Source organism: Halichondria panicea, chromosome 1 (genome assembly GCF_963675165.1).
Source record: "Halichondria panicea chromosome 1, odHalPani1.1, whole genome shotgun sequence".
Classification (NCBI taxonomy): Eukaryota; Metazoa; Porifera; class Demospongiae; order Suberitida; family Halichondriidae; genus Halichondria; species Halichondria panicea.
In genome coordinates, this window is record NC_087377.1 from 5484319 (window position 1) to 5556407 (window position 72089).

At 40.4% G+C, this 72089-nt stretch overlaps 6 protein-coding genes and 1 long non-coding RNA gene across 15 annotated transcripts in view; 5 read left to right on the top strand and 2 right to left on the bottom strand.

The window, feature by feature from the left end:
• Positions 1-1241, top strand: part of LOC135335654 (uncharacterized) — a 21210-nt gene extending 19969 nt beyond the window's left edge. For both annotated transcript variants that reach the window (XM_064531238.1, XM_064531218.1), the window contains one exon: positions 779-1241. In XM_064531238.1, the coding sequence (XP_064387308.1) occupies positions 779-1158 (380 nt within the window). In that variant the 3' untranslated portion in view covers positions 1159-1241. The remainder of the gene's footprint in view (positions 1-778) is intronic.
• Positions 1242-5254: 4013 nt separating this feature from the next.
• Positions 5255-57266, top strand: LOC135334925 (uncharacterized). 7 transcript variants are annotated; one of them, XM_064530300.1, is made up of 15 exons: positions 5255-5512; positions 5587-5637; positions 13137-13490; positions 13545-13829; positions 13914-13936; positions 14391-14427; positions 14506-14787; positions 48641-49188; positions 49314-49463; positions 49520-49706; positions 49975-50070; positions 53436-53519; positions 53647-53733; positions 56261-56301; positions 56730-57266. In XM_064530300.1, exons 3-15 carry the CDS (start codon positions 13145-13147, stop codon positions 57159-57161), a joined length of 2598 nt encoding a protein of 865 aa, XP_064386370.1. In that variant the 5' UTR covers positions 5255-5512; positions 5587-5637; positions 13137-13144; the 3' UTR covers positions 57162-57266. The 7 variants fall into 7 exon arrangements, with proteins under 7 accessions (XP_064386370.1, XP_064386378.1, XP_064386388.1 ...); XM_064530308.1 differs by lacking the exons at positions 5255-5512; positions 5587-5637 and adding an exon at positions 11272-11316; XM_064530318.1 differs by lacking the exons at positions 5255-5512; positions 5587-5637 and adding an exon at positions 11309-11326.
• Positions 16056-17861, bottom strand: LOC135336044 (zinc finger MYM-type protein 2-like). Its single transcript, XM_064531820.1, has one exon. It carries the CDS (start codon positions 17654-17656, stop codon positions 16178-16180), a length of 1479 nt encoding a protein of 492 aa, XP_064387890.1. The 5' UTR covers positions 17657-17861; the 3' UTR covers positions 16056-16177.
• LOC135337721 (uncharacterized) lies at positions 18409-23742 on the top strand. Its single transcript, XR_010395262.1, has 2 exons — positions 18409-22597; positions 23543-23742. It is a non-coding gene; the product is annotated as an uncharacterized LOC135337721 (long non-coding RNA).
• Positions 57267-63021: 5755 nt separating the features above from the next.
• Positions 63022-66138, top strand: LOC135352424 (uncharacterized). Its single transcript, XM_064551611.1, has 2 exons — positions 63022-64685; positions 66001-66138. Exon 1 carries the CDS (start codon positions 63055-63057, stop codon positions 63895-63897), a length of 843 nt encoding a protein of 280 aa, XP_064407681.1. The 5' UTR covers positions 63022-63054; the 3' UTR covers positions 63898-64685; positions 66001-66138.
• Positions 66139-66855: 717 nt separating this feature from the next.
• LOC135334795 (uncharacterized) overlaps positions 66856-72089 on the top strand; it is an 18684-nt gene continuing 13450 nt past the window's right edge. For both annotated transcript variants that reach the window (XM_064530124.1, XM_064530132.1), the window contains exons 1-4: positions 66856-68972; positions 69039-69303; positions 69356-69421; positions 69700-69840. In XM_064530124.1, the coding sequence (XP_064386194.1) occupies positions 66993-68972; positions 69039-69303; positions 69356-69421; positions 69700-69840 (2452 nt within the window). In that variant the 5' untranslated portion in view covers positions 66856-66992. The remainder of the gene's footprint in view (positions 68973-69038; positions 69304-69355; positions 69422-69699; positions 69841-72089) is intronic.
• The window catches only part of LOC135336864 (uncharacterized), a 3920-nt gene continuing 2334 nt past the window's right edge, over positions 70504-72089 (bottom strand). The window contains exon 4 of the mRNA XM_064532738.1: positions 70504-72089. This exon is cut by the window's right edge and continues 1612 nt beyond it. The gene's annotated coding sequence lies outside the window, so the exon portion shown is untranslated.

A 72089-nucleotide genomic window follows, 5' to 3' on the forward strand; every position in this document is an offset into this window, starting at 1 on the left:
CATGCCATGCCTGGTCACCTCCCTAACGGCTTCTCTAGCTCGAAAAGGCTGCATGTAGGGACGAGCTACAGCTAAGTTTCATGATTGTGCCAAATAATGCTGCTACGCAATTGTCAATGGTTGAAGTTTCCTGTATTCAAATAAATTGTTAGAAGATACTTGCCAATCCGCTTTTTTCTCTTCCTTGGTATGGTGGTTCACCACATGCAGTAATACTATTATGCTCCAAGGTTTTGCAGCTAAGATCTCTATAATACAAACAGCTTTCTTCATGTAAACAGCTCTAGCTATACCTGTCAATATAATTATGTCATCTCTTAGATCTACACGTGTTATAACTTGCTTGCACTCCAATTTTAATAGAGTATAGATTCTAGTAATTTCCAATGACTTTCTACTCACTATTCTATAATAACTGATGACAAATAACATAATTATTGGGCTTTTTGACAGTTGACTAGCGCAAATACCAAGTGGTACAATATTGCATTCGCTTTGGGGTTGGGTATTGACACTTTGAATGGAATTAAAAATAAATATCGTGGAAAAACTGGCAAAGCTAGCACTCGATCTCCAGGAAATGCTTCAAAATTGGTTAATAATTATAGAGAAGCAGACCAACCTGGGAGAAGCTTCTTTACGCTCTCTAACTGTTGGAATGAGTGTGCTGGCAACAATTAACACGATATTATAAATAAATACAGAGTGCATGTGCTATTAGTTACCGCTCACTAGACTTTGCATATACCTGATCGTAATTATGATTCAATGACTACAGGTACTCAGAGTGAACCTAAACTTGTTACCAGAACTGAAGAGACAACACAATCTGGTCGAAAAGGCGGAAGAGACCCACCTGCTAGCAGCCCAAAGAGAACAAAAGCAGGAAAGATTAAAGGTGAGCAAGTTCTCATGAAGATTGGCCGCGAGCTTGGAGACCAGTGGATGGATGTTGGTGTGGCATTAGGAATGAAATTCATGGACCTTAAAAACACAATTGAAAATAACCCCAAAATAAAGCACCACCTCAAACCGATGGAGATGTTGCAAAAGTGGCAAAGTAAAGCTGGTGACTCTTTCACGTATGCAACACTGGCGTCAGCACTGGAAGAAGTTGGCCTCAATACTTGTGCACAAACACACTGTTATGAACAATGATAGATCTATAGGTTGACAACAACCACTTTATTTTTGACAACGTATAATTATACGTTACGCTAATAATTATTTTACACTATTTCTTCATGGTCCATTTCTAGCTAGTATAATGATGCCAGCTGAGAGCATTTGCAAAACTTTTCATAAAATAATAGTCCCTAAAATAATTATCTCTAAGTGGAACAAGGTTATTGGATTATGGGGGAATCTTGGGTGTTAGCATCGTTGTCTTTGGTCACTCTTTCTAGAATGTCTCTGTACAGGCAGCTATACTTCCCTGGTAGCACAATCCTTCTTGCCTCAGGGTTACTTACTTACTTACTTAGTTTTTTCCATAGTACAGTTTCTGTATGAGCAAAAGGTAGAAGTGTAAGCATGTTATTGTAATAGAGTTTTGGTGAGAATGAGCACGCATGCAGGTTTAATTCTTGAGCTAGTATAGGTCCATTGGCAGCACGTCCAATTTAGCCTTTAAATCGACGATCTTGCACCCCTAATGAAATAATTGAGGAACGTAGTAGGGATAAAAAGAGCCTGCATCGTAACCAACTCATGGCAAAGTTGGTCGTGTTTTACAGAGAGTAGTGATGCCAGACTTTTTTAGCATGTACATGTAGTGGCAGCATTGCCAAGGCCTCCAGTGCAAGAGTGACAGGTTAAAGGAGCTGTGTTTCACTTCTCTTATGCTTATTTCTTGATATTTTCGTGCTTTCTATAGGTGACAGATAGCTATATATAATATATATATATAATTATAGTGATGACATTCGACTTAAAGGGGCATGTGGATTAAACATCGAACGTTAAAACGTTTTCTCAAAGCGGCTTCCCGAAAAACCGTTCGCAGCAATGTCTAGGCGAGCGCCACCTATTATTATGGCAGAGGCACCAAAGGAGGGTTCACCAGTATTGGGTTGTATAAGACAAAGTCTTGATCGCTATGCTCTGTACTGATCTAATCATGTCGTACATAACCGTTGATGTTCTGTTTGTGTTCGTATTTATCAGATTGTTGATTGCTATGCTCGTCTACATTGTATATCTACAATAACTTGTACTGTTGCTTTTCAACCCATCTTTTGTTCCATTTAAGCTCCTCTATACTCTATACTTTGTAATGACTGAGTGGAATTCGTTGTTAAATTCCAGTATAAAAAAAAAACAATAATAATGTGCTTTCACTTAGTGTTATAGAAAAGGTAATTAGAGTTTGCGTTATTATGTGTCCCGTCCGGAAATTGCTATTTACCTGAAATGTCCCAAATTTTCAAGGTTGCTACTCCTAAACTGGCAGTCCAAAAAAGCTCAAAGATTCTGAAGCTACTATGGGGATAATTTTTGTTGGTGCAAATTTCCGCACGCATTTAACTATTATGCTAGCCTCGATCCCAGGCCGAGTTTTCGCTTTTATAACGGTTAGGCGAACAACTGGGCCTGGTACTAGTTGTCTGCGCATGCGTCAGTCGTTCGTCAGATTCTGACGAATGGATATTCTCGTTCACTTTCGTGACATTTATATTCGTGTACTATCGTGTACTAGAAGTCAGTTCCCGTTTTATCATTATTGGAATCGATTGGAATGGCTCTTAGCTGAAGCTTCTCTCTTCTCTGAAGCTTATTCTGAAGACTGAACAACAAGGGAAGAGGTATAAAGCTTTGTCAAGCTTGTTAAGGTCAGATATTTTTGTGTGGGCCCTATGGCTATGCTATCAAGTCTTGTTCATGTTTGGCAAGAATGTAGGTAGACTATAGTTTCATCATTAATATGGTGGATCAAGTGAAGAGTGTGAGCTAGAGAACTTGGTGCTGCCATCATCAGCTCGTCGACAATGACACTATAACCGAGAAATTTAATATGTATAGATCTACACGTATTTAAAATGTCTACTTCTCTGTACAGGAGCAATGGCTAATATCCAGCTATCCCAACAGTGCTCCTCTTGGCTATACTAACGGACGAGACTGGACAGTTTGAGGTAAGGGTTTAACCGTCTTTGGTTTCTTTTAACATTGTCCTATACTCACAGACACAGGACTGGAGTATGACCTGCTCATTCGAGCGTTGCTGGGTAGCTCAGAGACATCAAGAGAATCTACGTTTTCTCAAGCAATGAGTTACGAGTTGGGGCCTAGAATCAGAGAAGTCCAGCAGCCTGCTAAATCTTTTTGAAACGTAATTTGAAGGCATTCAATCATCCTGAAGTTGCCCTGGGTCACTGTAATTGTGCTGCAGCACAACTGGCAACTCCCCAGGCCTTTGTGAAGCAGCTCCCTATGTGCATCTTTTGTGTACTCACTCTGTGCATTTTCTGTGTACAAATTTCTATTATTGATTTATTAAATATTTTTGTCGACCACAAATATACAATGAAAATTTGACGCATGCGCAGACAACTAGTACCAGGCCCAGTTGTTCGCCTAACCGTTATAAAAGCGAAAACTCGGCCTGGGATCGAGGCTACTATTATGCCTGAGCATTACGAGTCCTAGTTCCTTAGTATGGTGGACTGAAATGTTACAAGTTAGTCAATAGTGTACTTTGTCAAAATATTCTATTCTACATGCAGGATAGTGACCAGAATAATTTCATGCTCTTCAATGCAATACGAAATATGAAAATTTCTACCGTGCCGATTGTTTAGACCACTCCCCCTTTTAACATGCCATGTCTGTTAACTAACCACGTTCTCCTTTAACAAACACAGGATCTAAAGCCTCGTTTACACCACACCTAATCCGGGTCAGATTTATCTGAGTTAGTGGGCGTAGTAAAATAACCACTAATTGCATTTTGCAAACATTGGCTGATGGAAGCTACAGGCCTAGAAACACCCACGAACATGTACACAACACCTCAATTAGCTTCTGACACAATCTGCACCACCTCCAGAGGTGGGTTGACTAATCCGGACTAGAACGCGGATAAGGGCCGTTTACACGAACGCGGTTAGGTTTAATCAGGATTCCAACCCGGATTAAAGGCCTGGTGTAAACGGGGCTTAGAAGAGAGAGAGCTAGTCATACTTATAGTAAACCCAGGAGTGCATGAATATGGTACCGTATAGCGGGTTATTATGCCTCGGTGTGCATGCGCAAGCGAGGTAGACTACTACGGTAGTGTGTTTGTGATCAATTAAGTGCAAGTATAAGAGTTCTATAGGCTTCTAGTCATATTTATTTAGATACAACTCTACCTTTTCTTATAGTGAGATCTTAGCTATCGTATGGATCTCAACTCGATCTGGTGACCAATGCTGCTCAAAGACAAGAAAAAATACAAAGGTCCAGAGCCACAAAGTGTATCCTTCCCCAAACCATCTCCTATATGACCTATAAGGAACGACTCATCTACCTAAAGTTTAAAATAAAAATACGCATGCACATGGGCAGTAATTGGTCCTCATCTAGAAGTGAATGGTACCAGTTAACAGCATGGAGCAGGCGAAAGGATTGCTCCCTACATGCATGGTGGGGGCACTGTGACAGGGGCAGCTAGTTCTGCTTGGCCTGACGCCCACGTTTTGCCCCCTACATTAGATACAATAATTACGGTGTCCTACACACCCCATGCATGCATGCATTCAGCAGCAAGAATGACGAGGGTGGATATGCCATGCAATGCAAAAGTGTTAGGGCAGGGTTTCAGAACCTGCTTGCTCCTAATATAAACCCCAAGAGGAACATAATTATTATTTCATACAGTCACCAATGTCTCTCTGTCTATGCAAATGTACTCTGATTAAAGGCTGTGGGATGTAACCTTTGAACCCTATAAACTCTAAACTCGTATTCATTGCTCGATGTATAGAGTTGCACCCCTAGATAAATAATTAGATCTATGTACATCGCTGGCCCGATAATATAGAGTTCTATCGCTCGATCACATCGCTCAATGATTGTAAAACATCGCTTGATAAAATACCGCTTAGAAATGATCAACAATTTTAAAATAAACGGCTAATTACTATAGCCTTCAGCATTACTAGCTACATACATGTATTTTGTCCTTAATGTTTTTCAAAACAATAATGGCAGATCATTACCCACTCTATAGAGTTCCCTGTTCACAGGCTGTGATAGGTAAAGACATCACAGCTAAAAATACTAATGTCCCTGTGCCAGATGAATATCAAGCTCAGCAGAGCTAGCTAGATAGCTAGCTAGCTAGTGAATATTGTACTTTCTGGATAACCTCCAGCATGTATAAATAGTAGTTTCAAATCACATGCAGAGATCATCCCACGTACCTCCTCGTCCAGCACACGTACACGTATGTGTGCACTCACGGCTGTCAGAGCCGGAGTTACACATAACCACTAGTACTTGACTCCACAACACACCACAACCTTGCAAGGTACCATACAAATTGATGTTATCACCTTCGCCCCCACAACTCTGAGCCAATATAATTTCTCCCACCCTTGACAGGAATAACCTCGCCCTCTACCTGGGGACCTCAGACTAAAGACTTTGCGACAGGTATATTTACGACTGTAAATTGATATACAAGGCCATGTTCTGTCATTAATTAGATGCACACCTTTCTTGGGGAGCATTATGCTAAATAATTCCGCGATTGTGATCGGTTCATTGTGTGTCATAAGTATAGGATATAGTCTACCACACCTAAGAGGAGGATGTGACCGCAGCACTAAAAGGACCTCCCCCTAGCAACAATTCAATCCACGATACAGACTGCAAGACTATGCCGGATTTTGCAGCCGTCAAAGAGCTAGTTGAGCAACACGTCGACTCCTACTGATGCTCAAGAGCTTCCTTGGCCCAAGCGTTGACCATTCGACGCCCTATACTGGAGTTGCGAGCTCTTCTTAGATAAAATAATTATATGTAAATCGCGCCCATGGACCTTATAGCCATCTTCTTGTTGGAGAGCACCTTCCGTGTTTTTGCCGTCGCTTTGAGTCTTAGTACCGTCAAGCATGGCTCTTTTCTCTTTACTTACTTTCTTGAACAAATGAAAAAACTAAAAAATAACTTGAAAAACTGTACATACCGGGGCTGTTGCCTGTATGCTATATATATCCTACAGCTGTTGACCAATTAATGAGATCAATTAGTGGTGCCGTAAGTGTGGTATAATTGTGTGGTATAATTATGTATACCTAGAATATTTACACCCCATGCTATTGTAGTTACACCCCTAGCCTCCTTCACAAGGCCTAAACAATTAGGCCTGCTACTGACTGCTTGCGCATACGCAAAATTATTGGGTAATATTCCCGTAATGTTTCCCATTAAACTGAATTTTTACCCGAATTATATCCTGAATAACATATACAGACAAAGAATACTCTTCATAAAGTCAGACACAGAGCTATATAGCTAGCTAGCTAGAGACAGAGCTGTATTGGTTGCAGCAATTTCTTTCTGATAGAGTCGACTTTCACCAAGGTTAGTGTCAGATGGGCGTGGCCTATCCATATAGGCTATTGTCAGCCTTCCCCTCCGTTCAGAGGATTGTTATCCACACTGTTGCAGGCTGTGAGTCCTTTGTTAACATAGTAGGCTAAGGGTAGCTATTAGAATGCTATCACACGGGCTACAATCACACTTCTATCCACTTTCTTCAATCCACTTCCATTCGTTGTGACGTCATTGTTTTACTGAGCAAAATACTGGCAATATACAATGGTATCCGAATTACCCACTTTCTGGGTAATAGGTGGCGCATGCGCAAACAGTCGATACCAGGCCCTCTCTTAGCGGCCTGGAATCGAGGCTATTACACCCCATGCTATTGTAGTTTACACCCCATGCTATTGTAGTTACACCCCATGCTATTGTAGTTTACACCCCATGCTATTGTAGTTTACACCCCATGCTATTGTAGTTTACACCCCATGCTATTGTAGTTTACACCCCATGCTATTGTAGTTACACCCCATGCTATTGTAGTTACACCCCATGCTATTGTAGTTTACATCCCATGCTATTGTAGTTACACCCCATGCTATTGTAGTTTACACCCTTATGCTATGATATTTACACTCCCTTTTGTTTACTCCCCAAACCAGGTCATATTTACACCCTAGTACATGGTGTATACACCCCTATTTTAACAGTGTAAGTGTGGTATAATTATGTATACCGTATTACTAGAATATTTTGCGGGTGAAAAACCTTTGCGAATGAGCCAAATCAGCAGAAAATTTGACCCTTTGCGATCTAACTATATATTGCGTACTGGCAAGGATCGTGTGTATTTACTAGTAATAATGCGGATTTTATTGGATCAACCCTCGCAAAATTCGCAAATGTTTGATGCTCGCAAAGCATTCTAGTAATACGGTATAGGCTAGGGCTTCAAGGAAAGAAGCTTAAGGTCATCTCGTGCAGCCGTTCACTACTGTATACTGCCATGCTAAAGCTTTGCACACGAAATTCATTATAGTTATAATTGTTGTCTGGCATAACAACTATCATTAAGCTGTTATTTGTGCATGCATTTCCATTAAAGTGGCATTTCAATTATTAAAAGGGGCAAAGGGACATGCCATTTCTTGGTTATCAGTTGAACTTTGAGCCTATAATTATTGTAGAGAAATTTGTGTAGCCGGATAATCAAGGTTATCGAGGTACTGGTACTGATAAATTAAACCTTGATTTATCAGTGAGGTCACCAGTACCTAACTACACTGACTTCATGCAAATACATTAATTTTGGGACTGATAAAGGATCTTTAAAGGTAGAAAGCACTGAGGCCATATAAAACATCTAACTGAAATGCCTGACCTTTCATGGATAATTGCGTTTATAATCAGTACACATAATCTACCCCATCCCATCTGCTGTAAATAGGAGAGCCATGATTTACTTTAATTATTTTTTATAGTAAGGCCATTTCACATAAAACAATGGAATGTTAGCTTACCGTTAATTAGTGTGACGTCATCACGGCTAGGGTACATTTCTGCGCCATTTTTTAACCACTAACAATGAAGTCAATGTAAAAGTACATCAACTTCTGCGCAAAAACCCAGTAAAAATACATTCCAGTTAAGTTATAAGTTCTCAAGGCTGTTTTAGAGCTAAAATGGAATGTGTAACGTGTAAGCCTGGTTATAATACAGTACTACAATAGGACTATACCTTGATATATAAGTGAGTTGCACGGGCTGAGCACAATTACTTGTAGTTTATTATGCACCGTTGTGTATGAATACTGAGATATTGTTGTAATGGCCTCAACTAAACTGCAGCGTAGTGCGGATGTTACTCGAGGTAACTTGTTTCCAATCCTCTAACTCTTTAATCAATATGCTGTAAAAAAAAAATCCATATGGTGTGTGAGATATAGTGCTTAGACTACACTTATCAGCCACCAGTGGCTAGCCACTGTTATCAGTTGTATTTCCTCGCTTTACCAGAAGCCCAATATTGTGTGCAGCAATTTTAGCAGCAGGTGAGTTCATTATAGGAACTCTTGATGTAATCCATGTAGCAAGTAGGCAGCAATAACTACCATCTTAGTGACCTTACCAACCAGGATATGGGTTACTTAATTATAATCGAAGCTTTACAGTATGACTTTATATTTAGACAAGGTGAATAATTTGTGATGGGTCAGAAATTAAGATCATACTGATAGGAAGTTCCTAGAAGGAACACCTGAGTGAATAATTTATACTACGTAAAATTTATACATAATTATACAGTTATACAGAGCAACAGGGACAAACTAGGTGATAAGTGCAGATGATTGATTGGTCAAAGCGATCTAGAAAATTAACTGTCCCAGAAATGTTTGTAGAGTTGATTCTTGATAGTTGACATCGAGTGAGAGAGATCTATAAAAGCGAGGGCAGAAGTTCCAGAGTCTGACCAATCTTTTGAAGTAGAAGTGTCTTGTTGTGTTTGAGCGATGATGACCTTAGCTTATGATTAGACGATACTCTTGTTTTGCTGGTAGAGAATGATATGAACTCAGTAATGTCGAAGTTGTCTACTGGTTTTTGGAGACACCTGACGGCGAATATATGACATCTTGCAACTCTAGCCAGTTCATTAGTGGCAAAAGGTCCAGTTTAATGAGGCGACGTTTGTAGTCGAGACTAATTAGATCTACATGTAAGGTTCAGAATAAACTTTGAAGATCTTCTCTGGATTTGTTCCACTTTTGTGATGGCCTTGTGTGTTTGTGGTCTCCACAGTTGCGAACAAAATGTTAAATTAGATCTAACAAGTGTAGTATAAAGTGTTCTTTTTGTGTGGAGATCATGAGAGCATAGAGTGTTTCTTTTAATAAGGTACAAACAGCTAGCTGTAGGCCTTCGAACATAGGTGGTTGATATGTTTGTCCCAGGAGAGACTATTCTGGATGGTCACTACTCCCAGGTCTTTGTGAGAGTCTCTTGTTAAGATTAGCTTTGAGTCCAAATTGTATACCGAGTCAGGAATGGTTTTACCAAAGTGGAGGTAGACATATTTGTAAATTGAGTGATAAGTTCCAGTCCTTGCACCATGTGACAAGATGGTGTAGATCAGATTGCAGGTCAACTTGGTCTTTTGCATTGGCTATTCGTTTCACTAGTTTAGTGTCATCTGCATAGATATATATGGACGAATTAACGACTGGAGTGGTGATATCATTGACATTATACTAAAAACAACGGAGGACCGAGAATGCTGCCTTGAGGTACGCCTGATAGCACAGATAGTGATAAAGAGTTTGTTCCCTCTAAACAGACATAGTGGCTTCGGTTGCTCAAATAACATTCAAACAATTTCCATACATTACCTGTAATGCCTAACCTCCATAGTTTGAACAACAGTTGTTTGTGGGAAACTTTATCAAACGCCTTAGCAAAGTCCAAGTATAATTATAACGTCGCAGGATTCTCCAGCATTAAGAGCTTCCACAATCTCGCTGTATGATGTTAGCAGCTGTGATAGCAGGGTCTGCCCTTTAGGAAACCAAATTGATTTTTAGAGAGCTGTGGTCTAATGAAGTAAATTATGTGGTTGTAAAACAATTCTTTCCAGAATTTTAGAAAGCATACACAGTAGAGAGATCGGGCGATAGTTTTTAATGAGCGTTAAGTCTCCTTTCTTAGGAATTGATACGATCTTGTGAATCTTCCATTCTTCTGAAAGTGAGCCAGTACTTAGACAGAGATCAAAAAGCATTGAAACAGGTTCATATATTTGTAGTGCACTCATTTTTAAGAGAGCTGGATGTAATTTGTCACAGCCCATTGCTTTTGAATTATTTGAGGTATCCTATATTCCTCACTCACCTACCTACACACGTGTGCTGTCTCCATGATTGGTAACTAAACAGTTGTAGAGAGCATTATGATCCTGGGAAAAATGAGGCGCCATTTTGAATAATGCTAGCTTAATCAAAGGTTATGGCAATTGACCCTTTAATGAGTCCCCATGCATGCATGCACCCTCTTTAAACATGTCACCTGAATCCACATGTCAAAATTAAAGGTGTACCGTATAACGGGTAATTTTCTCATTGGTGCACATTTTTGTATGAACTATATACCTGTTTAAATTTTGTATTTTGCAGCTCCTATAATAGCTCATCTGTTTCTGAGATAATTATATAGCCTCAAAACAAACTGTAGATTGTTTCATAACTGCAGTATTTCATGATTCCACTATCTTATACGTATATGCAGTTCACTATACCTATACCTATACATGCAGTCGATATAGTAATTTACGATGAAATATAACAACGTGAATTTACGATGGAATATGACAGCATGTATGATGTCATAATTATAACATCGTCCACGATGGCATATTTCATCCGAAATTACTACATGCACAACATAGTATAAGGATGATGATTTTTGACAATACATGTATTGTCAAAAATCATCATCATAATTATACTGGCACTGCTATTCCTCAGAGGTCAAAAGGCAACAAGTAATAGTTGTGACACATGGGGCCTAAGTTACTACTGAGCCAATATTATTATATCCCATGTGGCACAACTATTACTTGTTTTCATTGACCTGAATTCCTATACATGCACTTATCAGCCACTGTAGTGGGTATGGTGTGTAAACAATCACTGAGCCATTGTTATCGGTGGTATTCCTTCTGGTGAGAGAGGTATTTGCTTTTCACATCACCTGTTTACCAGAAGCCCAACTGCAAGTGCTTTCGGAAGTAAGGTGCCTGCATGTACGTTATTATAAGGAAACTGTTCGTTTACCATGAAAAAGTAAATTGTATATAATTATCATTATACAGGTGTATATAATTATTCTGAAATTTTTGGCCATATGCATGTCGAATGTCACACTCCCATGCAAAGTGCTTGATGGATTACAACTGCTGGAGACATGTGTATCTATATAATTATAGCCGCACTAGGGATACAGTAATGCTGTGCGTGCATGTGTGCATGTATTCCAGCTGTAATTGCTCCAACGAGACGAAAACTAACAGCGGTTTCTAGCAACGTTCTCTTGGATTTTGATTCGTGGATTTGCAAACTAAAGCTTTCTTCTCGAGAGTCATGGTGAAGGCTGTTGCAGTCTCCTTAGAATCTTTCATATAGCATCGTCTGTTCGCATAAAGACTCTACCGTATAGCGGGTAATTTTTGTGGGGTAAAAATTTCAAACACTGATTTTTGTGAGTAAAAATTTTGTTTGACTTTATTGCCTGTACTGTATATCGAGGCAATGTATTGCATGCATTGTTCCGGTATAACCCATGCCTACATAATTATAATATACATGTACAACAGTAAATTGATATGCATGGTTGTAAATAAGGTGACAATTATTTTCACAGGTAGATTTGTTTGCATTTTCACTGTTTAGCTCATTTTGCTGGTATTACATTCTGCAAATCATAGATCTATTACTCGCCAGTGGTTTTAATGAGCATTTTTTATCTGCGAGTACACATTTTCCGATATTTTACTCTCATTCGCACAAATAGCATGCAGAAATGATGATATGACACAAGTCATGGATAATGACTAGATCTACTCATGAATAATTATACTTTCAAAAGTGGGTGGTACTATGAATTACTCAAAAGAGGTGGATAAGACAATGAAAAGTATAGATCTGTAGCTAACAGAATCAATGTAATAAGTCAAGAGAATTGTTTTAATTACTGTGCAATATCAAATTGAGGAGCAATGTGAGTTAGTACTGGATCAGTATATAGCAGCTTCTCAGCTGCTTATTATTATTGTTTCCTATAGATATATAGAATCTCTATCTATATTCTTACACTAGTTCACCATCGATGATTTTAAAAACTTGACAAGCGAGAGACTGAGTAGATCTAAATCTAGAACACTGTTTCCTACAATGCGGTGTTTAAACTGTATGCCAAGAAAACTTTACTTATAATATTATTACTAATAGTCACTGGCATATCTGAAGTTACGTTGTATTAAGTCACTAGATCTACTAAATCCTGTTTTACCAATCAGATCAAGGATTGACAAAATAAAAAGAAGCGTATGCGTTCTCTTACAGTAGGACGCATTTATAACTAATAGTCAGCCTAACTGTGGCTGCTGTTAGCCAGTCAAGGAGCTATAGTAAGTCGAGTTGACTGCACTAGTGCTGTGCAACCTTTTTCTTGTTCTTTTAGCAACGTTCTTGGAGCAAGCCAAACAAAAATTCATAGCAGCTAGTCAAGCGTTTACGGTTGACCTTTTGCATGCGTTGGAAGTGACACTGACGTAATGACAATTAACATTCCATTGTGGAATGACCTCTAGACTATAAAGTGCTCAGACTGACTCTCCAAGGCAGGCTGATTCATGAGACTACCGTAAAACCTCGATTTAAGGCGACACTTTTAAATAATTACGTTTTGCGAAAGTAGTTTTATGTACACAAAAAAATGGGCGAAACGTCCAAGTGTCGCATATTTAGAGGGTCGCCATAAATAGAGGTTTTACGGTAAGAGTGATTATTAAGTGAAATTTTCCAGCAATAAATGTTTTCATGCATGTATTCCAGCTAGATGCATGGAGGATTGGCCGGCTTATGAAAGCAACTGCAGCTCAGTTGAATCAAGTCTGTTGGCTAAAGATGCTACCACCTATATTGATATTAAGTGCTTAGCAATGGTTAAATCAATCCAAGACAGATTCAATTTTAGGAATGTTCCTCCCTCAAATAACTATTACTACGAAGATGTAGGTTCCGATCATGAAGAACCAGTGACTAGCACAGCTATTCATAGCCCTAATCACTTGAAAAGAGTTTGTTTTGGTTTCACAACTACTGTGCTGATTGTGATTGGAGCATTAGTCGTTTTTCTTCTCCTGTTATTGGCCGGAGATGTGGAGATAAACCCTGGACCTGGACTAGGTATATATTTCCTGATGTTTTAATTATGATACTATTTCACTTAATGTGATGCAGATACTGTTCTGACTGTCTCTGACCTATTTGAGGTGTGTGAGAGGGTGAAGAGTGCTAGTCCGAACTGGTTCAACTTGGGACTGGCGTTGAAGCTGAGCTATACCGATTTAACCAACTTTCATGAGATGTACGATGACAATTATGTGTGTTTGCGTGAGGTCCTAGCTCATCGACTGCAGACAGGTGTTCCTCTAACTTGGGGAGGTATATGTACTGCTCTCAGGCACTCTACAGTGGCAAGAAATGATGAAGCTGAGGAGATAGAGGAGTACATGTATGCACAAAGTAAGTAGCTGTGTGTAAGTAATGGCATACGTCTCTAATGATGCATAATTTTACATATAAATTACATGCACACATTTGCAACAGGTAGAGAGAAAGAAGCACTCAAGGTAAATCATTGCATTGGGTATAGTACCTATAGGACAGGTTACCATAAATTGCATTCAACATGTATGAGCCATGCACAGTTGATTTGGTATCAAGAGTCTATAATAAAGCATTAATTTACTTCAGTGTGTATTTGGAAAGTAACGTTACTTCCTGCTTTGTAACTGATCAATCCGAGTGCTTGGAGCCGCCACTTGCCTCGAGGCAGCGATAATGTTATTACCAAATTGTCATTTATTGATTGATCATGCGTTACAAACAGGAAGTCACGTTACTCTCTGAATACATTTGATGCAATTAAGGCAAGACTTTGTTGGATCTCTTTTATTATGGATTAATAATTATATTCTTGTTACTACAACTATTACTAGGGAATTTAAATTTTAAAAATAGAGCAGCGCTGAATTATTAATCTGCATGAGTGAACCTTCCCAGCTTTTTCATATAATTATACAGATAACTCAAAGCACTCAGAAAAGCGATTCATCAGACGGTAAGATTTTATTATTATTATTTTTTATGTTTGTTAATAATTATGATGCTATAGTTATTGATTATCATTGTGCTCCAGATTCTGTTCTGACTGTTTCTGACCTACTTGAGGTGTGTGAGAGGGTGAAAAGTGCTAGTCCGAACTGGTTCAGCTTGGGACTGGCGTTGAAGCTGAGCTATACCGATTTAACCAACTTTCGTGAGACGTACCGTGATAACAATGATGTGTGTTTGCGTGAGGTCCTAGCTCATCGACTTCAGTCAGGTGTTCCTCTAACTTGGGGAGGTATATGTACTGCTCTCAGGCACTCTACAGTGAGTAGAAATGATGTAGGTGAAGCAATAGAGGAACACTTTCATGGTGAGTGGCTTTATTATTATAATTTTATTACGTGCCATAATAATAATATAATTTTGTGATTATGCTTCGGAGCATAAGGCAGAGGTGTCCGGTACGACTGATTGTGGGGGAGGTACGACAAACATGCGTGCGCCTAATCAAGAAATTTGAGTTCATGTGACCTATAATAAAGTCCATATTTCAGATATTAATTTTGTCCACTCTATAAAAATAAATTGTGGTGACAAATATAGTTCAAAACAAGATGCTCATAATTATAGAGCATTCACCCTGTGTGTTGAGCTTCATCGCATAGCGGCAAAACGGATATATGATACTGTATAGTGCGAAATTTTCGAGGGGCTTAATTTTTGCGGATTTCGTGAGTTAGCAATCCTACACAAAAATGAAGTCAACGAAAAATTGTTCTTTAATTAGAATTATCTGCTATAACGTGCAAAGATTAAAGGCGTGGCTTCCGATAAGCAGTCATTCCATGAACATTGTGCAACGAAATGCTTTTAGAGGCCATTCCACGAAATGTATAAGTGCCTCGAAAATTTCGCTCTATACAGTAATTAACATTATATACGGAATGGTCCTGAATCGGGGTGATTCTGAAGCAACGATCAGATCGATTAGAAACAGTGTTTTTTGTCGCCTTCGAAGATCGCCTACAAGTTTTAACTGTTAAGCAGCCTATTATTTTTCAACTGTAATAATTATTATGTAGTTAAAGCAGTCCATGAAACAGCTTAAACAGCTCATTTTGTGTCTATACACACACACACACACACAGCATGCACACACACCGATCACTCTATACCCCTGCTGCGCGCACACGGGGTATTTAGTAGATACATGATGCGAATCTGGTTGGAGATGTCATTTGAAACAAAAAAAACTCAAACTTTTTATCCCTGCCTATCAGATTACACGCGAGACAAAACAAGAATTAGTCATTAGATTCGAGGTTGGGTCGCTTAAATTTAGCCGCATCTGATTTTCTGAAATTTTCTGAAGCCACCTCGCTATTCCGGCCAAACTTCACTGTCCAAAGGGTGGCCGAATTAACAAGAGTCTACTGTATTGTAAATGTACATGATGACTATATTGGTTTGTTGCATTTTGAGTGGGCAGATCAAAGGAAACACTGTGCCAATATCTGCCATATGGTACAGGTCAAACCGTGAACTGTGCCACTATCTGGATACTGGCATAGCGTGGCTTAAGTTACCTAAATCCCACCAACCACCCAGTAACCTGAAACGGTCCCTTTTATAGTATAACACCGTTGTAGTTACTAGTAGTTTTCATTAAGTATTCATGACTTCCTGTGTATTATTAAACATCATTTTTTAAGCATAACGATTGTTTTTGAACCATCAAGCACACATAACATAATTAACAATCACTCTTTTGTACATTGGTTCTCACAGTTGTCAAAAGAAATTTTATTCGGATTTCCAGAGCTAGTGAGTCTGCTAGTCTCTTCTTTTGCAATGACTTCGAAGTCCCGTTTAGAAGAACAAGCAATAATATCAGACACTGACTGTTTCTGTTCCATGGAAGTGCGTTCATACACTCGTAGACCTTCTGTACTGCGATGACCAGTACGTTCAGCTATTAACTTCTCTGGAACATTTGCAGCAAACAATCGTGTGGCCCCAGTAGCCCGCAGACTGTGATTTGTTTTTCCATATATGCCAACTTGCTCACACATTAGTTTGACAAGGTTTCCTAGGAGCTTTTTGCCACAGGTCTGCATCGTGAACCAACAAGCGTCTGCATCTGTAGGAAGCCTTTCCTTGGCTTTCCAGTAGAAGGAATCGTCTTCCTTGGCTTTGGTAGGCAATTTATCTAAATATTTCTTCAGCAAATACACATAGCAGCGATCGCCTGAGGATGGGTCAGAGAAATGCCTGATAACTTTGTTGTCGGTGTTGTCTTTATAGCTTCCTGATCTATTCTTCGAGCCAAACTCAATGTATTCGACATATTCACGCTTATTTTCAACTCCAAAAGTGAATTGGGATAACTTAAGAGCCCTGTGCCCGCGCCCTCCTCTCAGGCATAAAACTTTTCCGTTCATGAAGAAGATGGTAGAAAATAGACATTTCGGAGTTGAAGATCCCAATACTTCACGATCCCAGAGTTTATCTTCTTCCTCGTAGGTAATCACTTCCGCATGTTTTACTGAGGAACCAACACCATCTTCTCGTAACTGGCGTGAAACAGTGTCTCTAGTCCCTCTTAGTCCATCGAAACGATAATCATTCTCGTCAAAAAAGTTTGGGAGAATAGGGTCTACCGACGTCATGTGACGTCTAATTCCAGCCAAAAGCAAATCGATCGTTTTTGAAAGGTAGGGACTGCCATTTTTTTTTTTAGCTTCCATTACAAACAGAGAAAGCCACTTGTTCAGAGCAGTAGCATCAACACAAGTGAGAACATCAATAGGTACCTTATCATCAGTTTCTTTATGGGAGCTGTTTCTCCATTCACACCAACAGTAGAACACTTGAAGGGCCCAACTCGTATTATTCTTAGTGTTTGCAGGTACAAAGCCCTTGGATGCAGTAGCCAGAGAGGTAAGGTTGGTAACTGTACTGCCAAATCGAGATGCACCAGTAGATATGCTCGCACTAAAACTCGCCGCACAATTAGTCACGTCTTGAAGTTCCTGGTACTTCACTCGCTTTGCTAGACGTGGTTTGGAGACATAGGACAGTGCCTCAGTGCCTAAAATGAGTTTGTCAGTAGGTATGGCATCCCAGTCAATTTTTGCTGCATCTTTTTCGGCTCGCAACATTATGGAGGTACTTACTACCTCTTCCCAGTCGTCGAGATCTTCAACCGTTACATCAGAGAAATCCAAATCTAGAGCCATCGCTCATATAGTCATAGCTAGCTCACTAGCACTACAGTGCAACAACCAAAGAGAGTAGAACTTTTGTTTTTTTACGTTTTTGTGTATATCTTCTAAACTAAATGTGATTGTATCAATTTGAGTGCAGGTACTGAAAGTTCAACTATTGGCGCTTCCAGTGGACCACCACCTGTTACATCATATGACATCATCATTCCAAAATGGCTGCTAGAATATGTGTACATTGGAAAATATGTTAGGCATGAAACTATCTTATATGTTTGAGTTAAGATCTGAAATTTGTTGTGCAAGTACTTCATTACCTTGCACATCTTTTGAGCTCCAGCGGAAGTGCAGGCTGTTAGTAGGTTCTGAGATACACAGAATTTTGTAAATATTTAGTAGCAAATGTGTTAGGCATTGATTTTTTGAGTTTGTGCTAGTTAAGGTCTGATTTTTGAGGAGCATGTACTGCAATAGTATACTTTTCATTTGTACTAACTTACAGGAGCTAGACAAGTCTCTTCTTTGCTAGAGCGGCCCTTCTTGTCAAAAATGGTGATTTTGCTCCATTTTGCTGCTCTTTGCCTGTTTGTGCTGACGTAAACAATGATATTCATTGATTTGTGACATCACAAATCATCTTGTCTTTATTTGCTACATCCAAGCTCATGTGATGTCTAACCTGGCAACTACACCCAGTTGATCAGTCATAATGTGTCACAGGGGCGTGGCAATTTACACTACGCAACAGAAACCGTGAAAATCAGCTAAAATTACCATTTTTGGCAAAAAGGGCCGCTCTAGCAAAGAAGAGACTGGTCTAGCTCTTGTAAGTTAGTACAAATGAAAAGTATACTATTGTAGTACATGCTCCTCAAAAATCAGACCTTAACTAGCATAACTCAAAAAATCAATGCCTAACACATTTGCTACTAAATATTTACAAAATTCTGTGTATCTCAGAACCTACTAACAGCCTGCACTTCCGCTGGTGCTCAAAAGATGTGCAAGGTAATGAAGTACTTGCACAACAAATTTCAGATCTTAACTCAAACATATAAGATAGTTCCATGCCTAACATATTTTCCAATGTACACATATTCTAGCAGCCATTTTGGAATGATGATGTCATATGATGTAACAGGTGGTGGTCCACTGGAAGCGCCAATAGTTGAACTTTCAGTACCTGCACTCAAATTGATCCAATCACATTTAGTTTAGAAGATATACACAAAAACGTGAAAAAACAAAAGTTCTACTCTCTTTGGTTGTTGCACTGTAGTACAGTAGAACCTCCATTATCCGGCCCTCCATTATCCGGAACCTCGATTATCCGGCTTGGCAGTTTTCTTGTTATCAGATCAGAAAATGGGCGTGTCCCTCAAACGCGCATGCGCGTTGCAGCTGTTACCATGGAGACATGCCTGCTTATCTTCTGCGCATGCGCAGACAACCATGTGGCTAGACTCGCAAGCCACTCCCTTTTCTCTGATTGGACGGGGGCGGGAGAAAAGGGACTGGTGACTCTGGGCTACAGCTTGTGTAAATCAGGAATGCTATTAAATATTAATGTCACGTGCAAATTATCCAATTTATTCTGATGCATCAAAAGCTAAAGACACACAGAAGACAAGTATACAGATCTATCTAGCCAGCCTTTTTTGATATTATAGATCCTTGTACCAGTGTCTGTTGTGCCACAACTTGTGGATTAGCATGGAACAGCTGATGAACGTAGAAATCTTGGCAGTCCTTCTTTGAACCGAGGAGTTCGAGTGGCAGCGATTTAAGACAGCTTGTACAAGTCTGACTACTCTCAATTCAACTTCTGCCCTCTGCCATTATCTGTCTTGTATTGTACAGGTTATTAAAAGCTTTAGGCAACCAATGACTTTCGGCTGCCAGTTCTCATCACGTAAAACTAAAACAAGCTAATCTCTGCTGGTACATGGTGTGATGACTATATCCTAGCTGAATGCCTGATGTCTTTATTACTCCATCATCTTCTCTTTTCTAGCACTAGCATCATATCCATTCTCAAACTGTAACTAAGAAGCCCGCGATCACTTTTGCAGGGTACGCAATTCTACTTAACCTCACGCAATTTTTGGATCACGTGGAAAAATCAATGAATAATCTCTACCCAAATTCTGATAGAGACACAAAATGTAGCCCAGAGTCACCAGTCCCTTTTCTCCCGCCCCCGTCCAATCAGAGAAAAGGGAGTGGCTTGCGAGTCTACCATGTGGCACTGCTGTTTATCAATAAAGTGGGTGGATCAAGGCGTGGTTTATCTATTCGATTATCCGGCATATTCACTTATCCGGCCTGCTTCTGGAACCAAGGTGTCCGGATAATCGAGGTTCTATTGTAGCTGGACTGGTTGCAAGATAAATCTAGTTTCTAAACTAGTTTCGCAAGCTTTTGCAGACCATATATGGATACAGGATGCAACAAATTAGTTGTGACACATGCACGAGTGCCACATGGGATATATTGGCTCAGTAGTGACGTAGGCCCGAGGGCCGCATGCATGTGTCACAACTATAACGTACCGTACCCTCACGAAAATAAGCCCATCTTGAATAAACGCCCATCCCCTCTTTTTTGCTTCGAAGTTCTTGCACAAGGGTATTTTCACTCGATAAGCCCACCCAGAATGAAAAGTTGAGCATGCGCAGTAGCTGAATGCCACATGTTCACTATTAATTTTAGTGAAGAAAGGAAGTTTTAGGTAGTAACTAGTAAGACTATACTCCTTGCTGGACCAAGATCAGACATATAACTTTTTCTGTATGGATCTGTTTGCCCTTGAAGATGTATATGCAGGGAACAAGTAGTCCTTATATAATTATATGAAAAGAAACACGAAGTCCAAGAAAGTTATCACACAGGCCATTTTTGCAGGTTACCTTGCCTGGTTTTCTGAAACAAAGTACCTGATAGCTGCTCTGTAGGAGTATGACCTAGCATCCTTTGGGAAGTTTCTGCTACATCGACATCGACACAAGTGACAAGCAACGAATAGAGTCAGAGTCCACTTCTTTTTAATCATGTTCATTCTCGCTTTTTAATCATACTCATGCATTAGTCACGCAGTAGTTTTTAACTTACATTGTTGTTGTCAATGAAATGTTCATAAACTAAAGAATTGTCATAGAGCAAAGTGTAAACTCGATTTGAGGCCGCGCGGGTGGGCGTATATTCGAATGAAAACTCGCCGTTCGCGATTAAAACACCCAGTCCCCTAATAAGCCTAAACTTCTTGCAGAAAAAGGTGGGCGTATTTTCGCGAGAGTACAGTATTATTTATTCTGTATGAAAAGCTATCATCAGGTCTAAAAGCTGCTAGTAGTTTAGTAACTTTGTGTTCTTTCTTAATTATGTTATAGTTATTGACTGGTTGACTAGTAATTATGGCTTATAACCAACCAATGCCGAGGGCGCAGCCCGAGGCTGAGGTTGGTTATAAACCATAATTACTAGGCAACCAGTCAACAACTGATTTATTTACTGCAAAAACAGCAAAACAGTCATTTGAACATCAATGGAGACAGTCAAACTTGCTCTCACAGCCACTTGTGCCTCAGAATATGCAGTTAGAACAGTTACAGCTGTCAAATATGAGAGCTAGCTAGCTAGCTACTTCTAATTCTCCAAACAGCTAGGTTCTACTGGAAGCTAGCTAGCTATAAACTTTGACCAGCCCGCCCACCACCAATATTCAGCAGCTGCCGTTTTCAATTTGTATTGCACGAGTCTACCAACACTGCTCTACCTCTGATCTGAGCCACAGCTTGACTAGAAACACAGAGCAAGGATTGAACTGCAGTGTTTCAAGCCTCATGAACATGTAATAAGTAGCTTAGACTGCTAGCTAGCTCAGGTCAATATGACAATAGCACAGAACATAGTCTACAAACCTTTTTGCTTGCTGTATTGCTATTTTACTGTGTACACAGCCAAAAATCCACTGGTCCGTTTCAGGCCGTTAGTTGAAAACGGGCCGTTACGGGCCCGTGAACGGCCTGTATACAGGATGTAGCCCACCCACGTCCTGTGTGCAGGACGTTCTCACAGGCTGTAAACAGGACGTTAGCCCACGTCCTGTTTACAGCCCGTGGATACGGGCCTGTATCAGGGCGTAGCAACCACGTCCTGTATACAGGCTGTTGACAGCTTATGCGCATGCGCTAGCTTGAGGCAGGGATGACGTCACCTGACTACAAAAAGAGAATGAGACAAAGCTCTGAAAGATGAGAAAAAATCATGCTGCTTGTCACAAGAGGAGCTGCTGGTCCAAAAAGACAGCTTATATTATCTTGTTCTTGTCTTCTTTGTCTTTGAATTGTGACCTTTGAAGCATGATACTAGCTTATTAAATTGTGCATAGTATATAGATATATGTTCACTTAAATTCGCCAGGGTAAAACTGTGAACTTATGTAGTACCAATTATATTATATATATATATCGGGTTTCGTATGCGAGTCTCTTTTGATTGCAAATTACGAGTTTTTACATAGATTGCAAACGAAAGACACGCAAAGAGTGAACATGGCGCATGCATTTCGCAATCAAAGAAAGTTTCGCGATCTCCCAACAAGAGCTTTGCATGTAAAATATGAGTTTCTCCCAGTTTTACTTACCGCAGTAACTGCTCTGCCTGAATTTTGTACCTCACAAAAATTCCAACTATATCTACTGTAGTTAGAAACGCATTTGGGCTTGTACATATACACTTTATCATTCACAAATGATTATAACTACACAGTCGAAACCCGATATAATGAATGTTACAAGCTGCGCTGCGCTAATGCCTCTTGTCATGTTTTGCTTTGCTCATGCAGGAGCTTAATGGAACAGAAGTCTATATCATGGCTTTGAAGTACACATCTGATGACTACCGTATATGTTTTGCATTTCCTGTCTTTAAAGAAAGGGGTGGATCTGCAAAGAGGTTGGAGTGCACAATTAGCTGCTTCTAGCTGACATTTACAGCTCTTTTTTGTAGCTAACAAGCAGCTAGACTTTAATGCTATAGGGCTCATGGAAAATAATTTATGGATGATGCTACGAAAGATTCTGAAGAGACAGCAACAGTCTTCACTGTGAAGTAAAACTATAGCTTTAGTCTCCAAATCCACAATCTAAGAGAATGTGGCTAGAAGCCTCCTATAATTATATAGAAGCTTTTAGACTAGCTGACCACATCCGCAAGAGACAGGTCTGGTCAAGTGCCTATCAACGAGTTGTTTTCGTTACCTGAATCTAGTATGACCAATCACATTGCTGAAGCAATGCCCACGTATTTTATTGTAGTTTGGTTGGAGCTATGTTGTTCAACCACACAACCCACACGATGTTGTCACACAACTAATTAAAATTCTACTAGAAAATATTGACTCACTTTCATTAGTGTGTTGAATTGTACCCTATACATTAATTAAAAAGCAAAAATAAATCATATTGGTCTTCATATGAACGCAGCTGCATGAGCTAGAACACACCAAACAGGTTGAATAATTATTACAGCATGATAGTCACATGCATGCAGATGTTATATTATTATTACTATTTGGGATTTACCTTAAGTTCTTTTCTCTCTCCGCCTGTAACATATAATTATAGGATTATATGCATGTATCGTGAGCAATTAGTTACCGCCTCGAGGCATATAGCCACACGAGAAATACGGTAAAGTTGACTGTTGGCCAGTCCCACATGCGCAAGGGAATTAGGAACTGGTCAACTGCCTATCATCGATTTGTTAACGTGTGCTGCAAGCTGTACCGTACCGTATCCCTCGTGTAGCTACGCCTCAAGGCATAATTATTACGATAGCTGCAACAAAGCATATAATTATATCATGTATACGTATCTCTTGGATGTAATTTTCATGCAGCCCATCAAATGTATCCAAGCATAAAAGAGTTAGAAGCAGATTCTATGAAGATGGAATCACAATTCTCCATGCTTGTGTCAGACCTGTGTCGATCACTTCAAGTTCGACGAATTCCAAAAGATTCTTTAATTGCTAGTTTGATGAGGTTTAATTGTCTAAAGAAGGTGTTTGGAAGAAAAAAAAAAAAATCAGAGTGTTTTCAGAGCTCAACGAAGGAAATTGGAGGACTGCTCAACTAGTGAAAATGTTTGGCAAATTATTGGAGACTATTTCTCCTTCTTTAGGTATGACATGATTGAGCAGATTACACACAGCTTAGGATCAGACGAGGACAAGGACAAAATGAAAATGTACAAGATAAACTTTATTGAATATGCTAGACGTCGACTAGTAAAATCTAACGGGGAAGTACCGTTTCTACAGTTTCTGTTGGATAGTTCATACGACGATTGTGAACTCAGTCATCTGAAACTGCTCGAATGGAATCTACAATCAATTTTAAACTTGGATGATGAGGTTGTTTTAAAAGTACAGGGCCAATCAAGTGAAAGGGATTTTACGGCCAGTTCAGGTGAGAAAGTTGATACTGTTGGTATGATTTGAACCAAAATAATAAGCTTCTAGTCTCGGTTTGGGTGCATGGAAGAAGTGAATGAATTTTGCCCCTACATCTGTGCACGAAAACAACTACAATGTCATGCATGTGTATAACCCGCGATTTTCTTCAGATTTGCGATAATTATAGGTTTCTGAATTATGTATACATGTAGTTCGACTTACCTCAGAAATTCGACACTTGTGCTATAGGCCGCAGCAGGAGCTCCTGGCCGCAGTAATGTTAAATACTTTACCATTATACTTATGTAGATTGTGGCTGCATGTGACATGCCATTAGCTTTATTACTATTATTTTTTGTAGATCTATGTAATACCATGCACATGCAGTCAGTCCATTAATGTCTTTTGGCAGTTGATACATCGAATCAAATTACAATAGCTAGCTGGTAGCTGTATACTAAAGCCATAATATCTAGACTGAAAGGGTGGTTCCGTGGCATCCTGGGATCTCCCCCTGGATCTGCCACTGCATACATGCACCTATATATAATCTCCCCTATATATATAGGAGTCATTCCCAATGTAGCTGACTCATATACTGCATGGAACCTCCGTATAAACCCTCACATGCACCAAAGAACAATTAACCTCTCCATGAAAGGGCATTACAGCTATGGCCTATATGGCACACACGAGCGGACCTTCTTGATGCGGAACAGCAGGCAAGCTACGTGCTCCCATCTTATATAGACTCGCTGGCCAGTCCCATGCATGCACATGCATTCGCAAGAGAAGGGACTATAACTGCCTATTAACAACTTGTCCTATGTTTAATACAGTAGTGGATAAACTGACTCAGGGTTTCATCTAGGATTAAAAGTTTGGGGGAACCTCCTTCCCCACAAAATGTTTGTAGAATAATGACATCATCACATTAATACTGTCTATGATGCACTAGCAGAGGAGGTACGACATGTAGGAGCAATTACATGTAAAATTGGAAATTAATTGGAAATTTTTGCTGAGTCAGCAAATACGTTCAGATACAGAAAACTCAGCGTTTGCAGAGTCCTATGGCTAATAAAAACAACAGGCAGCAATTGCAAGATCACTTCTATATATGTAGCTAGCTTGTTAGTTCTCAGGTATAAGGTCACTGTATTGTATATTCGCTGACTCGACATGTAGGGCAATTACTATTACATAACAATCACGTGCTACGAATATTGTCATGTCAGCAAAATATGTGTAGCTACGTTGATGCTCAATACAGTGACCTTATACCTGAGAACTAACAGGCTAGCTACATAGAAGTGATCTTGCAATTGCTGCCTGTTGTTTTTATTAGCCATAGGACTCTGCAAACGCTGAGTTTTCTGTATCTGAACGTATTTGCTGACTCAGCAAAAATTGTCAATTAATTTCCAATTACCATACTTATTCGATTTAAAGCGACACTTTTAAATAATTATGAAGCCAGAGGTCGTTTCTTTTGGAGGTTGAAAAATTATGTTGAAGTCCTGGTGTCGCATATTTAGAGGGTCGCATCTAATTGGAGGTTATTCTACTGTCCTCGATTATAGGCCGCTTAAATTACATTGTTTTTTGCGGCCTGGAATCGAGGCTGCGGTTTGACCTCTATTTAGGATGCGACATAAAAAAATAATTGTGAACGCTGCAGTCGCTATTTTAGAGGTCAGAAAATTGGAAAAGATCGAGTGTCGCATATTTGGAGGGTCGCTTTAAATCGAATAAGTACGGTACATCTAATTGCTCCTACATGTCGTACCTCCTCTGATGCACTAGCATGTAATAAGGGGTGTGACCAACAAATGTGGGAGTGGCCAAACATTTTGGGTTGTAGCAGCATTCTAGTGCAGACAGTACAGACGACCCTTGGGCTATTTTTATGCTTGCACAGCGAGGTATACCGTCATCTGTCTGTCTGTCTGTGAAGACTGCTACAGCTGCTCAAGGATCAATCAAGTGCAAGTTTCTATAGGCTTCTAGTCATGTTTTCTTAGATTTTATTTGTGGATTTGCAAAATAATACTTGGTTCTCGAGTTATGCCTAGTTTCGCTACTCTACTTAGTATTTAGCTCTGCACTAGAATGCTAGCTATTGGTATTGGTAGCTGCATAGTTTCAGACCCAAAATTTACCTCTGGGATGAAACGGCTGGCTTGCAAGACTAAGATCTGCAAGGCGTTGCTGCATTGGACATGGTGCTTGGGGGGGATCAGCAAGTATATAGCAGTAAGAATTTTGGCATTGATCATTTTTAACAACAATCATGGTCGATGTGAGTAATATTTTCGTGGTTGGAGCTTGCACTGCAGGTAAAGATAGGCAAGGTCGATTCATTCGCGGGTAAAATGTTCGTGGTCAGACCTTCAACCACGAAAACCACGAATATTTTGCCCCACAAAAACTGTATTAAAACGAAAGAAAAACAATTTTGGCACAAACGGCGCCCCATAATGTGGGAGGACAGTTATTGAGGTTTTCTCTCGCCCACGCTCATTAAAATTGTTCTACGTCAGTAGGGGATCACGCGACTTAGCAAGGCAGGCTCTCCTTTTCTTTGTCGCTTTGTTCCTCCAATTTCCTCTTTTAATTCTTACAAAGAACAGAAAAAGGAGGGCCTGCGAAGGAGGCTAACTATACGTACCTATAGATCTCTCCTGTGCAGCAATTTATACCCTATATAGCCGGGTTTGAAAAATTCAATAAAAAGTCAAAGTTGGCAATTCAATCCTGGATCTCTCAAGCTGGTTCCTCTGGGGCACGATATAGCTCAACCAATTTTTGTTGTGATTATACCTCGAGGCGCAGCCGCACAAGGGATAAGGTAAAACTGGCTGTGTGTACGTACGTGTGTGTGCGTGTCTGTCTGTCTGTGTGTCTGTTCCAGCTGTAACTGCTCAACGGTTGTAGTGCAACGAAAACTAACAGCTTCTATACGCTTCTAGCCACGTTCTCTTGGATTTTGATTAGTGGATTAGCAAGCTAAAGCTTCTTTCTCGAGTTATGGCTAGTTTGACTCACATTGAAGGCTGTTGCAGTCTCTTCAGAATCTTTCGTAGCATTATCTGTTCGCACAAAGTTTTTATTCAACTTATAAGTTAGTCTTGCACTAAAGTGCTAGCTTTTTGTTAGCTACAAGAGTCAGAAAAGTGCTGTAAAACTAGTACATATACTAGTTGGGCGGAGCCCACCGTCCCTGACGGGAGGTAGGGTTTCAAGCCTATGTCAGGATTTGTCTTTGCTGCAACTATAGTTGCAGCCCAATCAGATTGCAGCATTTCTACTGCGGTCTGTGTCACGTCTGGTTGCGCAACCTCAAGCAAGATAAAATGGTTAACACCCACTTTAGAATAATTATATTCATAGAATAAAATGATTATTCATAGCTGCTTATCAGCGTGTTACATAATTCAGCAAGACAAATCCTGACATAGGCTTGAAACCCGACCTCCCGTCAGGGACGGTCGGGCTCCGCCCAACTATACATATACCGTAGTATAGTAGCCATTAATTTTGTGAACTTGACCTCTTGCAGACACACCCCTTATTTCTGTGTATGTAATGCGCATGCACGCTCACCCCCACGTGTTAAGAAACAGATCAGATCCTCCTGGCAGAATCTTTTTCTTGCCAGAGAGCCGGCTAACTAGATATAACAATAATTATGCATGTACACAAGTTTTTTTAGGATATACACTGAACTCCAGATCCTGGAAGAATCAATTTTCTTCTTTCTTGAGGCCACAACTACAATGATACCATAATAATAATTATAGATGAATGTAAACAAGTCTTTTCTTTTAGCACATTAAGTACTGTACATGGGTCAAAACAGCCCAACCTGCCCACCTAGAATCAACCATTCAGACGGAATCCTGCCCACCCCAAGTTCACCCAGTTGTTTTCGAACGCTAGCTCCATCCGCTCTGCTGCCCTTTGCACAACCGGGGCTACCGGCCCCTCAGGAATCGATGCACACAGCTGGAGGAGACTCTGTACGTCTTTCAAATCCGCCTCACAAGACCTATGCAACTCTCTGGCGCTCCTTGCGAGAAGACTGAGTACAGAGTTTGTGGACCCAAATGGCCTGACCGCTCTGATGGCTTGTAGACTTATTGCCCTGGACAAATGCCCCGGAGTCCGACCGATTGGCATCTGTGAGACAGCTAGGAGGATTATCGCAAAAGCGATACTATTCATCACCAAGAACGACCTTCAGGACGTGACTGGCTCCCTACAACTCTGTGGTGGTCAAACTGCCGGTATAGAAGCTGCAGTGCATGCCGTCAGATCAACCTTTCAAGATGAAAACACAGAAGGAGTACTCCTGGTGGATGCCAGTGCCTTCAATTAATGCGCTAAACAGAAGAGCAGCACTTCATAACATCCAATACCTATGCCCAAGTCTGGCCACCATCATGATCAACACTTATAGAGGTGCCGCTGAACTATTTGTGGATGGTCAAGCATTGTACAGAGGAAGGCACTACCCAGGGCGACCCTCTTGCAATGCCACTCTACGCCCTTGCAACAGTCCTGCAAATTCCTGCGCATGTAGGGCCACTAAACACTGTAAACAGGAACGTCAATAAACAGAAACAACCGGAAATGAAGCCAATAAATGGGCATGGCTATTGCGAATTATTGAACTGGGGAATGGAGCTGCGACATGGAGGCATGGAGTCTAGAGAGTGATATTGTAGTGTAGCTGTATACTAGCTATATTATATACAAAAAAAGGTAGCTAGAAATCAAATGAATCTTATTGTTTCTTTAATTTAATTCACTAACACTGGTACGTCTAGTTTGTTTTGGGGAGAAAGATGCTCCTCTATGACATAATAAGTCATCTGGGTGCCTGGTTGAGTTGCACAGCCTGTATCTTGGCACAAAACTAATCAAATTCGTGACCTTACGCCCCACGTATTAAATAATTGTACAAAGCGTCAAGCGCATGCGTAATGATTATCCAAATGCGTTGAGCAACGGTCTTGGCAAATTAATAAAACTGTGACAAGAACTCTTCGTTGCCGATGATAAAACTGTTTTCAATAGGAGATGTGAATGTGAGAGGTGGAGGCGGCGTAAGATGATCCGTTTCCATTTCCATTTTCATTTGAGCATTAAAACCTCCAACAGTTGCAATATGCGAAACGAGCTCGGAATACAATAATTTTTTGAACTTAGACGAGGAGAGCTCAGATAGTCAAGAAGGGCGGCTGATTCATGAGACTAGCATGTGACATGTTCCTGCTCTAAGCCTCATTCAATTAGTGACCTTAGTTAGCTAAGGTCAAGTACTTCCAGCCTCCTCTGGACCAAGCTCAGTTCGTCCAGCTGGTTTACATGGCTTTCATTAATTCTGTGAGAGTGTTTAACACGTGGTTCGACTCATTTGAACTTCTTTGAACTATTCCTACTTACATACCGTATAGCAGGTAAGTTTCGTGGGGTAAAAAATTCGTTCAACTCGAGAAACGGTAGTTTTCGTGAGTAAAAAATTTCGTTTAGTCTCGTGGCTGCACGGCATTCCTACGTTCAGATAAGCCATGCCTACGATAAAATTTCGTGGAGGTCAGCCTGCCCACGAAAATAACGAATATTTTACCCCACGAAAATTACCCGCTATACGGTATAGTGTTGGCAGGGGATCTATAATGCCTCGGTTTGCTTAGCTAGGTCAGACGGACAGGGGTTTAGAGTGAAACACACAGAGACATACATGCTATTTATACAAAACGGAAAACCAGTTTCTAGAACACTAATACAGAACTCACTAAATAAGGTCATGCAACCACTATAGAAATAACAAGAATAGTGACAGTTCACTATTTATTTTACACAAATCACAAGCTATCTAACCGGCATAGTTATACATTTGGTACAAGTGTTAATGTCCTTTCCACATGCATATAATTATAGATCCTCTAGCCTCAGGCCAGCACAAAAAATTATTTCTGTCATGCAGATGAAGAAGTTGAAACTCTGCATCCAAAGCTTCCGAAGAAGGATTTCACTCTCACTGTACAAGGTATATGATTGTTCAATGAGACAGAAATAATTATGTTTATAATTTTTTTTAGAATACTGCGTATACACTTTGAGGCTATGGTTTTGCCTTGTATAGTATCGAAAATAATTATTGTTGTCTTAATCTATAATTATATACTTTGTTTGAGAATACCACAATAGGTGCCCATACAGAAATGTCAACTGAACAAGCTAGCTACAAGGTGGTTTGGTCAGTTCAGTGCAGAAAGGTTGTTCATAGTACAACCTGGAAAACAGTAACAACCTTGCATTGTGCATGGTTGTCATTCTGTACAATTGATTTACAACCTTGTAAAATAGTTGCAGCAACATTGCGTTCTGGTTGCTCATTTTGTAACAACCTGTTTCAGTACAACCTTGTACTGAAAAGACATGGCAAGTGCACCCCAATTGGAATTATTTTCATATCTTGAATGTCAGCTGTCTAGCTAAGAGCAGGACAGACCTACTGCATACTAGTTTAGCTAACTCAGACTACTCTATAATAGAACAACTAGATGTTTAGGTTAATTTACAAGCCAAAATGAATGACACATCTATTGGTATCTCTTGAGGTGGATCGAAGAGGAGTCAGTAGGAATCATGCCCTCCTCCAATGTGCACCAAGTTGCTGTAGCTGTCGTGAGACTGTAATGGTTGGCCAAGAAGTACTATGATGCCAAAATTTTAAAGATGTCCAGTAAGTAGCATTCATGATATTAAAAGCCAGACAAACGAGTGCTGCGCTGTGCATGACATATAGCCTCGCTATATGTCATGCTTTCTATCAAAAGTATTAGAGTGTTTTAGTACTAGAGACTTAGTATAGGGGGAATTCTATAATGAATTTGAATTTGAAAGTGAATAATCTCTATATATCTATATCCCTTTACTGGTCAAATTGTTGTAAATTTTACAACAACAATCTGGGAGGGAGCGTGCTATCAACTTGTGAATGTTGCATGATATTGGATTCTGTGGCAGATTGGATAGTATCATGAAGGTGATTATCCTTTGAAGTTCTGCTGAGTTGTTCAATTAGGACACTAAAAAAAAAAAAAAAAAAAAAAAGGTTCATGTATAGGACTGAGTAGTATCCATTGGTAGACCCTCTGGACTATCTTGGTAGCCATAGACTATTTTCGAAGAGGAAGCAGCAATGTACACAGGCACTTCACAAGTGGACACAAGCTCTACAATAGTCTACATGCTTGCTAAGCAGCTTACAGTTCATTTAGTCTAGAGAGTAGATTACCACAAATGTGTGAGTAGTTGTACTTAAATGTTAATATCTTTTGATTGGAGCATTTCTAAGAAATGATGTTGATACCCGTGTGTAGATGAATGACTGAACTACAACATATCCAAAAATGTTTCCATGGAAACATAAAGTGGTGGGTTTGTGGTGATTAATTGAACAACAGCAAATTGTTATAGTGGGTAATCGGTTAGAGTAATAAAACAGTAATCTTGTACAGCTAAGGTCCTAGACTTCATCACATAATTGCTCAATGGTTTAGATATCCTGGCCATCCCTTTATGGGTGTTACAAATGTTCACAGTGATTATAATTTATGATTTACTGGTTTTTAGGTGCACTTTTGGTTAGAGTAATAACTTTTGAAAAATTAATAGCTTAGCTTTCAAATTTCTGTAGTAAGTTTACAGATAAATGGGCTACATTTTGATACCAAGAACATCCTATATGCTTATTCCATTGCTGAGATAACACTGAAAAGCTACATAATTTACTATTTTCTACTGTTTTGATGACATCAACAGCTGCAAACCACAAACCAATGATGCTTTAATCAACCACAAACGTAATGAAGAGTGGGTGTACAGTTATTGTACGCCCACTTACGTGGTTAATTAGAGTGTCATCGATTTGTGGTTAGCAGCTTGTGATGTCATCAAAACAGTAGAAAATAGTAGAATATGTAGTTTTTCAGTGATATCTCAACAATGGAATAAGCATAGAGGATGTTCTTGGTATCAACATGTAGCCCATTTATTTGTAAACTTACCAGAGAACTTTTAAAGCTAAGCTATAAAATTTTCAGAAGATATTACTCTAACCAAAAGTGTACCTAAAAACCGGTAAATCATGAATTATAGACACTGTGAGCATATGTAAGACCCATAAAGGGATGGTCAGGAAACCTAAACCATTAAACAATTGTGTGATAAAAGTCTAAGACCTTATCTGTTTAAGGTTAGTGTTTTATTACTCTAACCGATTACTCACTATAACAATTTGCTGTTGTTCTATTAATCACCACAAACCCACCACCTTATGTTTCCATGGAAGCATTTTTGGATATGTTGTAGTTTAGTCATTCACCTACACACGGGTATCAACACCATTTCTTAGAAATGCTCCAATCAAAAGATATTTACATTTAAGTACAACTACTCACACATTTGTGGTAATCTACTCTCTAGACTAAATGAACTGTAGTTGACCAGAGTGCAGCTTTTAAAGGCCACACATATATACTTCCATCGAGGCAGCAGCAAGGCATAAAATCGATGGTTAGTTTGTGCACAGCCATTGACCCACGCCCATCTCTACAAGCCATAGCCCGGCGATAACATCAAGCTAATTTGGTGGGTTGGGCTCAGATGCAAACTAAAGTGATGGAACTGTTCCAGGTTCCAGATTGTGTGCGATTGACCTGGAAAGGGATATATAGGGGTATGTCTGCAAGAGCTCACACAATTAATGGCTACTAAATAGAGTAAACAATGGAACTTCGAACAACACGGATTTTCGAACGATTTAGCACCACGGTAAGCAAAAACAAACAGCGTTATGCAGAATCTGACCTAGCCTCGAATCCACGCCGATTAAAATACGTATTTTAATCGGCGTGGATTCGAGGCTAAATCTGACCCTACACAAGCCGACTTACATGCCTTAGGAACAAGCTGGGTTGAATATCAACGTCGTAGTTCTTGCAATGATGACGTAATAATCCAGAAAACAAAAGTGTGCGATAGTTGGAATTTCGAAAAAAAGTAATGTATCCCCGAACCGAGGTACTTGCCGCTTTAATTAGCTAATATCGAGCTTCCCATCAGCTTTAGTATGTCCTATTTAGTATGTAGTGAACATAAGCAACACTAAAATTACTTCACTGCTACTCAAAACAAACAATAAGCTTTCGAACAGTAAGTGCTGAATCAGCACTTTTAACACCCACGTGGATGGTTGTATACAGCAGATTTTATACAACCATCCACGTGGGTGGTAGGCATGAAAAAGAACTGTGTGATCATATGGAAATCTCAAAGTCGATATATGAAGCACAACTTGTTGAGGAGTTTGCCCACAACAACAGCAACAAAATCTACAAATACATAAATAGTGTTCTGCACAACAACAGCCTACCTGTAGCAATGCATCTCAATTCTCACACTGCCACATCTGATGCAGATAAAGCTTCTCTCTTTAATGAGTATTTCGAATCAGTCTACTCCAATCCCACTTCTAATGCCTCCCATACCCACACTCTCTGTTCAGGAACCTCTGTTCTGAATAATATTGCCTTCTCAGATACTGAAGTATACACAGCCCTCTCAAGTTTGGATCCCTTCAAAGCCTCAGGAACTGACGGTGTATAGGTTCTAGGATACTAAAAACATGTTCCCTTGCTCTTTACCCAGTGGTACATCATCTGTTTAAAATGAGCCTGGCTAGCTGCAAGCTCCCAAAGGAGTGGAAATTACACTGCATTATCCCAATATTTAAGTCTGGGGACAAAAGCCTTATTTCAAACTACAGACCGATCTCCCTTCTATGCTCGATCTCTAAAGTTCTTGAAAGGATTGTGTATGATAAGGTGTTTGGGTTCATTGGCCAATCAATATCGAAATCCCAATATGGATTCCTGAGGGACCACTCATGTCTGCAACAACTATTCTCTTTTTTGTCATGCGTTGAAAAGTCCCTAGAAAGAAGATGCCAGCACGACACGATATATCTTGATTTCCAAAAAGCATTTGATAGAGTACCCCATAAGGAACTTCTCTTCAAACTCCATGATCTGGGGATTTCCGGCAGATGGTTTAAAGAATACCTTACTTCTAGATGGAAAATGGTACCATCAATGGTCACCACTCAACTCTCCTACCGGTATCTTCTGGAGTTCCGCAAGGAAGCATCCTTGGGCCTATGCTTTTCCTGGTTTATATCAATGATCTTCCTCTTAGCATTAACTTCTCTAATATTCATATCTTTGCAGATGATACCAAATGCTCTCATCAGATGAAATCAACCTCAGATACAATTGAACTACAATCAGACCTTGATATGCTGAATGATTGGAGCAACAAATGGAACCTCTCTTTTAATTCTCAAAAATGTGTGTTGTTGAAATTCTCTAAAAACCCCTCACTCTTTATAAACTCCTCTTTACTTCCTTTCGGGGAGGCAGATCTCACCAAAGGAGAGTCACAGAGACCTGGGGATAATACTGCAACAGGATCTGGGCTGGCACAAGCATTATGACAGCATTTCTGCTAAGGCATACAGACAACTAGGTTTACTCCGCCGTACTTTCTCATCATCCAACTCAGTATATACCAAGAAGAAGCTATATATACCTGTCACTGGTTCGCTCACAGCTGTTGTATTGCTCACAACTTTGGAGACCAATGCTAGTCAAAGATACTGAAGCTCTGGAGCGTATTCAGAAGAGAGCAACAAAGTTTATCCTAGGCAACTCTGATGGTGACTACAAGGAAAGACTAGTGAAGTTAAAGTTACTTCCTCTGATGTACTCCTTTGAGCTGGCAGACTTAATGTTCTTTGTTAACTCATTTAAAACAAAACAAATCGTTTCTGCATTACAGATTTCGTCTCAATATCCTGTTCTAACACAAGGTCATCTGACAAGCTCACCCTCCGTCACACCAGATCAAGCCACAATCAACACCGTCATTTCTATTTTAACCATCTGCCCAGACTGTGGAACTGCCTACTGGCCATTGATATGTCTCTCTCATCTCAATGCATAAAGACACTGATCAAGCGATTTCTATGGTCCCACTTTGTAACTCATTTCGACCCCTACAACATATGTTCCTTTCATTTTCTCTGTCCCTGCGGTAAATGCTCTACAATGGTAATTAGTATTCGTTTGTGAATCGCTTGTTCTCTATAATCTATCTCATACTGGGCAATCTGACTAGTTTCAGATTAGCCTTCAGCTGTACACTCACTATGTCCTGTTTTTTTGTAATCACCTGTATGTATGCTGAGAAACCATAATTATTATTATATTATATTATTTTTTCGAAATTCCAACTATCGCACACTTTTGTTTTACGTCATCATTGCAAGAGCTACGACATTGCTATTCAACCCAGCTTGTTCCTAAGGCATGTAAGTCGGCTTGTGTAGGGTCAGATTCTGCATAACGCTGTTTGTTTTTGCTTACCGTGGTGCTAAATCGTTCGAAAATCGGTGTTGTTCGAAGTTCCATTGTTTACTCTAGCTAGCTGCTCTTTTCTGACTCTTGTAGCTAATAAAAAGCTAGCGCTTTAGTGCAGGACTATATCATTACTCATAAGTTGAATAGAAACTTTTGTGCAAACAAATGATGCTACGAAAGCTGCAATAGCTTTCAATGTGAGTCAAACTAGCCATAACTCAAGAAAGAAGCTTTAAGTTTGTAATCTACGAATCAAAATCCAAGAGAACGTGGCTAGAAGCCTATAATTATAATAGAAACTGTTAGTTTTCGTCGCATTGCAGCATTTACAGCCACAGTCACTGTCAGCTTTACCGTGTCCCTCTTGCGGCTACGCCTGAGGCATAACAATGTTGAATGTATGTCTTTAAGATTTTGTACAAATCATCATCCCCTATACCTCTATACGTCCACCCCTCTTACTCATCACGAAGCATAGTGATAGATATGGTCCTATAATTATGACACTTATAATTATGTATAGGCCGCCAGCACGCAAAGAAAGCTGTGTAGTAAACCATGCACTGGTTAATCGATGCAGTAAACGACAAATGTCGCCGTGCCATGAGAAGGCAGCGTAGTGGTGTATACTGTTTGGAACTCAATCAATCTCTCATCATTAATCGATACTCAAAGAGACTATAATATAGTTTGCTTAATATTATACTTTGTAATACTATACTTTGTTCTGTTATTTATTTTTTATCTCACTCTTAATGGATTTCACTGTTGAACTAGGTTGAAACTACCTTGAAACTACCTTGTTGCAACCCTGTTAGTAACCAGGTTCAAACCACCTTGTTGCAACCTTAATAACCAGGTTAAAACCACCTGGCTACAACCTTGAAACAAGCTTGAAACAATTTCAAATCCATGGTTCTGGCAAGGTTGCTGCAACCTTGCCACAACCTTGTAAGACTTGCTTGTTTCAACCTTGCCACAAGGTAGTTATTTCTGTATGGGTGAGTATAATTATTGTTGTACTTCAATGTCAAGATTGATTGTGCTGATACTATTGTATAGGTGAATGAATAAGCTACAACATTGATCAAAAATATTTCCTCGAAAGTTGTTGTAGTGGAAAATCATTTTTGGTGAAAATGGGGTGATCGTAAAAAAAATGTGTGTAACATCGATTATCTCCAAAACTAAGTACCGTATAGCGGGTAATTTTCGGGGGACAAAATATTCATGGTTCAGCAATGTTGAAACATTTCGTGGGTAATATTTTCTATACGGTATTCTGGTCTTATTAAAAGTTAGACACTAGTTGATAAAATCTAAATGGGAAGTACATGGGAACACCGGACCAAGTCCACTGCTGTGATCGGAGCAGTAGATTTATTTTTTTAATTTAAAATTAATTACTCACCACACAAACTCCCTTGCATCAAATGAACCACCCGATGTTGCACCATGTTTTTTAACACACATGTTTATCATAATGGCTATATACAATCTAGGGTAAGTGCCTCAGAGCAGGTATACTATGGGACTTAGTATACCTGCAAATTTACTTAGCATACCTAGTATTTCGTTGTCAAGTAATTGTATTGTATAGTCAAGCGGTTTGCGCATGCGCACGCGCACTATAGTATCTAAATGAGTTAGGCACTGTTTTGGAGGTGTCCATTTGATTTAGAAACCCAAAGGCACTGATTTAGTATCCCGAGCGTAGCGAGGGTACTAAAGTGGCTGAGGGCTTCTAAATCACATGGACACCTCCAAAACAGTGTCTAACTATTATTTATAAAATTTATTCAAGCTTACTCCGTGAATATAATTGTTAGACCTTAGCATAAGATCTTCTTCCAATCTCTCCCTAACCGAAACGGCACTCAAAACTAGCAATTTTAAGCACTGCGGAGGATGTGTAGATATTTTAAGCAACATCGAACCTTTCATAAGATAGCCTAACTATCTATAGATGTTTTGACAAAGTTCCAAACCTTAGCCAGAAACCATTGGTCTTTTCTCTCCCTAACCGATTATCCACTGTAACAATTGTTTACTGTTTTATGAATCACCACAAAATCCCACCACCTTATGTTGTTGGAAACGTTTTTTTGGATATGTTGTAGCTTATTCAATCACCTACAAAATGGTGTCAGCAGAAATGTTCCATTGATAAGATAATGAAAGCACAGCGGGTGCTGATGCCTCGGTGGAGGTGCCAAAGCTACATAACATAATACTAATAGCTAGCTTTTATACACACATTTATCATGAAGAACATTTTTAATTTTGCTGCATGCAATCACAGGGAAACTCAAATAGTGGGTGATAATTGTTATTAAAAGCGATCGATGCCAAAAGTTCAAGTCTAAAATTAATGGCTGCAAGTCAGCAGAGCCTTGCAGCTCTCTTCTCACTCTTGCAGCTACCAATAGCTAGCATTCTAGTGCAGAGCTAACTACTAAGTAGAGTAGCAACACTCGGTGAACAAGTTTTGCTACGGACTCTTCTGAAAAGGCTGCAATGGCATTCCAAGTAAACAAAACTAGGCATAACTCGAAAACGAAGCTTTATTTTGCAAATCCACAAAATAATAGCAAGCCAAGAAAACATGACTAGAAGACTAGAAGCCTATATAGAAACTCTTACTTGCACTTCATTGATCCTTGAACAGCTGAAATAGTCTAGTCTACACACACGCACGCACACACACACACACACACACTACCGTATACCTCGCTTGCGCATGCGCACCGAGGCATAATTATTTAAATTTAAGTACAACCAAGGGCGTATGAGAGAAGAGGGCGTGCAACAGCTTGTTATTATTTACTGGAAAAGTACAGTAATATCTAATGTGGCATGTCTGATTTTGTGTAAAGTACATGTAGCAGATAGCTATAAATAGATCGAATAAAGTTTTTGCTTGCACGTTGGACTAATAGTGAGTTGCTTGCCCTCTTCTCTCATACGCCCTTGGTACAACTATACTCACACATTTGTGGCATTCCACTCTCTCTGGATGCACTGTAGTGACTTGAGATTGCCCTTAGGGGCAGTGTATGACTGGGATAACCATACAATTGTGTATATGCAGTTTGTCATACCGTAAATTTGTAAAACTGGCCACTTTATAGAAATGACTTGTATGTCTGTGTGTATACTTATAGGATCATCATCAGAGGAGTATCCTAGCAAAAACGAAACAGTAGAAATTGCGAAATGGTCGTCCTCCAATCTCATTACTTTGACTGGAGATACAAGTAAGTTACCTAACACTCGCTTATTGCCCGGTGAGTGGGAAGATCAAAGCAATCTAGTACTCTGTATATATGGCATGTTGCATCACTATTGAATTATACCATAGCAACCAAATATTGTAGTCCAATATAATTATTATGGCATGTTCGACTGTGTGTAAATGCAGTGGATGAAATCTGTTTTTATGCCTCAAGGCGTAGCCGCACGAGGGATACGGTAAAGCTAACTGTATGTGTGTGTGCGTGTGCGTGTGCCTGTGTGTGTGTTTGCATGCGTGCCAGCTGTATATAACTGCTCAACGGTTGCAATGCGACGAAAACTAACAGCTTTTATATAGGCTTCTAGCCACGTTCTCTTGCATTTTGATTCGTGGATTAGCAAACTAAAGCTATTTCTCGAGTTATGGCTAGTTTGACTCACAGTGAAGGCTATTGCAGCATTATCTGTTCGCACAAACTTTCTATATTCAACTTAGAGTTAGCCTTGCCCTAACACTATAGCTGTTTGTTAGCTATAACAGTCAGGAAAGAGCTGCAAAACTGCAGGCCTATAGCCAGCCTCCTGCAGAAGTATAGTAGCCTTCCTAACCTCATTGCAGATCCACCCCTTTTTTAATTATTCATCGACAGGAAATGCAAAATACTCAAACACGAAGAAATACCATTGAAAATCTCAGGATATTCTAGTACAAATGCCATGTACCCTTTCAGGGGTGTACACTGGGGTACATGGCTGTGGTCAGGCTAAAGCTCTCCCTCTACCCTAAAGCAAACTACTCTAACAAATTGTGAGAATCACAAAAATGTGCGAGGGGGTACTCAGTTGTAAATGGGTTGGATAATAGCGTAACTTGTATAGGTGTAAGCCACCTGTACCATGGATATCTATTGTGTATTACCCTCGTGCAGTTGTATAATTATGTATTCCCTCAGGGAATTCTTGAAGACCATTCATCAAGCCATCAAATTCAACTGTTCACTTTAGTACTTTCAATATAATAATAATTCATCAACGTATGTATCACATGACAATAAACTAATAGAACATAACACTCCCCACAGTTGACGGCCAAGTCAACTATAGATCTAAAGAATAAGTGTAAATAATCATAGTTATGAGTCTTCGGTTAGAATTCGAATAATCTCTCTTGCATTCTTGGCAGCAATACGTCTCGATCGACTTCGAGGAACTTGTTTAACGGTTGATCGATCAGAAACATTGTCGGCATCGGGACTTTGTCGATCAGAATCATTCATCGAAACTTTGTCGAGCAGAATCATTGTCGGCTTCATCGGAACCTTGTCGATCAGAATCATTGTCAACAGCGTCGTTTCCTTATCGTGAATCTCGAGTGGGTATAGGAGCTGAAGTGGACGCCTCAGCAGAGTAGGTCGCCGATCGGCAGACGCTACTCTGACTACAGCACCTCGGGTTTGGCCGTCATTCCCAGTTATCAGACTTTCCACTTTGGCTGGTTTCCAAAACCCCCGTGGTTTGCCGTCTCCCGGTATCAGTACCATGTCACCCAAACTGATCTTGTCACAGTGTTTCCCGTGACGATGCGCCTCTCGGAGCTCCAGGAGATACTCTTTCTTCCATCGTTTCCAAAAATGCTCTAATATTGTGTTCAAATGTATCATCCTCTTTGAAATGTCAGATGCGACAACGTTTACATCTTCTCCTAGCTCTTCGTTGTGGTCATCAGTCTCCGACCAGTCATCAGATTAATTGGATGCTGTCCATGGAAATATAGGTGAGCGGACGTGAGTTTACAATCATTTCGACTTCAGTCGTAGCCGTCTGTAATTCGTCCAGAGTCAACCTTCCTCTGCCGATGGTTTTCCGCATACACCGTTTGACTGACTTCACCATCCTCTCAAAGATTCCTCTCCACCATGGAGCTTTCTCTAAATTGAAGGTCCATTGCATTTGAGGCAACAATCTCTCAACTTCGGGGTGTTTGAGAATATCACGCAATATCTTGGAAGCGGCCTTGAATGTAGTTCCATTATCTTAATGGGAAATCCTCTTCTTGCTGTAAAGCGTTTAAAGCACCTTATAAAGGCTTGCGTCCGGAACGACTTCTAAGTGAATTGCTCGTACGACGCAACAGGTATATAGGCATATTTATACTTTGGATTCCCTCGAGCCCTGGGAACTCTTGATGTACAGTGGTCCGGCGTAGTCCACACCAGTGTATGTGAACGTGGGAGCTTCTGTTACTCTAATTGCCGGCAGTGGGGGTGCAGCTGGAGGGTAGTGTGATCTTCCATCGTATCGACGACATGTAACGCACTTTCGAATTACCATTCTCACAAAGCTTCTGCCACGAACAATTCAAAACTTATCTCATACCTCGGTCAGAGTCTCGCAGATACCATTGTGTTGAATTCTGGAGTGAGCGTCATGAACAATCAGCGTAGTCAAGTAATGTTGAGAATCCAGAAACACCGGGTGTTTAGTCGCAATTGGGAGGTCAGCATTCCCAAGTCTTCCTCCGCATCTCCACACTCCACCCACGTTTGTCCATGAACAGGCCGAACTGCTGTTGCCAGACCTTGAACAATGGTTTCCTCCTGAGCTGGCATCCTTGATCCAGTAAGATTCGGTGTGCTGTAATTCTTCGGGATTGGATGGCCTAGGACGCTTCTTCATCAATTCAATGAACCGCAGAACATACGCTGTAACTCGAACAATGGAGCTGAAGTTTTCGCACTTGATTACTGCAGAGATCCATTACTAATAGGGCAGCAGATACCTTGGTCTTCTTCTGTTCAAGCTTGCACGATTCTGGCATCTCTGCCAACTCCGTATTGTCCGGGACTTCTGTTTGGAGCCAACAGGGACCATATAGCCAGAGTGAATTGTTTCTAAGTTCAAGAGCATCAATCTCCCTATAGAAGGGATATCGGCAGGGTTTTCCTTGCCTGCACAATGTGCCCATTGGCTTGTCTGCGTTACACTTCGGATCTGGTTGACACGATTTTGCACAAATGGGTGAAATAGCTGGGCTCGCCAAGCATCAACTCCAGTGATAGAGCTTGGGACACATTGTCCATTAGCTTACTTAGAAGCAGTGCAGAGAGCAGCTCTAAACGGGGAATGGTCTGAGTCTTGATGGGAGCGACCCGTGTCTTGCAAACTACAAATTTTGCAGAGCAACCAGAAACTGGCTTGCAGTGAAGGTACACAACAGCCGCATATGCTGTCTTTGATGCATTACAAAAGCCCACAAGGCTCCAAGAAGTACTGTCAAAGTAACACCTTGGAATGGTAAAGGGTGCACTATATGCCGTAAACTAGACACTAAGGTTCGCGTGTGGGAGAGGTTCGTCCCAGTCCACCTTTTCCTCGCACAACTCTTGGAACAATACTTTAAAACCCATACACTCTGCTAGCAATGCCAACAATGCTTCTCTTAGTAGGGTCAAGCTGATTAGCATGCAACGCCAATTCATTCAAATCAACTAAAAGATAATCATTAGTGTAAGCCCAAAATCTTTTGTTCTTCGTCATCCATGAGCTTGCTGGATCCGAGGGTGGTCTAGCCTCGATTCCAGGCCGCTCTTCCTCGAAGAGAGGGCCTGGTATCGACTGCTTGCGCATGCGCTAACCATTAGCCAGATACCGGCTAACACAGGATAACAACGTGTATGCTCAGTAAACCAAAGACGTCACAACGAACGGAAGTGGATTGAAGGAAGTAGATAGAAAGTTCGATTGAAGGTTTCTAGCCCATCTCTGAGAAAGAGCTGATAGCTACCCGTAGCCTGCTATGCTAACAAAAGACCCACAGCCTGCAACAGTGTGGATGACAATCGTCTGAACGGAGTGAAAGCTGACAATAGCCTAATGGACAGGCCACGCCCATCTAATACTAACTTTGGTGAAAGTCTACTACATGTATACTAAGCTACTGCTACTGGCTCTATCAGAAAGAAAATAGTTGTGCATAGCTGTACAACAAAACTACAGCTTTGTCTCTAGCTAGCTAGCTAGCTGGCTAAATAGCTCTGTGTATGACTTCAATACTTTGTCAGAATATTTTCGTGATAAATTCAGTATTATAGGACATTTTACGGGAACAAATATCCAATAATGTTGCGCATGCGCAAGCAGTTAGTAGCAGGCCTTCTCTCTTCAGGGGAGGCTAGTGAAGGAGGCTAAGGGTGGTCTTGCTATACGATTCTTGGTCAACATTAATTTTGGTTGTGAGGTTCAGACAAGCTTCCTGTTGATCGATCTTCGCCTGCAGAGACGTCGAGTTTGTTACAAACTTTCTTAGATTGAAGCCACCAGGCTTGAATAGTGACTTTGACTCGAGATACAGCTGGTAGGCTTGTTCTTCATCTTCAACGCCGTAAGCGATGTCATCGACGTAGATCGACCGCGAAATCCTTGCCACCGTTTCTGACATAGTGCCAGTGTGTTTCTTCAAATGGTGCCAAATCGTGGCGTTCAGCAAGAATGGGCTAGATGACACCCCAAACATAGCTCTCTTGAAGCGAAGTGTGATGATCTTGGGTGTATCCTTCGTGATGTCATCAACCCATAAGAACCTCAACACGTTCCTATCATTTTCCGCCACAGAGACAATGAGGAAGGCCTTCTCTATGTCTATATATGTATAAAGTTAATAGTATGGCTAAGAGTGCAATATGGGATTAATAGCACGAGTAACAAGCAATGCTGCGCGGCCAGGGCAACCTTATGGACTCAAAATCTCAAAAGGATATCCATTATGTTCTGTCTGAACTTCGGTCCTGCGTAGAGGCAGTCGTTTAGGACGGTCCATCTTGTTTGGCAGAAGCGTTGTAAACCACTCTCAACTTAGTAGTAAGTTTGTCTTGTCTGATCACGGCGTGGTGAGGGATGTATGTAATGGGTAACACCAGCTAGAGTTTAAGTGCTCTGACTCATCAACTTCATCCACTATTCCTCGGTTCTTGATAGTTGTGTCCTATTCTTTGAGAACAGATGGTCGCTGTTTCAAACGATGTAGCAATCCGAGCAGTCATCTCTTGCTAAGTTCGTAGTTGTCAGGAAGGGTAGGATGAGTCTCCTTCCAGGGAAGGCAAACTTTGTAGCGACAATCATGAAAGGTGACACTGTCGTCAAAATTCTCAAGACTGCCAATTTCCGTGGCATTGATACCGAGGGATTCCAAATCCCAGAACATGCCTTCGTTAGTCTTCACTTCTTGTGCATCAATTTTCAGAGTGTGAGCTGTGATTACATTGAGTATATCCGTCAGGGCCACAGGTGGGACCTGACAATACCCATCCAAGGTGGGTTTCAATGGCAGTCGGACCACTTTCTCCTTGCACAACCTTGCCAGTAACGATTTTCCAATAGTGGTCAATATGTCGACCGGCAGCTCGCTTTTTCCATCATCAATATTAGCGAAATCGAGTAGAGCTAAATGTTTGTAACTTGTCTTGCAAGTAGAAATTAGTTGGGCCAACAACGGTTTGCATATCAGTGGTACCGACAGGAGGGGAAGCTCGATCGCATTCCCGTCAACAGTTTTCAGTTTGATTTTACCACATCACACATCACACACTCGCTCTTGTTCTTGTTCAGATCCAGTTAACATCCTCTGTTGTTTCAGAGTAGGTATAGGTATAATGCTTCTTGTACTTGCTTCGTGATATAAGAACGTTGGCTACCACCATCTATAGAAGTATTCTGATCTTTGTGACAGACTCTGGTTTTGTTGGATTGTAAACATCTGCCTTGGCCGTTTGGAGCAATACAGTATTAGTGCTGTTCACACACACTGCTGTCGTGGTAGACGAAACAAATGCACCTGATTGTGGGTTGAGCTCAGGTGGGTGTCCAGTCGGGTTCTTCTCGGAGGGATGCTCTCCCTTAGTATTGGCCTTCATACATATGCTGGTGTGATGTCTACCTCCACACTTGCGACATCGATTTGAAGAGCGACAATCCTTGCTGACGTATAAACAGATAACATCTTCCTGATCTCCTCAAAATTTGCTTCCTCTCGGTAGGGCTTGTTACAGTTCCACACTCGTTGGAGAAATGTATTTTTTGACAATAACTGCACTGTGAGATGCTACTCGGGGAAAAGAATGTAGCCGTAGTTCTGTTGGACGGGGCCGGTTGCTTGGGGACTTGACTTGTAGAAAGCGTAGCTCTTTCTCGAGCCTCAATCTCCCTTTCTCGAGTTGCCTCAACAGCGTGTCCAAGTTCCAATCGTCTTCCTCCACTGCTCGGCTAACAATCAAACGCAGCTCAACAGGCAGCTTCTGTAGTAGTACCCAAGTGAGTAAACTGCCATAAGAAGTTGAATCAACTCCGAGTGATTTCAATCCTCTAACTTGAGCCTCAAATAAATGTCGGAGCTCACGCAACTTGTGTGGCGATGACACCTGTTCGAGATTAAGGAGAAAGTCCATGTGTTTGGTTATAATCTGTTGTTTATTCCCGAATCGCTTCTTGAGAATGGCCACGGCTTCTTAGTAATTTTCAGAAGATAGTGTGAGACCAGAGATGGATTCAGAAGAATAGTTTTCAACAAGGGATCAAATAGTTGAACTTATCAATAAACTGTTGTGAATAGCTGATTCGAAAGAATCCCAAAACGTGGTCCACTTGGTTACGTCACCATTAAACGGGCGAAAGCTAGTTTTGGCAACCTAACTCGTGCTGCATGTTCATGTTCTCAGACGATTACCGGACTTCTAATTCTAGTTCCGGCTCGGTCGGGTGTCAGATTCATCACAGACGGGTACGGGTAATTGCAGTACTTGTAGAGGTTCACTGTTGCGGCGTAAACTCTTTCCTTGTAAGCATCTGCCTGCTCAATCTCATCTTCTACTGCGGTATCTTCCACCAAGTCCAGGATCTCTCCATCTAATTGTTTTAGAGTGCTTAACTTCTCTTCCAGGCTGAGTTTGAGTTGTAATAGTACGTTGACGTCTAATTCTGTTGTGGGATCAGCCTCATTAATCACCTCGCTGACACGATTCACCATTCTTGTAGCAAATGCTCGGTGTCCACAACGGATCTTCTTCTTCTTGGGCAATGCCTCGGTCATGTTCTCGGCCTTTGCCTCGTCAATCAGTCGCGACAATCACAATCATAATCACTAAATGGCCTTTGCCTAACAATCACAATCACAATCACAATCACTAACTAGCCTTTGCCTAACAATCACAATCACTAACTGGCCTTTGCCTAACAATCACAATCACTAACTGGCCTTTGCCTAACAATAACAATTCACTAACTGCCTAACAATCACAATCACACAATTACAATCGTTAATCACAATTACAATGCTCGTCCGGTTCAAAGCTCAATTTATATGGTCGTCAAAGCTCAAAACTATTAACCTGTTCAAATTTACAGTACCTCACTCTATCCAGATGAATCCACGCTTCCAGTTCTCGAGAGTACCATCCGGTTCGAAGGACCATGTAACGAATGCTTCTTTGATATTGCGTACCTTCGAGAACTGTTCTATATAGGTACTTAGGCTCAACTGTTCACTTTAGTACTTTCAATATAATAATAATTCATCAACGTGTGTATCACATGACAATAAACGACCTAATAGAACATAACAAAGACTTTTTGATTCTCACATGACATAATTATGTTGCACTCGGGTATATACTTCGTCCACTTCCAAGTTTATATTGTCTTCTTAGATCTACTCATGTCGTTATAGATTCTTCTCTGTTGCACTCAGTTACTCTGTTTTCCAAGCTCTCATCTGTTGCATCTAGTATCATGTATATATATGCGAATTACTACTGTTTAAACGAGTTTGCAAGCTGCGCTGTGCTAATGCGCCTCTCGCCATGTTATGCTTTCACTCAAAAGTATTCGAGTGTTATAGGGAGAATAAGCTTTTTTCTATAGTGAATTTTACAAAAAAAGTGAGTATCTCTATCTATATAACCAGGACTCCTGATATAACTGAGAAGGAAAGACAAGTGTACATGCATCTATTATATAATTATGGTATCATTGTAGTGTTTTGTGTTTTGTGGCGTACCAGGAAGATTAAAATTGATTCTGCCAGGATCTGGATCGTCTCACGTGTGGGGATGAGTGCGCATGCGCATTAGATCCACTGTAATAAGGGGCGTGTACGTGTCTGCAAGAGGTCAAGTTCACAAAATTAATGGATATATATACTAAATAGCTAGCTGCTTTAGCAGCTCTTTTCTGTCTCTTGTAGCTAATACAAAGCTATAGCGCTTTATGCAAGGCTAGAAACTTTGTGCGAACAAATGATGCTACGAAAGATTTTGAAGAGACTGCAACAGCCTTCAATGTGAGTCAAACTAGCCATAACTCGAGAAAGAAGTTTTAGTTTGCTAATCCACGAATCAAAATCCAAGAGAACGTGGCTATAAAAGCTGTTAGTTTTTGTCGCATTGCAACCGTTGAGCAGTTACAGCTGGAACAGACATGCACACACAGACACACACACAGTCAGCTTTACCGTATCCCTCGTGCGGCTACGCCTCGAGGCATAATTATGACACATAAAAGTTATTATACTGACAATAATTTCATAAACAAGGATACGTGAGAAGTATAATTATGCAGCCATGGTTGATAAATATAGTCTCTGGTCCTTAGTTTGAAGATCTGAAGAAAACACGAATTTTTTTAACATCACTATAACACCTGAATAACTGCAATTTTACAAAGGCATGCTCCAACATCTCTCTATTACACGATCTGACCAAAAAGCATGGGAATAAGACCCACAAAAACATTTTCAATGTGAAAAATTGCTAGGATTGGCCAGGGGAAACACCAAAAAGCGAAGAAACCAAAAAAGCGGGCAAGAGCATAACTCCAATCCGATCAACGTCGTTCATTACTATGGCATCCAGGTAAGGCCACAACAAGAGGTATATAGTTTTGTTTCTGGTCCATCCACCGCTTAATATTTCACTGGACTTGTTTTCAGCAACACACCTAATGCGCATACGCAAACCACACCCATTCACTTCAGACTGTGTGGGTGTGGTTTGTGCATGCGCAATATCACATTATTAACAAGACCGACAAAACATTGGCAATGTGAAAAATTGCTAGGATTGGCTGCAGGGGGAAACACCAAAAAGTGAATTAAGTGACATGCATGGGTGGTGCTAAATCTGGAGCAGTCCCGGACAGTTGGCACCTATATGCTGAAGTGATTTACCAGCATCAAAGTAGAAAGCTAGAATTGTGGTTTGTTGCTTCTTATAATTCTATAGATGTATGTCAACAGCCGAGAGTTAGCACTTCAGTCCTCTAGGTGTTGTGTATAGCTTTGACACATCCACCGAGGCATCATCATAATTATGATATCATGTGCATGCATGTAAGCAATACCAGTACTAGCTTTATGTTATGTCAGTGGCATAGCCAGGATCTTTAGAAGGGCAGGGCTCAAATTGGTTGAGTTAAAATAGAGCTTTGAATTTTCAATATGCGCGTTAGAAGGCACTGCCCACATTTCAATTGCATGGCATCATTCTAGTAACTATGCTCACGATGATTCAATCTAAGTTGGATAAGTATTAAGGGGGAGAGGCTCTACCCCGTTTATGAAGCATAAAAGGGGGGCTCTAGCCCCGTCAGCCCCCCTCTGCCTGTACGCCATGCATTGGAGGCATCTTTCACAACATCATAAACACCACCTAAAAACAAAAATTTCCCATTTGCCCCTCCCCATATATACGGATGAAACCCTGAGTTACTGAATAAAGCACTCTTTCACAATAATTAACGTTAGTTCCTCCACCCTTCAACTCAGCTCTCCCTGGTGTTGAAGTTATGGCCAGCACCTGTGTGATCATTACCAACTCACCCCAAACCTTCCACTGGGTTGGCTATGGGTTAAGGCTCACCATACCCCAGGGATCCCTGCCACCTGGTGTTGACCAGTGTCAACTAGATATCAAGGTCAGTGTAGCGGGACACTACCAGTTTCCCAACAATTTCCAGTTGGTTAGTGGTGTCTTCTGGGTGCGACCTCATCCTTCGGGTCGATTCCAACAGCAGCTGACAGTCGAGATACAGCACTGTGCCAAGATGAGTAGCTCCACCAAGCTCTCATTTATGAGAGCACATTGCTCCCAAAAGAGTCTGCCCTACACATTCAAGCAGCTCGAGGAGCGTGGCTCGTTTACAGAGTACAGCTTGTACGGTTGTTTGGGTGTGAATCACTTCAGTTCACTTGCAATAGCTGCAAAAGATGATGCTGATCTACAGTATATCGCCAGTCTACACTACCTAAAGGCTGACCCTCGGACCGTTGAGATTTATTTCACAATCAATATGGATGATGGAACACATAACGCTGTTAAGTGACAATTTATGGTGTTTTTTGTATGCCTATAATTATATATAAGTATTATAATAATTATATATAAGTTCCACCTTTGAGCTCATGCATTTAATATAGGCTTCATGCACACTTTTTTTAGGAAACACGGAAGTACTTTGAGAATCTGGGGGCGAAAGAAAAGCTTAATATGGCAGTAGAGTTTGACGACTGTAATATTGCACTGGATATTCCTTTACCCAATGGTGTTGAAGTTGACGAATGGAGTCTAGTACCACTTGTTCTACCCAAGGTAATGCTTGCATGTAAATTTATTTTTAATGCTGATATTATTTGCAAATGTCACAGATATTCAAGAAAAGGGTCGACTCATTCGAGCCAGGAAGAGCTGTTCCATCCACGAAGCTAGTAGCAACACTCTCAGAGAGTTGGGATTGTAAGGTACCAAGACGCTCACACCTGACAACATTGAAAGGAGCCAAGGAGCCTATTAATCAAATGCTGATTATGTTTGATCCAGTGGATCTTAAAAAAGGTATTTTGGTCTTTTCAATAGTTGTGCTAACTGTTGAATGTTGAGGTATTTGTCTATTGCAATAATTATATACCTATGAATACTCGATCTATCATTCTCTCCTGTTCTCTTTAATTACACCAATTCATTGCTTAATTCCTGAACTTTCACTGCACAAAAAAGAAACTTTAAGGTACAATTGCATTGCAGTGCTAGGATTGGCCGGGGAAAGCGCCAAAAGGGAATGGCTTTAACACTACATCTATTCCTTTACTGCATACATATATAGATCCTCTAGCCTCAGACCAGCACAAAAGATTATCGACATCAGATGAACAAATTGAAACTCTGTCAAAGCGTCTTAAGAATGATATCACTGTACAAGGTATGGTCTATCATTACAGTTCAGAATGAATGTTGCAAGCTGCGCTGTGCTAATATGACTCTCGGTTAGTTATGCCTCGGTGCGCATGCGCAAGCGAGGTATACGGTAGTGTGTATGTGTGTCTGTGTGTGTGTGGATCTAGGATTCTTGAAAGGGGGGTTCCAGGGCTCTGAGCGGGTCAAGGACTGTTAAATTTACCTAAAAAAAAGGTCGTCACTTCTTCTAAACAGTGAGCATGCGCATTAACACACTGACTTTTTCCTTAAAAAAAGGTCATCACTTTTCATGAAGCAGTCTGCATGCACTCGACTCGCTGGAGAAGAGTTTTTAGCCTTCATAGTCACTGAAACTGCACAGACAAAGCTTCACAGGACTAACAAGGACTAAAGGTAAGTGAGAAGTGCATATGAAAGCTAGTAAGAAAGAAACACTTGCTAACTAGTTGCTTGAGCCTCCCACTCACTTCTTTCTCAAAGGGGGGTTCAATTGAACCCAAAGAACCCCCTCTGGATCTGCCACTGGTGTCTGTCTGTCTGCATGTGTACACTGCTATACAGCTGCTCAAGGATCAATGAAGTGCAAGTAAGAGTTTCTATAGGCTTCTAGTCACGTTTCCTTGGATTTTAATTCGTGGATTTGCAAAATAATGCTTCGTTCTCGAGTTATGCCTAGTTTTGCTTACTTGGAATGTCATTGCAGCCTTTTCAGAAGAGCATGCACGTAGCCAAACTTGTTTACCGAGGTGTTACTACTCTACTTAGTAGTTAGCTCTGCACTAGAACGCTAGCTATTGGTAGCTGCAAGGGTGAGAATAGAGCTGCAAAGCTCTGCTGATGGCCATTATAAATTTTAGATTTAAACTTTTGGCATCCATCGTTACCCACTCTTTGCAGCAAAGTGCAAAAATGTTCATCAAAGCTTTATGTTATGTAGCTTTGGCATCTCCACCGAGGTATCAGCATGCTTTCATTTCAATTGTTTTGTGTTACGAATGTTTGTGACAATGAACGAATTTATAAATAAACCAATTAGTGGTCCAGGTCAGAGGTCAGAATAGCCACGTGATCTAGCAAAACTTTGTAATTTTTTGTGGTGTGTTGTGACTCTGTTTGTGGTCAATTTTTTTTCTTTTTTTTGGCTGCCACCCTGGTCTGTTTTTGAGGATTAAAAATCCGTGAAACATAAGATCAATTTGGTGTGACCTAATAGGTGCATACTGGTAAGCAGACCAAGAGCCTTGATAGAACGCGCATGGTTTTCTGCAAAGTTCTCTGCCCAACAACTGGTCTCCACACTTCTTTATAGATGTTAAGTCTCTTTCACTACCCGTAGTTGTGTTACTGCTGTCAGATATAACTATAGACCTCTTGCAGACAAACGATCCAGCTATAGCTAATGAGGATTTGCTTTATTGAAATGTGGGCGTGGTTAATCTCTATAAGCGCATCTGGATACCGTATAGCGCGAAATGTTCGAGGGGCTTAATTTTCGCGGATTTCGTGGGTTAGAATTCTATACAAAAATTAAGTCCACGAAAATTGTTCTTTAATTAGAATTACCTGCTATCGTGCAAATATTTAAAGGCGTGGCTTCCGGGTAAGCAGCCATTCCGCGAACGTTGTGCAACGAAATGGTTTTTAGAGGCCAATCCACGAAATATAAGTGCCTCGAAAATTTCGCGCTATACGGTAATAGGCGCATAGAGGCTTGCTTTTTTCCCTATAGGCGCATGCGCTTACTATACGCAGGGCCGTAAGAACCAGGGGGGCTGGGGGGGGCAACTACCCCCCCACTCTGAAAACCAGGGGGGCAGAGGTGCCCTGGTTTCAGACAGTGAAATGGGGTGGGGCCCCTCTGCAGAGTCCAACAGATCCACAGTCGTCCTGCATGATGATGATAATATTATATTTAGTGCCTTTTAAATGCATGTGGTTTGTTGCAACAACACTGTACAGTAACTAAAGTAAGTTGATCCACATGCAGCTGAAATTTATATAGCTAGAGCTCACTATGGCACAATATTCATTCTTTTTCTCTTCAGTACCTCAGCCTGCCCATGATTAAGAAGGTAGGCGAACTAAGACCTTCTTCACGAAGCTCGATGAATTCACAGCGTCTATTCTTACTTTATATACACAAGTTGCTAACTGATTCGCTTGACTTTGAAGTCGTTGCTCGTGACTTTGCTTCCAAACACATGTCGAATAAACTATTTTGCTATAGCTCTCACATGCAGATTATTTCATTTATGTCTTTCTCCTGTTTATCTCTGAGAACATACAAAATGTAAAAAGTTCGCCTCCGGCAGGACGGGAGAGGGAATTTCCCCCTTCCGGACCCACCCCCTGCGTCGCAAGTAGAGGGGCCATTCCTTTTTCTGCCCCCCCACCTAAAAAATCTTCTTACGGCCCTGATACGGTATACCAACTCAACAATTTTTAGGTCTTACGCCATAATTGTAATATTTTTTCTGCCGCTTATAAAAAGACGTGTTTGTGGTCGTCTATATATACTTTTTGGCCTATAATAATTATTACACGTATGCATATAATTATAGCTGTATACTGGATGTATAACTGTCGCAACTGTAAATACAGAGACCAAAAATTGAACTGTAGATCCACCTGTGTACTAAAAGTTTGCACTCAAAACAAAGTGCGCCATTTTGCAAGCGTAATTCCTTTTTTCGAGTGCTGCATGTAATTACATCAACTATGATACTATCATTGGAACAAGCGAAGCAAGCATGCATGTATACCTAGTACGTTGTATCATGGACCGGCACAATAATTGTAACTATTAATGCTTTTAATTTGGTACTCTGATTTACCAACTTCCACGCAATAAGCCAGCTAATTTACACATCCAGCTCAGAAAGGAAACAAGGACTCCTGAGGTCACACACAAACAGCATGCAGCTAACTTGATTGCTATAATTATAAGCACTATAGGTTGTTTTTCGTCATAAAATTGTAGGTTATATCTACTGCTGCATGCATGTGTGTATCATTTTTGGCAGCAACATTGTAAGATGCTGAACTTTATCATGACAATTATATACAATGGCTACACCTTCTAAGATATCAAGCAGCTAGCATTTATCATGCCAATATCGAGGCTATACACCTTCGAAGATATCGAGCATGCAACTAGTATTATCGTGCAGTTGCTCGATGCACGTCAAAATCATTATAGGCTTATAGCTACTTCTCTTATACATGCACACATCATAATTATAACCCAAAATCACAATTCGCTCATGCTCGCCCCAAACATGACTGTATTATTTTGGGGGTTTTTAGTGGGAATCTCTTATAAGACATGCTCATGTTCATTGATTGGAATGCACCACTCCTCCTCCTTAGCAGTACATGGTTCCCAACATGGTGCCCCAGTGGCTGCTACTGCAAGTTTTCTACAGGGTGATCAATCTGGTGCACAACCGGAAGGTGAGTAGCACCCATGCACACATTAATTAATGGACTAAGTGTGACAATTAGGCTTTGTGCTATTTAATTGTTTAGTGCATGCTCAGTTTATTGTGGCGAAATAATAATGTCTCTATTACGCATACAGATCCAATAGCCTCAAGTCATCGCAAAAGAGCTTTGGCATCAGATCAAGAAGTTGAAACTCCTTTAAAGTGTTGGAAAGAGGATATCGGTATATGCTTTATAATGAGTTTATAAATACATTGATTCAGTGAACGGCTTTGGCCACACACACTAAAAACGCACTTGTTTCTCAGGCACGCCAGCATGCTTACTCATTAAAAAAACGACGTATAATTGACCTTTGACATTTTTTATGCGATGATGCTAGTTTTTTTTATATAATTATGCTGATGCCCTGTCAAAAATGTGCATTCCCGCATCCGATTTTAAGGAAAAGGCCTGAAAAACAAGTGATTTAGCGTGGGAACTGTTAATCGTATACAGACACAAAGACATCCAGTTATGTATGAGTCCCAACTTTTATATACATTATACATATACAACACAACATAACTCAGGAGAGAAGGTATTATGGACAAATTGCAGCTTATTGATAGCCTAGGAATAATTATGGGGTGGAGCCCCCCTTCCTACGCCACTGTACATAATTATTATAAGTGCAGATGATTGACTGGCTATATAAGTACATCATACAATGCTTATGTTTATACAATAGCATTGTCATCAGAGGGGCATCCTAACAAAAGACCGTCCTCCGATCCCATTGTACTTACTGGAAAGGATGTTCAAATAATTTGTGTGACGTTGGTGAAAGCATGCAATAATTGGTTCAATTTGGGATTGGCTCTTGGAATGGACTATGACCAGTTGGAGTCTATCCAAGATCAATTCCGTGACAGTAGTGGTCGCCTAACAAAGATGATAGCCAAGCGTCTTTCAGTCACTGATTCAAAAAATCCAATGACATGGCCTTACATCTGTGAATGCCTAAGGAGCCCTACAGTAATGCGTTATGATGTAGCAGAAGCAATTGAAAGAGAAAAGGGACTATAAATATAGCTATATAAATTATGGTAGAAATGAGCTATATAAAATTAATTATGGTAGAAATGAATAGTTGTTTAATAGGTGTTGGCAGATGCGCCAGATCCCAGAGCTCGTGCCCGCTTGCTCGCTTCCAGAGTGAAGGAGACGGGTGCCTGGCTAGATGTGCTGCCTATTTCTTTGCTAGGCCTAAGGATGGATGATAACACCATCAGAGTTGCTGTAGGCCTATGTCTTGGTGCCCCTCTATGCAGACCCCATTCACTGTGGAGCTGGGGTGGACAGTTTGGGCACTCATGGGCTCAGCTGCCGTAGCAGTGAAGGTCGACACCATCGTCATGCGGCTTTGACCGTTATTGTGCATAGAACCCTCATCTCTGCAAAGATACCTGCACGCCTTGAACCATCAGGCCTACAACGGTCGGATGGGAAGCGCCCAGATGGCATCACCATGGTACCCTGGAAGTGTGGGAAGCTGCTGGTGTGGGACGCGACCTGCCCGGACACCTTTGCCCCATCATACACCATAAGTGCTACCTCGGAGGCAGGGCTTGTAGCTGCAGGAGCAGAAGAGAGGAAGGAGGCCAAATACACCAGCCTTGGTTCACTGCACTGCTTCACCCCACTAGCCATAGAGACTACAGGTGTTCTAGGGCCTAAGTCTAAGACTTGTGTTAAGGAATTAGGTGGGCGCGTTGCACGTGTCACGGGAGATCAGAAATCCTCCCATTACTTACTGCAAAGGCTGTCGGTCGCAGTACAGCCGGGAAATGCGGCCTCAGTGATGGGCACAATGGACTCGCGACCCTCTCCCTGGAACTTACGTTATTTATTGTTATACGAATTACACCTGGTCTGTACACATAATATAGTTAGACACTGTTTAGGAAGTTTCTACGTGATTTAGAAGCCCAAAGGGCGTTCTGTAGAATCCCGAACGCAGTGAGGGTTCTACTAGCCCTGTGGGCTTCTAAATCACGTGGAAACTTCCTAAACAGTGTCTAAGCATTTTAGATCATAGCAACAACGCTCATACGCCTGACAACAATGGTTTTAACAATGGATTCTGAGCCTCCTCCGATGCCGAACGCTTTCTTGAGTTCGCCTATTACACGTACACAGTTTCTAGAACTACTGAGACCCAGCCCACATCCTTCCCTGCTTCCTTCCAAACCAGCCACACCTCCAGCTCTGTCTTTGCAGCAACCAGCCCCACCTCCATATCTGCTGCAGCAACCAGCCCCACCTTCGACGAAGAGTTCGTAGACTATCTGCTCTCCTCCACAGCCAGTGAGAACCTACTTACTGCTCCAGTGGCAAGAAAATTCGCTCCCTGTACTGTAGGATCATTTTCTCAATCAGTGGGTACAGTTTTTCAACGGCTGATGGACACATGTCAGCTCAGTACTACTGCCCAAGCCAGTGAGCCGAAAAAAGAAGATGCTGTGTCTTTGTCGCCTCCACCAGGTGTAGTAAATCAGTATGGATGCAAAGCTGTTAATGTTCAACGTTCTAATATTCTAGCCATAGCTCTAGGCTTTTTCAGACTTGCTAAGTTTATTGGAGCTCATAGTAACCCAGCTCAATCTTAGAATTCGGTGTGAATACCAGCTTCAGTGCCGGACGGGGGTGCTAGCTACATGTGTTAAATATCAGTATGCCAGTTGTAACAATGTTATGTTCTTATACAGCATGGACTACTGGGCTCACCATTGCTGAAAAAGTTATAAAGGTTAGTGTTTGTGTGTGCCTAAATTTGTACGTCGAGCTATTTTTAATGGCATCAAACCTATATCAATTGTGTGAGTGCAATGCAGTATCTGTCCAGCCCCTAATACACCAGAGGATTTGCCAGGGTCAAAAAACTTGACATAGCTAGACTTGTAATTAAGTATTAATAACCTTACTATGATGTGTTTTCAGGCTTAGAAGTTAGCATTAAATTATATGTGTTATTAACTATTAAACGCACTAAAATTTGTCGGTGTGGTTGAGCATTCCTTATAATTAGTTGATCAAAGATATGTGGGTAATGGGTAATGTTGCGATTCCAAGTATTAATGTAGGGAACACTCATGCAGCCCGAGCCCCTCAACGTTCTTTGTTCTTGTGTTGATTACATGTGGTGTTTAATTGTGACTGAAGTTTCATTCAATACAGGAAATTCCCACCACATCTGTTGGAGAGGGATCACTTCGAGGGATTTCTGTGGGACAAGGGCAGGAACACACTACTGAACAAGCAGCTCCGTCACATGCCACAAAAGTAGATGCCCTACTATCAAGCAATGGATTGACGTACAAAGACGGGAATAGGGAGTGCAAAGATGACCATATATTACATATTTCAAGGCAGCTGGAACAATGGGAGCTAGTAGCAACGTGGCTAGGATTAACGGCAGCTGAGAGAGAAGCTATCAAGGGTAACAATCAGAGTATAGAAATGATGAGATATAACACTCTTAAGAAATGGAAATCTAAGGCGCTACTCAGTGGAACAGCTACGTATCGAGTTCTACTACAAGCTCTGTTGGATTGTGGCTGCAATGACCAAGCAAAGCAAGTGTGCTCGCTACTCAAGGAATTGTATTAGCAAAAAAAGATTCTGAAATAGTGACAAAACTATAATTTAGTGTTGTTTGTTTGTTTGTTTGTTTGTATTTTGCTTCTTGTGTTGTTGATGATCTTTTTATCATAATTATTGATATAAGGAAAAGGGGCAGCTAGTGTAAAGGTAATAAACCCAGTAGATATACTTTAATTAATATTAATTTCTTTCCCACTATATAATAGTTAGACACTAGCTGTTTCAGTAGGAAGTTTCTTAGAAGCCCAAAGGGGGTTCTACTAGCCCTGAGGGCTTCTAAATCACGTGGAAACTTCCTAAATACGTGTCTATATAAGCATTTTAGATCATAGCAACAACGCTCATACGCCTGAGAACAATCTCTAAGGCCTGGGTCAGGCACCGATAACATTAATTTTATTCCTTACCAACATGTAATGTAGATTTATGTAGAGATTCATAAGTCATAAGTGATTTATGTAGTGTTAATGAGATTCATAATCAATATTAATGTTATTCATTGCAATTGATGTCAATTGTCAAGAAGAAATCAAGGTACTTGCTTAGCTAGCTGCTGGAACTATTGTACAGAATCTTTAGCAACAAATGCAGTGGACTTGCACTAGTCGGGCGCCGCCGCCCTCCTTGAAGGAGGTCGGGAATCAAGCCTATCCACAGTTTTGTTCTGGCCTGTTACGCAATAGTATCATGAATATCATTCATTCTATGTGGGTGCTAACCAATAGCGATGAATATCATTTATTAAAGTGGGTGTTGGCCTCGCCTCTCAGTCAATCCAACGTGTGCAAAATTCACACGTGGTACAGTTGAGTGGGTGTGATCACTCCCCTTGAGATACTGCAATCTGATTGGAGCTGGTGGAATTGTTGGATTTCCAACAACAGAACAAAACTGTGGATAGGCTTTAGCCTCTACACAGGCTCTCCTTTTTCTGTTCTTTATCACAATCTTTCAATAAGATAAAATACTGTATTAATCGTTCAATGAGATAAAATACGGTATTAATTGGAGGAATAAAGAAAGAAATAGACGTAGAGTTAGGAAAAGGAGAGCCTGTATCGGGAAGTCGCGTGAGGGTAGAAGGGTGGTAGAAGGGTGAAAATGAGCGTGGGCATGCTGAGCTAGAGATGTTGGACTGCCCACGTAGAGATCTATGACTAATAAAACTTTGCCTGCAGCAAGCTGGACATGGACTTGGAACTGGAAGTTTGCAAGCACTATAGCTAGCTATACCTTAGGCTTAGCTAGATGATCTACTAGTTATTATGTTCAGATTCTATCAGACTATCCACCTTTTCTTGTGTCTTTCTACATGCTATTATATAGTCTACTGGTAGTATAGATCAAGAATAGCTTAGTCATCATTATCATATAGCAGGTAGCTACTGCCACCAGAGCTGGCCACGCTGGTTCTCTGATCTGACTTGCAGCACAGCTTGGTGTTGTCTCAGTACAATTAACTCTGAATGCGTGGGAGAATATCTTACGTCACGATTGTGGGCTACATATCGCCCACGTTCATAAAAATCCTTGCGGATCACGCGATTTCCCGAACCAGGCCTTACTTTTTCTTAACTGTATGCCCATTTCTTTCTTTGCTGCCTCACTATGTCTTTCATGGATGAACAGTGACAACAGCAAGAAAAAGTAAGGCCTGGGATCGAGGCTAGATAGGCTTGATTCCCGACCTCAACGGTATAGAGGGCGGCGGCACCCGACTAGACTTGCACAAGGTAAGACTAGTTGTTTAGGCCCTCAAAAGATAGAGTAGGTTGTCATGATTATATTTCCAGCGGGGGAAGTCAATATGTGCAAAACTGCCTTAGCTATATACTGGCTTCTTTAGCTCTGACAGCCACTCTAGAGGTAGGCTATGCTGTGTATCTCAAGACTACAGTAACTCCTACTCTTCCCCCGCCGGATATTAGTACCTAGCAATGATATAGTCTCGAATACCCGCCTCAACCTAAAAGCTTGAGTCTGGTCAAACTCACATTGAGGTTTGGTTCAAGTGTGTCCAGGAATTTCTTGGACATTTAATTGACCACAAGTGGGTGTGGAACACGAATAAAATTATAGTCTACATGAACAGGACCTTTGGAACACCATGTCGAAATTAACAGCCTAAATGCTCATTTATGTGAATGTGACCATCGACCATGGTTTCATGGCCCTCTAGCTCTGTGCAATGATGGCTTCAAGCTCAGTGTTTTTCTCGTAGGCTTTCAACTCCTAGCCTTAATTGATACACTGTCTGATATAGTATGTTCTGTCCCTAACATGCGGTGGCTTGTGGCTTTATCACTATGCTTGTGGGCGTGTATCCCACTTGACTTTGCTGACTGTGCAGAACAAAGTTCGTATGTGAGTTTGACCAGACTTAAGCTTTTAGGTTGAGGCGGGTATTCGAGACTAGCAATGATAAGTTCATCTAGCCTCTTAGCATCTTCATGACCGCATTTGTAGTTCTTCTTATTAAAAGTGGCATGACGTCATCACAATTTTTAGGGCTAATTAGCATAATTTGATTAGTTTTTTGGAAAAAGAAAACATTGAGCTTCATTTTGGATCATTTTGATGCAGCATACACTGTATATTGCAAATAATACAGCAGTATGAACATAGTGTTAAATTTTGGTATTTACAGCTAGACCCGGGCCTTAACTACGCAGAGCAGAATCTTTAGCAACAAATGCGGTGGACTTGCACAAGGTAAGACTAGTTGTTTAGGCCCTCAAAAGATAGAGTAGGTTGTCATGATTATATTTCCAGCGGGGGAAGTCAATATGTGCAAAACTGCCTTAGCTATACTGGCTTCTTTAGCTCTGACAGCCACTCTAGAGGTATAGGCTATGCTGTGTATCTCAAGAATACAGTAACTCCTACTCTTCCCCCGCCGGATACTAGTACCTAGCATAGCCTCGAGACCAGCCGTTCGTTATCTGAAAGAACGCCTGGTCAAGTTCTAATGTGCAACTTATCTAGCTGAGTCAGCGTTTTATAGCATCATAATGATATTCATGGGTAATAGATCTACACCTTGGGCGGACCTTGTGTGGGCAATTACCGGTCCAAGAAATTCCTGGACCATAGAATGAGTGCCACATTAGAACTTTACCAGGCGTTCTTTCAGATAACGAACGGCTGGTCTCGAGGCTATACCTAGCAATCATCTAGCCTTGTTTTTATGGAGCTCCACTCAGGTCAAAAATGCATAACAGAATCATCGATGGATGGCAGGTCAATCATCGATCATTGCCAATCGGTTTGTCGATCACACCAATCGGTTCATCGATCATTTCCAATCGGTTTGTCGATCTTTAAGCTCCTCTATGCTTGACCCTTGACCTGAGCTCCTAACCTTCACTATATTAGACTATAGACTGGAACTCGACTACTTACGTATTTATACGTATCAGCTATTAAAGATCAAGACAGAAGTGAAGCTCCAAGAGGGCCAGTCGTATTATGAATTCTGATGTTTCCCAAGTTGCATGCCCTCTCTTCTTTTATACGCCCTTGGTATTTGTGTTTATGTAGGAAGTGATATCGTCACTTTGAGCTGGCTTTCTCCACTGGGGCAGAGTCAGTGCCTCCATTGGGGTTAGTTAGACTTGTCGCCTGTACTCGCATTCTGCCCAAAAGGAATGTTCCCCACATCATCAACCTGTGCACTCCACCTTACACTACCAACACAGTACCACAACCAGACAGCTCTTTTCAAAGAAAAATGCTGTATGGCCTCAAGAACCATGGAGGTTTTGGGAAGCGCTAAGTGTTGCTCATAACTCATAACTCTGTAAACACACTCTCATTTATGCCAGAACATGTTTTCTGTATTTAACCTCTTCGGATCATGAACATGCATGCGTGTTATCATGTAATTTGCGTCACTTATTCATCCAGTATTGTCTTACACTGTTTTCTGAAGCTGTATTCCAGCATTATATATCTTTTACTTCAATTGACATGTGCACATACAATGCGAAACTGTAAAGTTGAAAGGTCAAGGGTCAAACCGATTGGTGTGGTGATCGACAAACCGATTGGAAATGATCGACAAACCAATTGGTGTGATTGACAAACCGATTGGCAATGATCGACAAACCGATTGGCAATGAGCTGATTGATGATCGATGATTCTGTCATGCATTTTTGACCTGAATGGCGCTCCATATGTTTATTTCTATATAATTATGCCTCGGTGCGCATGCGCAAGAGAGGTATACGGTAGTGTGTTTGTGTGTCTGTGTAGACTGCTACAGCTGCTCAAGGATCAAGTGCATAGGCTTCTAGTCATGTTTACTTGGATTTTAATTTGTGGATTTGCAAAATAATGCTTCGTTCTCGAGTTATGCCTACTTGGAATGCCATTGCAGCCTTTTCAGAAGAGTGCGTAACAAAACTTGTCCATGGAGTGTTGCTGCTCTACTTAGTAGCTAGTTCTGCACTGGAACGCTAGCTAGCTATTGGTAGCTGCAACAGTGAGAAGAGAGTTGAGGCAGCCATTTAATAATCTTAGGCTTGAACTTTTGCCATCGATCGTTTTTAGGTAGGTGAACTATCAAGTAGCTAAGGTGAACTACTAGTAGCGCTCAGGGCCACCGTATACATACATACACAGGTTTTCTGAGATGCGATGTAGTATTAGTTGCCTCGCGCTAAGGCGCTCGGCAATTACTGGTGATGTACATAAACATAAAATAACGTTATCCGAGATCAAAGGAATAGCAGTGCCAATATATGGCATATTGCACTGCATATGGTCAGTCTGTACATGGCATACAGAAAATTGACCTTTCAGTGGAGTGCCTCATCTCCTACCCAAACTGTCAAATCATTGCTTTTATAGTGCATGGTTATTCTGGGAAATTTACCAGACAGCATATGTATGGTTTTGATGCAGTCAATATTGTGATTCCAGCCACCAAAACGACCAAATTACCTCGTATCTACGCATTCTATGCAGGTTTCTAAGTGTAAAAAGTATGGCAATTCGTGCCACAAGCTGTTTATTGGCCCGGTAGTAGATTGTGATCAAGGGCCTTTCATATATAGCCATGTAATAACTATTACGTACAGATGTACAATCAGTCTCAAATAGTACACATTTTTCAACTGTTTATGTATTATTATAGTGACTAAAATACAAACCTCTAGTAGCCTCTTCTATAATGGTTTTGAATGCCAACATACCATAAAGACAATTCTCTCAATTTTTATGTGCTATGCTATTTATGTACGTTCACCACGTAATTTAAATAACAAAATTGAAATTGAAAATTTGACTGTATGCAGGGACTGAAATTTCACGAAACATGCATGCAAGGGTATAGTCGATTATAATTATACTGTGTTTCATTCTATTCCTATAGAATTAAAGAATGAATTGTCAAGCTCAGCCTTCAGTGAAGCCATGAAGGCTGGATTTGTCCGTGTGAACATTACTAATCTACTGTTTTTCGGAATGGCCGGCACTGGTAAAACTTCCACTAAGCATCTCCTTCTGGGACTGCCTCCTCCTCAAGATCGAAATAGCACTCCATTAGCTAGCACAGCAGAGAGGATATGTGTTTGATAAATTCGTGACGCTACAAAGCTGAAAATAGAAGCTCAAGAAGATCCCTCTAGAACATGGAAACCAGTATCTAGTGATGATCTACAACGCTTTGTTGCTGATGCTATTAACTCTCATGTAACCAGCTTAGATCCTAACTCTAAAGCATCTGCTGTCCCACAAGAACTCAGCATTGCTCTGAAGCAACTTGAAGCTAGCGATGAATCAAGTACGCCAGTTGATGCAACTTCTTCAACTTCAATAGCTAGTTCAACTAAACTATCAGTATCTGGAGCAAAAACAAAGCAAGAAAGGAAAACCAGTAATACTGTTTCGAATGTAATGGCGAAAATTCAAAAGTTTTCTGATGCTGATCGTACTGCTGTTCAAGAAAAGTTAGGATCTCATTGGATCTACATAATCGATAGCGGTGGGCAACCACACTTTCATAATCTACTGCCACTCTTCATGCCCAAGATTTCTGTAGCTCTGTACACTCTTCGTCTCTCTGACTGCCTTGACGATCATCCGCTGGTTAAATACTACAAGGACAATCAGCCACTTGGTGAAGGTTTTAAGTCACGTCTCTCAGTTTTGGATAACTTCAAGTATCTCGTGCAGTCAATTCAATCTCACAGTGAAAACTGCAAGCTGGTATGCATTGGTACTCACAAAGACCGTCAATCTGAATGCAAGGAAACGTTGTTTGACAAGAATAAAACTTTTTTAAACTTTGCGGAGAACGATTGTATTAGGAAGTTTATTTTTTATTTCAATTTGAGGAGAAAAGATGTCATATTTCCTATTGATTGCAAGCACTGCGATTCTAACAGTAAGGAAGTGGCAAAGACAATTCGTGAAATATCTCAAGAGCTGAATAATATTGAAATCTTGGTTCCTTTTTGGTGGTTTGTTTTGGAAATTATTGTCGAAAAGGTTTCCAACGATGAAAACAGAAAAGTTTTAAGCAAGACCGAATGTGTAGAAATTGCAAAAACGCTGCATAATTTTCACGAAGATGCACTTTGTGAAGCTTTAAAATTTTTCCATGAGCATCACATATTTCACTACTATCCTGCCATTCTTCCGAATGTGGTGTTTTGTGATACTCAAGTGCTTCTCGATAAAGTAACAGAACTTGTCGAGTATGCTGCGTACATCCAAGGTAGTGATGATCCAGCATAATTATTATGGAAAGTGGCTTAACCGAGGAATTATTACAATTGAACTTTTATCTGAGAATTTTGAAAAGCATTATGTTGATGGACTTTTTTCACCCCATGATCTCATTGAAATATTCCAGCACTTGCTGATAGTCACCCCATTTCGTTTGTTCTCACAAAAGCAAAACAAGCGTTTCTATATGCCATCACTTTTATCTTTGCTCCCACCAACTCAAGTCAATGACAAACGAGCTGATTTGCTTAAGACCGGTTTAATCCCACTCGTTTTACACTTTAAAAGTAACTGGCAGTGCTGTGGAGTGTTTTGCTGTCTACAAGTGTACCTGATTAAAGAATGTGAATGGGAAATTGAAATGGAAGATCACCAGCCAAGTAGAAACTTTGTACAATTGATTCATCGAGAGGAAGATTGTTTTATCACGATAATTGACGGGTTTTCATTTCTTGAAGTTCATTCCAGCAATAATCGAAAAGACATGTTGTCGTTGATATATGAAAACGTTCACTCTGGTCTTCGTTTAGCATACCAAGCCCTGAAATACTCGTATGAGGATCCTGAAGTTGCATTTTTGTGTCCCCATGAATTGCCCTCTACTGAAGCAAGTGCAAGTCCCCAAGTGCCCCACCACCCAGCTCGTGTTCTGGCTAAAGGCACTTCTATGAGGTGTACTCAACGCAATAGGATGATGTATAAGTTAGGAAACGGTCACAAAGATTGGCTCTCGGTGTGTTGTCCATCTATGAGTGTAGCCAGTGCGGTATTGCAATCGGAAACTGACAAACTGAAAGGTAATACTTATGTTCGTTAATAATTTTTCACCCATCCAGAATTCTCACAGCATTCTCAATACAGTACATAATTATACTGTCATAAATGAATATTATAGGATATACCACATCAACGAGGAGGATAATTATATGCATAATTATATCGTCTGCTACCGTGTTTACTCCAAGGCGTGGCCGAGGATATATAGGGACGCATATTCTCCAGTAGATGTGGTGTATCTGACTTATATACTACGTGCATGACCATTGCACAGCACTCATAAAAGAAGCAACAATTCAATACACGATGCATACTGCATAAAGACGAGGCTATATATATACCGCCGTCAAAGAGCTATTATAGCTTAGTTGGAGAGTAGCTTCCATATGATTATGCTGTCGATTTGGAGTCTTAGTTAGCGTACCTTTCTGTTCGCTCTTTTTGAGCAAATGGAAACTGTGCATGCCGCCATAACTTCAACCTAACTGATGTGTCGCAGAGTGCGTGACTATATTGTGGCAAATTCCACTATAGCTATATATTAGTGGCTGCATGGGAAAAGGATTAGGCCCAAATCGCTAGCGTTAGAGCCAGGGGCCCCATATCGCTTCTACATCGGTAAGCCACAAAACACGACAGTGATACTATAATATAGAATAGATGCATGTACATGCACATGCAAGTCTGGTAACAATATAGATAGGTGTACACATGATGTATTTTCTGTGCTTGTTTCGATACTATACTGTCTGTGCTATACTACTGTCTGTGCATGCTCATACTGTCTGCATGTGCTTAAATTTTCTCTTACTCTGTGCCTTTGACAAAGATTTACTCCCACTGTTTGGCTATAATTATAATATACAGGCCATTTGCTTCAGTATCGATATATCGTTGAAGATTTAAGCCATCAGATAGGCTTCTGTTTCATTCAGCTCCTCTCTGTGGAATTCAATTCTGTCAACAATTGCAATCAACAATAATAACGTAACACTATTATTATATTTATACCTCTAGACTTCTAATAGTTTTTGATCATGAGTGAAAGCAAAACAACAGCAAGGCATTAGCACAGCGCAGCTTGCACCACTCGTTGCATGGATATGCTGTACATGTAGCTTATTCATTCACCTTTATCAACAGATTTTCTTAGAAATATTCCAATCACAACATTTTTACATTAATTTTAAATATAGGAGTATAACTATACTCCCTATAGACTGGATGCACTGTATGCGTGACTTCAATTCTCACAAGCAGTATATATATACAATCCCTTCATTTCTTGCCATGCTCTGAGTATTTAGACTTGGTGTATCTTGTTTTACATTGCAGGGTCAACATTTGTCTTTTTGATTCAACCCAAAGGCGTTTACTGTAAACCTGGAGATGAAGCTGAATTTACAGTATCGACATCACCATCTGATAGATCTATATATACATATCAGTGGTTTTTTGACGATCAAGCAATATCACTTCCCGAATATGATGAACAAAACTTACTCCCTGAATATGAAGGACAAAAATCTGAACGTCTCCTGATATTAAAAGTCCTTCCTAAGCATAAAGGAGTTTATTCGTGTATTGCTGAAGATGTATCTGGTACTCGGATCACCTCACAACCTGCAACACTCACTGCAGGTACGTACTATATTTAGTTCCCTACTTATTTTGTACCTTTAATGAATGATATGCTGACATAGTGGACATGTGTGATACTACTTTTTACACAGAGGGAGAGACAATTGAAAATCAAGAATTGCAATTCATAGGGAAGATTCTGGAAAATTCTGCAATTGACTTCAGAAAATATGGGATTAAGACAGTGGACCTACTCAATGGCGTGGGTGGTGTAACTTACGAAGAGATGGAGTTTGTAATGAAACTGAACCCAAAGACTCAAGTGTTGTCATTAAACCTAAAGCAGGAAATCACATCAAGTAAGAATTATTCATCTCAGTGATCACTCGACTAGAACTATAATGTGTTTATTTGGTATACCTGTATTCTTCTATTGTACACATAGGACTGAAAGAGGAGCAACTCTATGACGAAGCCATGAAGAGTGAAGGGAAGGTCTCCCTTACGTACACCAAAATCCTTGCCCTGGGTCCAGGTCAGGTTGGAAAGTCTACTTTTATTAACAGATTGTTGGGGAAAATGGAAGGAAACATTCAAACATCTCTTCCAGAAACACAACCTCAGTCTAGTACAGGTTTTTCAGAGTAACAGAAGCTTGTATACAGTGTTCAACAATAACTGGTGCTGTAAGCGGTAAAAAATGGTGTGTTGTCAAAGACGAGCTGTGCGATCAACTTAGTGGTTTAATGTCACTAATATTTAATAAGCCATCTCAAGGCCCAAAGCACAAAATAACTAAACTGTCAAAAAAAGGAATCCCAAAAACAATCATAGCTAACAAGGTTGAAGTTGTAGAAAAAGAATCAGTGGTAGATGCTTTTCCATTGCAAGAGGAAGAGAAACATGACTATACATTATCCAATGAAGACATTGAAATTCATTCTGTGGAGGCACTGCCAGATTCTAGATCTAGTTCTACTCCTGAGTCAAGTCATGATTCATTGATTCCCCAAGAATCAGATATTAACAAAACCATTAAGGAGTTCCAAGAACTAAGGGAGGAACGGAGCGGTAGACTAGATCGAGATAGCATGAATTTTGAAATGCTTTTTACTGTAGCTGATGTTGGTGGGCAACCAGCATTTCTGGAAATGCTACCATCCTTAACTCTAGGACCAGCTCTATACCTTGTGTTTATGAAACTTAAACAAGACCTAACTTTCAGAAGCAGAGCAGAGTTTAAACCCAAGGACTCGAGTACCAAATATTTCGAGAATTACTCGTACACTTCAGAAGAAGTCATTTTTACAGCACTTTCAAGCATAGCTTGCTTTGGGCACTCAGATGAGCAAGTGGAAAAATATGTTAAGCCAGCATCAGATGAGAAAAAGCGAAAAGGTTCTGTAGTGTTACTTGTGGGAACTTTTCTTGATGAGATTCAAAATGATCTGCAACGAAATCTTGACAAGATAAATGGACAGCTAGAGGAACGGCTTAAAAACACAGCATTTTTTGAAGAAGGACTTGTCCACCGTATCAAATTGTCAAAAGATGATAGCTTATTGGTGAATAACGTAAGTGCCAAAGAAGGTGAAATAGAAAAGCATAGAGACCTTTTAGAAAAGATACCTAAAGATTACTTTCGAGAATATCAAATCCCAGCACAATGGTTAATGCTCAGTATTTGTCTTAAGCTTCTTGCTAGAAATCAAAACAAGTATCACATTTCCTTTGATGATTGCGTCAAGTTGGGGAAGCATATTGGTATGGACGAAGATATGGTGAGTGTTGCCTTGCAATTCCTACACAAATACATTGGGCTTATAATGTATTTTCCTCATCACGAAAACCTTCAGAAAATTGTAATATGTAATCCACAAGTAGTATTTTCAACTATTAGTGAACTAATCTTCAACATTTACGATCACAACAAGAATCAAGTTAACCAAGCAAAGTGTGACCACTTTGTGCAAACTGGTTGCTTTTCACCTAAAGATATCCAACTAGAAACCGTGAATCAAGAGAAGAATAAACTCCTTTCTATTGAAACTTTAGTTGATCTGTTAGTGTACCTTCACATTGCTGCTAAAGTGCCCCTATCTTCTAATAGAGATACTCTTGAGTACTTTCTGCCAGCGGTTCTTCAAACTGCTGAAAGAGATATGGTTCAAAGGAGGAAAAAAGATATAAATGAGGAATTGCTTCCCGAACCAATCTGCATTCGATTTAAAACGGGATATCTACCTTTAGGCTTTGTATGTGCATTGAGTGCAAATCTTATTGCTGAGAATAAGTTTGATCTACTCATTAGTGAAAGCAAATGTTACAAGAATAGGATTCTATTTCGATTTGATGGTAAATTCGATATCACTGTGATTTCTTGTCCTAGGTATTGCGAGTTTCGTGTTTTGAGGCACTCACCAGGCAACACTGAATTTTGGAGTGAGGATTGTTGTCCTCTAATTAAGGAAATTGTATGTACAGCTGCGAATAAAGTTATCCAATCTATGCAACATGGTTTGCGTTGGATAGGTACAGATTCTGAAATGTATAATCTAGCTTTCCATTGTCGAAGCAAAGTACACTCTAAGGCAGAATTTGGACAGGAATCTCTCGCTATATTCTGCCATTCTGACCAAGACACACGTGTTCCTAAGGCTAAATGCACCCACTGTAATACGGCTATTGATCCACTGCCCCCTGAAATGAGTGTTTGGTTTGGTGAGGTAGGTCATTCATGCACCATCATATATAGTATTAGTATCGTTATAATTATGTGTTATGTCTTACAGCATCCAAGTATTTCGCTGAAAATCGAAAAACAACCTGCTCGAAAAGGAAATGTCGTAACTATAATTGCAAATGGATTACGACCACTAACGTATGAATGGTTTTTAGGGAAGAAAAAGCTTTGTGATATTAATGACGAGGACTATGATGGTTACACAACAGATAAGCTTGTGATTAAGAAGGACCTTTTTTTAACTGAAGGTGTATTAAAGTGCAAAGTGAAAGACAAGTCAACTGATTGTGTTGCAATTGAATCTGATGAGCTTGGTAAGCATGCATTATGTCTTGTGTATGTGGTAATCCTTCCTGTTTTGAACAGATCTCTTTGAAGAGGAGCTCAGAAATACTGGGAAGTTGCAAGAAGAAGAGATCGGCAAAATAAAGGGTATAATTAATAAACATAAACAGTGTAATTATTTGTATTATTGCTGGTAAAAAACCTTCGCGAATGACCCAAATCAACAGAAAATTTGACTCTTGTGTATCTAACTATTGCGTTCTGGCAAGGATCGTGTGCCATACACCATAGATAAATAGAGCATGCATAAAAATATTATTATATGCATGGTCATACATACCATAATAATAATTATTGTTCAAAGGTAGCATAATTGTGTTTGATACTTGCAAAACATTGTAAACATTATGGTTATTGTTGTATAGATAATGGATTTAAAAGTGTTAAAGATTTGCAACGTGCCCAGCAGCTGGACAAGCTAAACTTTTTGAACACGGCTGAAAAGATAAGGATGGAATGCAGCGGACTCTTTGCTTCTGTTCAGAAAAGTAATGCTGCGATTTCTGGTAAGTAAATTATGTTTTGTCTTGTGACTGCATACATGTAGTAATGGTGACCCGTTTTTGACACATAATTATGTTTGTCAGGCATATTTGCATTAATAATTATACTTACATATTTATCAGTCCAAAAATTTTACCTAATTTGCCGTATAATTGTACATTGCCAGGCTATAAGGATGTGCTATAATTAATAATAATGTATATAATGTACTTTTAGACACTTCTATAATGAAAGCACCGCGGGTGCATGCTGATGCCTCGGCAACCAAACATGAAGCTATACTAGATTATTACATTGGTGCACAAAGTAATCGACAACCATATTAAATTGCTAAAAACAGATGCCACGAAAGTTAAAAATTAATGGCAGCATGAAACAGCTAAGTATATAAGTGCAGCTTTACAGCTCTTTTCTCACTCTTGCAGCCACCAATATACAACTATAGCGTTATAGTGCAGAACTATTATTATACTTACTATTAGTAGAGTAGCAATTAACATGCACCCCTGCATGGACAAATTTTCCTACGCACTGTTCTGAAAAGGCTACAATGGCATTGGAAGTATAACATATCAAAACATTGCAATGTGAAATGTCAAATTAAAATTGTTACTGCCCACTCAATATTTGTGACGTTTTCGTGTCATAACTTGTCATATGTGTCATTTCCTCTTCATAATAAATAATAAAAGTACTGCAGTGTAATTAGCAAACAAGGTAGCATAGATTCAAGTTAGCATCTGTACCTTTCTTCTGCAGACCAGATTATACTTTAATCTTGGTTCCTAACTCAAAATACAATGAAAAAGAGAATAAACTAAGTCTGTAATCAGTTATCAGTGTCACTGTTCAGACTTTCATCCAGTCCATCAAGTCTAGACTACCAGCTATTCTCTCCATTCATAATTACTCTACTCATCATCATATCCAATATATGTATGTTAACTATCTCTTGATGGATCGTCAGTGTCGGTAAATCCCACCAGGAGAGAGTTTCTCAGGGGCTTTCTTCAGTTCCTGGGCACTGTCTTTGCTTTGCCTTGCTTGTCTTGGAAACTTGACATCAGCTCTATGTTACAGTAGTATACCTTGGCTGTTACTTGGGCTGATCTGTCATCCTCAGTTGGTATACTGTAGTCTAGCTGGCACCAGGGGCGTAGGCAGGAATTTGAGGAAGAGGGAGCTGTTCGCGCCAGAAACTACTTGGCGCGGAGCGCCGAAAATTCCGGTGACCAGGAGCCACACCCCCTAATTAATGACTCATTGCGCATGTGCAAGAAATAGCCACACCTTGCTTCAATTAATAATACTGCTAAAGCTAGCTAGCTAGCCGTAGCTAGCTAGCTTAGTTCTGTTGCACTAAAGAATCAAAGTTACTAGTATAGTATAGCTAGCTCTTGGACATGCTGTTTGTCTGCCACTAATCTATACCAGTAATTCCCAGGCTGAAGACTCATCAGAGAAGGTGGGGCTCTTAGTGTAGTTTTTGCAGAGAAAGGGGGGGCTCCAGCCCCCAAAGCCCTCCCCCTCCCTACGCCCCTGGGCACAATAAACTTTAGCTAGCTCTACTTACATGCACTTATGCAAAATTAACGCTGCTTAACACTAACAGGAAACTAGGCAACCCACATTCATATGAATCCTTAGGAATTACTTGTGCTGCCTAGCACCGAACTAAAGGTAAATACCCTTCCCACAAAAATTTATGATGTAAAGTATGGGACAGTCCCTTTCCAGTCACTGCAATTCAATGGTAAAACTGTCATCACTGTTATATTTCAAACCTGAAAAACACTGTATGCAGCTCATGTAGAAACTGCATGTGAGGTATCATTGGAAAGAGTAATAGCTAGATTATACAATAGAGAGCAAACTAAAATTATTTCTAGGTAAAATTCCTTCTTTTTTAGTGTTTGAAGTACAAATTGTGTGTTTTTGTCTCACTTTTTACTGCATTTGTATACTTGTAGATTAAATGTTTGATGACAACTTTTACATATTTTTTACATTCATTTGACAAAATGTTTTGATATGAGCAAACCTAGCTATAATAATATTATACAACTCTAGAACCATGAATTAAATTCCGCCTATAGAGACTCTTACATTGATCCTTGAGCAGCTGTAACATGTACTCTACACAGACACACCCAAACACGTACTGTATACCTCACTTGCGCACACTGAGGCATAATTATTCCGGATGCATTTTTTCTGCGAAATGTTCGTTGTTCTAATTATGCCTCGGTGC

What these genes read in the sequence shown, in the direction of transcription:
- LOC135336044 (XM_064531820.1), bottom strand. Translation starts at nt 17,656, where the DNA reads ATGGCTCTAGATTTGGATTTCTCTGATGTAACGGTTGAAGATCTCGAC.
- LOC135334925 (XM_064530300.1), top strand. Translation starts at nt 13,145, where the DNA reads ATGGAGGATTGGCCGGCTTATGAAAGCAACTGCAGCTCAGTTGAATCA. An exon ending in TCCAGTGGATCTTAAAAAAG is followed by an intron (nt 49,707 to 49,974) that starts GTATTTTGGTCT and finishes ATACATATATAG; the next exon opens with ATCCTCTAGCCTCAGACCAG. An exon ending in ATCTGGTGCACAACCGGAAG is followed by an intron (nt 53,520 to 53,646) that starts GTGAGTAGCACC and finishes TTACGCATACAG; the next exon opens with ATCCAATAGCCTCAAGTCAT.
- LOC135352424 (XM_064551611.1), top strand. Translation starts at nt 63,055, where the DNA reads ATGGCGAAAATTCAAAAGTTTTCTGATGCTGATCGTACTGCTGTTCAA.